This window comes from Eupeodes corollae, chromosome 3 (assembly GCF_945859685.1).
Source record: "Eupeodes corollae chromosome 3, idEupCoro1.1, whole genome shotgun sequence".
NCBI classification, from domain to species: Eukaryota; Metazoa; Arthropoda; class Insecta; order Diptera; family Syrphidae; genus Eupeodes; species Eupeodes corollae.
The window spans coordinates 78,708,509-78,780,597 of record NC_079149.1 but is presented as its reverse complement, the minus strand read 5'-3'; the positions used below and the strand labels follow the sequence as shown (position 1 = coordinate 78,780,597).

Genomic DNA, 72,089 nt, shown 5'->3' with positions numbered 1-72,089 from the left:
TGAATATCTATATTTCATAGGAAGAACAATATTTATAATGTAGAAAGTTAACAAAATTTTACGAAACCAACCTTTTCCTGTTTTGTACAGGCTCATTTCCTGGGGAATGCTGTGGACTTTTGACTATTTTTGAATCTGAGGAAGATGGGACTGTCGATGGTGCTGCTGATGCTAACGCCGATGCAACTGACAGAGTTGTTGCGGCTGTGGATGGGCTTGGAGCTCCAAAAGAAGGGCACTTCAATCCGGATACTGCCTTCCGAATTGATTTCAACTGAATTATTTTTTCATCATCCTCCGTAATTTCTACTTCTTTGAATGGCCCACCTCCGGTTTTTTGCATGGACAACAAATTTTGGCTCAGTTTTTTCTTGGCTCGATATTTGTAATCAGTCCACACCTATGTATGTACATAAAATATTTATAAAACAAGTTATTTACACAATCAACATCATATTTACCTTCCTCCAACCAGCAATGTTTTTCATAGGTGGGCCATTCGAATTTAAAATCTCAGCCAATACGGCCCACAACTTATTTAGGTCCGCCTTCCCTTGTAAAGAATTAGGTTTATACCCATTGGCCAAGGAAGGATGCTCATCCATAAATTTGATACACATTTGGAACTGATTTTGTGTTACTGACCTATGTATTTACAAAATTATATATTTAGATTTATCAATTTAAAAACATATCATACAAAAAAAACTTACATTTTGAAACAAGAGTTTTATCATCAGCGGCAACAAATAAAAACACTAAAAGTAACAGTAACAATAAACTTCACAAAGTAATTAGCATGTTTGGTAACATGACATTTTTTACAAATTTTCAAAATTTCTCATAGAGAAAAACCAAGTTTAATAACATTTTCAAGTTATCGAACAAGCATTATCTTTCGTTGAGTTCATATTGACATTTCAGTCATACTGAACGATCTTATACCGAAAACGATTGACGAGACGATAGCGATAAAGTTACGTGAAGCAAATTATTGACGATATCGTTAATGATAATCGTTTTGACGATTATCGTTTCGAAAATTACGGAATGACTCCCCAGGTGGTCAAAAAATCTAGTTAGGGGAATATGAATTTGAAGTTATGGAATTCCGTCAACAGTTTGAGTCAAAAGTAGCAGCCAAAAACAACATGAAAGAAAAAAACGCGACTGGCTTCTCACATGTGGATCTGAGTCCTGAGTTAAGGCGTTCGAATGGAAAGTTTTACCGAGAAATGTTTGCCTCTTATGTGAGAAGGACGATTCCAGAGACTCTACAAACGAAAAGGAACCAGCCCGGAAAACCCTTTGTAGCACATTTTATGGTAGCCGACAGCGTGGCACGCTGTTCATACGATAGAGAGATGACGTAGACCAGGACTCCAAGACTTGGGGTGGCAACTGGATGGCGACGCCTTGGGATTGAGATAAATGAAGAGACTTTTTGAATGAGGCCAGGGCCGGATACCGGTTGTCGAGCCGATTATGGTTATGATATTTTTGGATAAATCTGTGTTTAAACAAATTTAGAAATATTAACAGATTATATAGAGTTCTTCTTTATTAATCTTTTAATCAAATTTTGACAAACGTTGGTAACCCTATAGGGTAAGTTTATCAGGGGGGTCATTCCGTAAAACGATAATCGTTCGACGATATCGTTTCGACGATAGTCTCACTTCACGTAAGACGATAATCGTCAAAGTGATATCGTCAAAACGATAGCGTTTGCACGATAGCTAAATAGGTATCGTCTGCTAATAATTTCAATTGACAACTAAGCAAATTGAAGCAAAAAAGTTTCGGTGTAGTTTAGTTTTGTTACAAAATGAAAATAAAAACTCAAAAAAATACAATGAATTCGGTTACACATTTTTTATTTACAAAACACTAGTAATCTCTCTTAATTGTTGTTAAATAAATAAAACAATTGTAGTTCTGGATTTGCAAAAAAGGACTTTATAATGATATTATAAACAAAAAATTTGCCAGACGGTTGTCGTTCTACATTCATAATGTATATACATAAAATATTAAAATTTGTTGTAACTATTGAAACTTTGGGGCGTAGGAACATTGGTATATTCAACAGGCAAAGATTTTTGTATCGCTCTTGCACGAAGCACTAATCCAAATTAGTTTTGTAAACATTAAATATTTTTGAAGCCAAGTTATGTTCATTGTGGATAAAATGAAGTCTTCACTTCCTTCCCTTGGACAAAATGGGTTTTATTACTGCAGCTTATTTACAAAAATATCAGACATTGAACAAACAATTTTATATTATTGTTTTATCTTCGGCGGCAACAAATGAAAACACAAAAAGTGACAATAACAACAAACATCACAAAATAATTGGCATGTTTATTAACAATACTTTTTTTGCAAATTTTCAAAACTTCCCATAGAGGAAAACCAAGTTTAATAACATTTTCAAGTTATTGAACAAGCATTATCTTTCGTTGAGTTCATTTTGACATTTGGAATATACTCAACGAACTTATACTGAAAACGATTGAACGAGACGATAGTGATAAAGTTACGTGAAGCAAATTATTGACGATATCGTTAATGATAATCGTTTTGACGATTATCGTTTCGGAAATTACGGAATGACACCCCAGGTATCGTTAACAGAATTGTCAGTCATACAATTTTCGTCTTAGACATTGGTGCAGAGATAGAGGGCAGCAAGAGTGTATTGCTTAACAATTTGTTTAAATTCATTTTTTCTTTGGAATGTGTAGGCTAGGCTTTAACCGTTTTCCTACTCTTTTACTAAAAAGAACAGTATCCCATGGCCATGAGAATATTAACCGTATTTTGCATACATAAATAAGAATGTTTAGAACATGATTAGGAACCCCAGGAGTAGTGTTGGGTGATCGAAAACAATCGTTTACTGTTGTCGTTCATTAATATCAAGATTACGATTTCTAACAATATGACTACATCAATTTCTTTTCTTTTTTGCTGCTTAATCCGTTCTCGGTTTTTATAGAACTCTTTCCATTTAGCAGACGAGATCGACATTTGGGATTTGGGCTCTATTTTCTGGAAGTAAAGTGACACCTTTCTTATTTTGAATGGGATCCGGATATGTTAAATGTTTAGAAAAACTAGACGATGGGCTATTGCATGGTGTAGATGTTTCGCTTGTAATAAGGGCTGTAGTAACTGATTCGGCAGTGATTGTTTTTGTAAAATTGTCAGCTAAAATCATAAAAATTTGTAACCATTTCAAAAGAATATTTGAGGTAGGTAGATATACTTACAGATTTCTCTATGGGGGTTCAAAATTTCTTCTAAAGCTTCCTCCAAAATATCTTCGTCGATACAAACATCATTGGTTGTTTGAGGTGATGTTACAATAAGGTCTAAATCGTCATTTGTTGATTGAGCTGATGGTACCATATCGTCTAAATTTTCTGTTTGCAAAGATGGACTATTTTGCATTTGATGTAGTTCAGGAACCTGAGAACTCCGAAGGTTATTGTGAGCATCTGTGAGAGTTATAACTAAATTTTTAAAGTCAATGCCTTTTTCAATAATTTGGCTTTTAAAATATGACAAAACTTTCTTTGTTGTCTCCATCTCATTGGCAGTTACGCGCGTGAATTCATTGTTGGATTCATTCACTCTCTCCAAATTGTTGTGAAGGCATTTTGTATAGTCAACGGCTTCGGGGTCGAACGAAAATAAGCCACACTTATCTAAAACAACTTTTAACAGTTGGCAAAAATTCGTTTTTGTCACTGTTTTACCATGATTTTCTGGTAAAACACTCCATTCCCTTAAAGTTTTCCTGTAATCACTCTTGAGGCCTTTAAAAGCTCCCACATCTGCAGGCTGCATTATATGCCTTGTGTTAGGTGGGAGGGAATACAAAATTATCTGATTGTTAGAGCAGAATTCGCTTAAGTGCATAGATATATGCGACTTGTGTCCGTCAACTAAAAGAAGCACTGGCCTTTTAATCTGATGCTGATTTAGCCAATTTGAAAAGTCGTTTGCAACGTATTCAAAAAATGTTTCCGTCCGCATCCACCCAGTTTCTGAGCGACCAACGACCCAATCTTCTGGCATACTATTAGTTATTTTCGATGGTACTTTTTGGTATAAGGGAAAACTACGACCGGTGGCAATGTTTCACCACTAGCATTAAAAACCAGAAGAACTGTTATATTTTCTTTTTAGTTAGAACATTATTTGAAATAAGTTGCGGTATCCTCTTGGACCATTGACATTTCCTGTCTTAGGTGCCAGGCTGAACGATGTTTCATCTCCGTTAAAAATACGTGTTGCATCATCCAAAAGGTCTCGACAATTTGTATCAGTCAAATATGTTTACCTTATTTAATAAGTTGAATAGCTAAATTGAAATAGGTGGCAAAAATTAAAACTTTCGGCTGTTAAAAAAAAGCAGACAAAACATAGATTTTAAAGCTCAAAAATTATTGTAAAATTCAATTCAACGTAAGAAAACAAACACAAAAAAAAATTCCTCATGTAAATCAATACAAACATTTTCGTTTTATTCTTCCTCCATTCGTTTCGTTTTGTTAAAAAACTAAATATTTTATTCAGGAAATGTTTTATTATCTTTCTCAATTTTTATTAAAGTTATTCGAAGTAAAGAGCAGTTGCAATCTTTCTTTTGTTGTTTATTTGCATACATTTTAAAGTTATAACTCGTGGTTTAATTTCAGCTGTAAAGAGGTTATTAAGAGCAGATGGTGTGTCTATGGACGTCATCTAGGTTCCAACGCTCGCCATAATGACACTTCGTATGTAAGCTCGATTGATAAAGCCAATTTTCTTGCAGCCCAATTTGTTGTTTCGATTCAATGGGGCGAATATTCTTTCGCACTCGCTCAGTTGCAAGAGTACTGAAAGATCTTGACATTCATAAATCTGCTGGTCCGGATATTTAATTTGGCACCAAGCTCTCTTATCTAAAATGCGTAATTTTGGTATTGATGAATCTCTTCTTCGTTAGATTAGAAACTACCTTTCTAAACGTTCAATACAAGTTGTATTGGATGGTTTCAAGTCTGAAATTCATAAAATAAATGCTTGTGTTTACCAGGGCTCCGTTAGTCATACGCACATACAGTGGTGGACACGAATTTAGCACATTGAAAAGAGTACAAGTATTTTTTTACTTTCAATTCTTTATTACTTGCAAGTAGCTGTTCATTTTTATGTTGTTACTATGATTACCTTATATGGTAATAAAAATGTGTCAATGATTGAAAAGTAAGATACCGTTTTGCGAAAAATTAAGATTGTTTTTGATTTTCGTTGTTTATAGCTGGACATGAATTTAGACCGTTTTGCAATCAAAGAGTGTATTTTTAATTTTTTTTTTTTTTTTTTTAAGAAAATAATAATTTTCGAGGTAATTTAATATTCCGCCAATGATCTATATTAAAAAAATAAAAAAAAATTAATTGGTCATGGCAAAAGGAAAATGGTGCTCAAAGGAAAAAAGAAGTCTGAACTTGAAAATGAAGTCAAAAAGGCAGACTGTAACAGACATATCTAAGTTGTTAGAATGCTCCAGGAAGCTGGTTTATAATGCCCTTCATCATTTCAAAAAGTTTGGAGTTATTGAAAACGTTAAACAAAACCCCCGGTCCAGAGAGACAACTACAAATGAAGATAGAATTATTTATAGGTTATCGACCAAGGATCCGTTTAAGACCTCCAGTGCAATTCAAAGCGAACTTTCAACAAACTATGGGGTAAATGTTTCCTCAAGGACCATAAGGCGCCGATTAAATGAAAACAATCTACGTGGGTGCGTTGCTCAAAAAAAACCGATGGCATAAAAAAATCTGAAATCTAGGTTACAGTTTGCCAAATCTCACCTAGACAAACCAATTAGTTTTTGTAAAAACGTGTTCTGGAGCGATGAATCCAGATTCTGCCGGCTCGGATCGGATGGGAAAAAATATGTATTTCGTCTGAAAAAGAGGGAATATGATCATAGGTACACCATTAAAACTGTGAAACATGGTGGAGGCAACGTTAAGGTCTAGGCTGATTTTTCATGGCATGGCGTTGGCCCCTTCGTAAAAATTGACAGAGCTATCCTGTTGGAAAATATGATACCATACGCAGAAGATAATTTGCCGTTATTACGGCGCTTCATGCAACACACTTTAAAGTTAGTGAATTGATAACGGTAAGTAAAATTTTATCAAGAAACTGTTGAATGTGCTAAATGCATGTCCAGGCGAAAAATTGATGTTTCTACATTTCATATGTATGTAGTTGTTTATCTAATTAGATAGCTGAGTATTCAGAAAGATTGCTCCCAACCTTGAACAAAACTGCCAATTGTCAACAGTTGTTACAAAAATTCTATCCCACACTACAAAAATTTGATAATTTTGGGCAGAAGAGAGCACTGACAAGAGAGTGCAATAATATCTTCTCTTGGCAAATCCGCCCCAAAGAGTTGAACAAAAATTATTAATTTTCGTCGCTTAAAACAAAGCTAATGAAAACTGGTCATGCGCGAGAAAAATCTGAAGAGGACCAACGTACCCTAGAAATTAAAAGTTTAGTTACAGTCCATCTAGCACGGCAACTTCCAGGCACTGTATCTGCCTGTCAAATAATAACGGCCAAATGTTCATATACCTAATGGTCTACGGAAGAAGTAGTAACAAGGTAATTAGTTCAATAGAAACATTTACATAAACCTACATTTTCGTCGATCATTTATTCAAACGAATATGCACGTATCACAATTGGGAATGACTGCATCAAGAGAAAAGAGTTTATTGAAAAAGTCTAATAATAAGTAAAGAAGTCTGATTTTTGGATTAAAAAAGTAGTTTTTATTTTGTCTGTTTCAATTTGTTTTATAATTACTTTATTAAATAACAATATATTTATATAAATATTCCCTGGCCATTTCTTTATTTCCACTAGCCTTATATATCAAGTGTATATTATAAGCTATCTGATTTCTCAAACACAAAATATTTTCATTTTTCTTGATAAGCTCATCTTCAACAGCCAAAGCTTTATTATAATATTTCATGGCCAAGTGGATCATACATGATTGTTGATACAACCGCCCAAGATTATAGTAAATTTCTTGTTGAGTAGCACTACCACACATCCGAGATTCTGCATATTTTTTCATAAAAGCCACTGCCTGTCCTATGGCAGCGGTTTTTCGAAGAACTTTTTTTTGGAGCGCAATCTGACTAAAGACTACCGCTATGCACAAATATACAATCGGTTCGGGGTGATCTTTTAACATTGGCACATATATATTGAGTGCGTACTTATAGGAGCAACAGTACAGATGATAATGAGCTAGAAAAATTCGCATAAATGTTGGCCTTCCTGGACGAGCCAAAGCACGTCTCAAAAAACGATGGTAGCGAAGATCTTCGCCCTTTTGCACTAGGGCTGTGTAAAAATTCCAAACTGCTGTTTTGTCCAAATTTTTAGAGAACATATCTCTGAAATAAGCAAAAGAAAAGACTGTGTCATTGTTATAATAACAAGCCAGTATACCAATACATTCCAACTCAGCTGTGTATTGCATGAATCTTTTGGTCGTAACCATTGCAAAACATAGTTTTTCCATAATAGCATATTTTTTCATTTCATAACAGGTGCTTACAAGATCCAAAAACAATTCATATTCGTCTTTAATGGTAAGGTCTGAATTGGAATCAGTAGATTTAAAATCAGGTACATCAATTTTGGCATCTTGTTTGATGAGTCTTGTTTCCAGGATTGTCTTCACCCCGCCTATGTTAACAAAACTAGATCCATTGGAAGCTGCTAGCATTTCTTCGCGACTATTTAATTTAAGGGAGTTTCGGGCTAACAGTACATACCCAACATCTACGAACTGGTCGATTTCGCCAACTCCTTTCAGCATAAGACATCTTTCGTACAACAACCTTGGATTTATCTTCTCCCCATCGAGGTCTTGTTCGAGGGCTTTAAGTGCTTCTCTTGGACGACCTTGCTGTTTCAGAAGTGCCGATAGTGTAAACTTAGCCTCATAGCAGTATGGGGCAAGTTCAACAACTTTAGAGTAACATTTTATTGAAAACTCGTAACGTTGCAGTTCCCTCTGGCATTCAGCGTATTTTAACCAAACAAATGCTGGCGGTTCAATATGTTCTCCATTAACTATTGGCTCTAATAATTGTGAAGTTTCTTCAAATTTCGATTCCTTCATCATGGCTTCGGCTATATCTATAAATAAATCGACTCTGTTGTCCATCGGAATGAATTGGTGAGCGTTTGATATCAGGTATTCCAGCAAATGGAATGCTTTGAGATGAATTAAGCAAATACACAATTTTGCACGTAAGTCTGCTACCATTCGGTCAGGAATAACACAAAATATAACAAGTTCATCATTATCCGTTTGCTTTTCTGTTACCAAATCAAAGTCAACTTGCTCTTTAAGCACCTGGAGAGCTCGCTTATAGTTTTTATTAATCATTAGCAACTCTAAATAAAGATTTGTTTCTTCAACAGAAAATAAATGCTGAGCAACTACGTAAGCACCTTCGAGAGCTTCTAGGGCGAAACCCATTTTTTTATGAGCGTAAAAATATGTAGCAACATTTTTAGCAGTAACTAAGCAAAGTTCACCTCTTTCTACCGGAACCAAGGGTATCATTTTCAAATATGTGTACATGGCATTGTTGCGCTCATTCATCATCTCTAGTAGTTTAGCTTTTCGCAATCTTAAGTCATAGTCCTTGTTAAGACATTTAATGGCTTTTGAATAATAAATTCGAGCCCTGGAGTAGTTTCCTTGTTCAATATAAAGCTCAGCTATTCGAATCCACTGGTCCTTGTTATGTGGATCTAAATGGGCAGCGATAGTCAAAAAGTTCAAATACTTTTCTTTGTCTCTAGTTTCGTTAATCTCTGCTAATGTAAAGAATGGTTCTGGAGCAAGTGGATTCTGCCGGATGATTTCTAAGCAAATTCTTTCTGCCATTTCGACGTTTCCTCGTGCAAAACTAAGATTCGCCTCACCCATTAAACCCAAAAGAGTAGCATTCAAGACAGGCCTCTTGCGAAAAGTACTTCTTGCCCTTCGAGCACTGCCATGGACGGCAGATTTTGCAAAATCATCGTCAAGCGAAGTGTCTACTACAGAGGCTTCAGTATTGTTAGCAAAAGTAGCAAAATTTCTTTCATTTTCTTGAATAGGGGGCAAAGTGCTTGGGTCAGGTGGCAATTTGTCATCATCCTCTTCTGCATCGAGACGGGTGTAAACATCAGGAAAATCAACTTCACCACTCACAAATTTCTGGATCAATGTTTCTTCGCTTTCTTCACAGGACTCTTGACTATGTGCAGCTATTTTTTTGGGGGAATCTGGAATAATATCGACAAATTCAAGAGGGCGAGTTTCTTCGAATTCAGAAAGCTCATTAGCGGGAATTTCTGAACTATCAAGAACTTCAATAACGAAATCACCAATTATTTCTGAATCCATTTTTGTTTAAAGAATAATCAAATAAAATATTAACAATTGAAATCCGAAAGTTATTACTGTTTACCATAATTGTCACTTTGACATAGCATCAGCTGTTCTATAGGTTTGGAAATACAAATTCCAATCCAAATACAAATTACATGAACAACAACCGAAAAGCATAATCTAAAAGTTCAGTTCAAATCAAAACAAATTTGGATCCTTGGAACACGGATTGGTACACGACTCCTGAATGGATTTTTAGTCAACAAAAGCAAATAAATTCAGTGGGCAGCCCGTAAAGAATCAGTGCCTAATGACTTACAACCCTCAACCATTCCTATGTGCGAGTATAATGTCAGGTAGGGAGGGGACGAATAGGTCTTATACCGAATCCGAGAATCAATTGCTAGCACTTTAGGTAAAACAGGTAGATATTGGCTGCTTTCTATCTCAGACGGATAGGGTATTTGGATACCCTTTTGTTAGTGTTATACGTGTAAAATAAAAGCTCATCAAAAACAGCTGAGATGTCAAAAAAGGAATCCAAAGGTATCCAAGAATATCTGGGGTATGTTTGTATCTGATAGAACAGCTGATCCAACAAATGGTTGAATTTCAAGAAACTTAAAAATTGTATTTGTTGGTAAACTAAAAGATACAAAATGTTATTTCAAGTTATTTTTGAGGATGTTCTGTGCATAATAGACGATAAAGAAGCTATTTGCCTTCGAATTTTAGAAGGTAGTTATAATCTATTTTCTTAAACTTCAAAATTGACTTATTTTGTTCTCGTTTTGTAGATGAGCAATTTGCTAGGTCTTACCTCCAGTCTAGTGTTCAGCATTCTGAAGTTGAAGAACCTCACCCTTTTCCATTAAATGTTTTTGACTTTCAAGCTTAAATGTTTCTCTGCTTTTTGTTGAAAGCTGAAAGAGGTTTTTATTTTTTGACAGCTATCTCAATACAGCTATCCAACTCGTTCAACAATGTATCTTAAAATCCACCTATCCCAGACCCCCTATCCTACACGAGATTGAACGCAACCATTGAATCTAAGGCTAGGCGAGCACATGCAACTTTTTCGAAACCAAATAGTTCGATCGTTAGTTGCCAAAACATCGCGCACAACTCGCAACTCCGAAAGTAGTCGTACGAAATAAACCAATACACAAGATACAATTATTCACTTTGACTAAATGTTTCTCTCTCTTGCACTTACAGACAAATACTCAACAATTTAATTGAATTTCTGCGCAGTTACCTATAATTCCTTGTGACACAAACAAAGGAATTGGTTCGAGGTGATCGTCTAGTTTGCGTCAAGACACAAACTAAAAAGTTGCTCGAATGGGAGACAGAATGGTTTTTCGCATGTGCGCGAACTCTCATATAAGTCTTTCGTGCTCAGTTTAGAAGCTAAACAGTTTCGAAACTAAAAGTTGCATGTGCGCGCCTAGCCTCATACCGACTGCAATTGAAAGAGTACCTATTAATTTTTTTTATTAAATGAATTTCTAATATAAATTAACATTAAATTACTGAAAGAAAGTACTGATCTCTTAGACCATGTTATAGTAATGAGCGACCTGTCAAAAAATTACGATAATTGCTTTCAATGATGATAACCAATAATAGCTATAATTGGAACCATAGTTTTATGTTCAAAAGTGAAACGAATCGTTCCACAGATGTATGTTCCAGTTTCACACAATTCTAGTGACAGATTTCTGTCCGTACATTTTTGTCAGTGAATTTGCAATGATTAGTTTCAACGGTGAAAATGAAAACCAATGATAGCTATAACTGGCCCCTACTAATGGTACAATTAAGTGGCTATTAGTAAAATTTGAAAATTAGAAAAATTTGAAATAGGGGTAATCTGGAATACTTTGTGATGGTGAACATTCATAGCAACCAGTACTGATGTGCCATCCTTGTATATAAAACCTATAGTACTATCATAATGGGTTTTTAAAGGGTGATACGTAGTAGATATGTAAACATAATTTATTGTAGTTCTTTTTACTGAACATTATTTAGAGTTTATAGAACTTCTAACGCCACCTTGAGGCTACGGTGAACGTAAAAAATACTGCTTTACTTCATTAAATATGATTGGAACTTTTTTGATAGGTTGGTTAGACTTCGCTGAGAATTTCCATCAATGAAAAAAAATGTCCCAGTTGTAATCTAGGAAAAATTTTAGCTGACAGAAATCTGTGTGAAATAAAAACTTTTGAACATAAAAGTATCAGCTGGAAATGTATTTCTGTGTGGAAAATAAAAAAAAATGCATTTTGGGCTGAACATTTAACTTTTTTTTTTTTTTAAATCTTTGTGTAGTTTCCGATCGATCAGTATAGTCTTCATTTTTGATCAAATATCGATTAGATTTTTTTTCGAGATTGATTTCAATGATAGCTATAACTAGCCCCAAGAAGAAAAGTTCTGGGTTAAATAAAATAGCCTTTTTTAGGTAAAAAATGAAAACCTTATTAGTTAACTTTACTTACTTACTGCTGGAACACAATGGTGTCGGAGCCGGAGTAGTAACTGGAATAGTTGGCAAAGTATTCAATGCACGCAAATGCAAATCTACGAACACAACGTGACGTAACTGGAATCGGAGCCGCAGCCGGCGTCGGAAGAGATGACCAACTTTTAACTTTGACGTACGACACATGTTACGTTTGTAACCGATTTCATTTACATAATGAATTAAATAGAAGAATTCGAAAAATAAACACAACATTCAAAGCTAAACTAATTTCTTTATTGACATTTAACAAATAATTGAGCTGTCAAGTTGGCAGCTGAGAAAGGAAGGAATTAGGAACCTTAGCGACAAACTCAAGAGAATTTTGAGAATGTTGCCAAGTTAACAATCTTAGGGCGGAGGTCATTGGAAATCTGAAAAACCTTCTCTCAGTAGAAAAGTGAAGAATTGAGAAACACTCACACTATGCAGAAAAAACGTTTTAACTGAAAAGATGGTTATTTTATGAACTTGGTATCAAAGACCTTTCTAGGTATGGTTTAAGAACTAAGGAATAACAGCGAGCCTTCCGAATGTTGCCAAGTTAACAATCTTAGAGCGGAGGTCATTGGAAAACTGAAAAACCTTCTCTCTCAGTAGAAAAGTGAAGAATTGAGAAAAACTCACACTATGCAGGAAAAACGTTTTAACTGAAAAGATGGTTATTTTATGAACTTGGTAACGAAGACCTTTGTAGGTATGGGTTAAGAACAAGAGAATACCAGCGAGCCTTCCGCGGTACTTACATTACTCAAAAGCCTGGTTAAGTCTTTTACCTTTGGACCATAGCAACGACCAGTCTATTCAGTTTGTAAAGTTAAAATTTTGAATCTCTATATATAAATATATAGGAGTTTAATTCAAATTGAATTTAAATTTAAAATAAAAAGGAAAAGACCATATACGTCTATCATATTTATACTGCAAAAACTAATTATAAAATAGAAAGTGAGGTAAGAAACCGGAAGTGAAAATTTGTAGTTTTTTTTTAATAATAAGTTTTTTTTAAACAGGTATTTTCCCTCAGGCAACTTGGAATGCCTAAAATTCCCTCTACAAGTCCTTAGGGACTGACCGATCTGTAACAGACGCGCAGAAGATTAGCTGCTATTTAATTATCTATACAGGATAACCAGGTTATTAAGTAACCTGGTAGAAATTTTATAAATTAACAATCACCTAATCCTTGATAAAGAAGATATCTGGATTGGTTAGCACGCTGTTTGGTGCAGTTCTGGTTGATTTCGAAAAGGCCTTTGACACCCTATGGTTAGAGGGTCTTTACCTAAAACTGAGCAGGCTTGGCATTAGCAACCCATTGTTGTATATACTTTATGATATGCTTAACGGTAGAAAGTTTGTTGTCAAAAATGGCAATGTAACTTCTACCACAACATTCTCAATTAAAAATGGTCTTCAACAGGGAGCGGTGAATTCACCGATTCTCTTCAGCATTTACACCAGCGATCTGATAGGTAGTCTTACAAAGGCAATTGAGTACGCCGACGATCTAATTGCGTACAGAATGGCCCGAAAGGTTGAGGTTATTTCCAGATTTCCAGAAGTCGGAGACAATTCTGTTCCGGACTCCGCTGGCTAGGGCCACGAGGGATACGTGCAAGAATTGGCGCAAGGTGGTCATCGTTGATCTTCACGGGCAGCCATTGGCGAACAAAAATGTAGTGAAGTACCTCGGTATCTGATTAGATCAGTATTTATATTTCAACAGACATATAAATGCTGCTCTGGCTAGGGCCAGAGGTCACATTGCAAGAGCTATGTCTTCGACCAACAATTTAATTTTCGGGGCGTTCTATCCGAACGACGAGTATTTTGAGAGTGCACGCTTGAGCGGTTTCATTCCCCCAGAGGCATTCCTCTTTTTAGATAGATGCGGTCTGATACAGGATAGATTGGCAGTTCCGTTAATCTACCACGTCAGACGACGAACCGTGGATAAGCGACTCCTGTACAATCGGGACGTTATGGCACAAGGCGGAGCAGAGCTCCTTTTGTTCAGTAGGGCTGTGTCCGAACGGGACCGAAGTGATAGGGTGAAGCAGGAGAACCAGTTTTGGTGTGTTGTCGGGATGGGGTTTAAAGCCTTGGCCGGCTTACATACTTGTTTAATAGTTTTAGGGTTTAGTTTTAAGTAGAATAGGCATGGTGGCACGAAAAAAAAAATGCAAACAAATAAAAAAAAAAACATTAAAAAAATAAATTTAAAAAAAAAAGACAACAAAATATGAAAAACAAAAATATTAGATAGTTAGATTTGTTCTAGTTAAGTTAGTTTTAAGTTTTATTTAAGGACCTAATTTTAAGTAGTTTGTAAGTAAAAATAAAAAAGGATGTTGATATTAGTTTTTTTCAAATTTTCTAATAAATACAAAAATAAATAAAATTTAAATGAAGTAAAATAGATCTTAGGGCCGAAAGGCATTAGTTTTAAGTGTTATAGTTTAACTTAGAGTGTCCGTATGGGACCGTTAAGTTAGTTGTAAGTTATGGATAATTAGGCTAGTTTTATGAATTTTTATCTAGCTTTAAGATAGGTTTAAGAATGAATTAATAAAAATGATTTTAAAAAAAGCACACTATTTGAAGTGTTCAACATGCCAGGGGTCTACAGTTCAAATCCAGCTGGCTGCAATTTCATTTTTTTATATATTTAATTTTTTTAATCTTAATCGATTAGTATTTTAATTGTGCAAATTGAAATAAAAGTGTAAGAAAAACGTAAGAAAGATTATAGTGTCGTAATAGTAAAAGAAAAGCAAACTTATAGTGGTATAAATTAAAGTAAAAGAAAAAAAAGTGTTTGTAAGTAATCTTGCGGGAGTTAAGAAAACAAAAAAATAGATTTTATAGCGACAACGACTTCAACGTCGATCGACAAGCAACATGGGCCACTTTTACTTCGTTTTTTTTCGGTGAGTCTTTAAACAATTTGATTACACTTTAAATATTAAACTTACGCCAGATTACAAAATAATACATATATCTCGTACTTAAATTCATCCCAAATAATTTAATACAGGGATTAATCTACAATTTTTGTTTCACTTTTGTTAAACTTTTATTTTCAATTTTTTTAATAGCTTTAATAGTGAAAGCTATGAAAGTAACGTAACTTAAAATCTAAGCATAAAAAAAGGAAATGAAATTTAATAAAGCTTTTTAAATCTGAAATGAAGTGGTAGATATTTTTATTAAGAGATGAGTGTGGCGAAATTTAAAAGATGAGGAGAAGTTAAATAAAGACACCAGTATTAAAGGTCGTCTAGGCGAGTAAGACGACAATGGAAGGGATGGTAAAGGAATATACCTCGCTTACCTTTTAATACATATAGGTACCCTAGACTGGTATGATTTTTTTTGTAATGATTAGGAGTTCAAAGAACCACCCCAACCGACGAGCTACTGTGGTACCAGCATACCAGCACCGACCTTAAGTCCAACAAAGTCGTTACACGTTTCCATTTTTGAAGTGAATAACTTGGTGATTATATTTGTTTTTTAATAGTTTTTCAATAATAATAATAGTTTTTTTTATAATAAGCGCACACTCAAGGGGATATATTACCCTTATTACGTAGACACCAGAGAGAAAAAAACTAAACGAGAGAACCAACTTCGACGGTTGCTCTCTTTTTGCCTACAAGCTGCGATTTGTACATAAACTTGCATAAGTATTAACTCCATATAAAAAAAATGTGGGGAACGAATACTTATGCAAGAAGATGTGCATACTCCCCACATTAAAAAAAAATGGCGTCCACCTTCGAAAAATGGCGGATGCCATGTTGTTCAGAGGTGTTCAAAGAAAATTCAAAATTGTGGATGAACAATTTTTTGGTATTCTCATTGTGTTACTTTGCGAGTAATATCATTCGAATATGAAGTGAAATTAATTACTCTTGTTAGGTGCCAGAACAATGAAGATTTAGCAACAATTGTAAATTACGCATTTAGAGAAATATTAGTTAGTTATTTGAAGCCAGTTTTAATTATTAAATAAGTAAAATAAATTAGGTGTTGCAACGGTGCAATGAGAATTAGGACCTAGAAACAAAAAACTCTGAAAGCACTACAACTATTATTTGTTTTATTATTAGCTGCGTTTATGCGTTTAATTTTCGCTCAGACCGTTGAAAAATGCAAAAAAAACTCTGATTTAGTTCAATTTTCAGAGTTCATCGACTTAATTTTGGCTGCGAGTTGCTGGAACATTGACAACAAGAGTTAAAGAATGTAAACATGGATCATTAAAATAAAACAACGCAGAAACATTGAAAACATTTTTATATACTCATCTCTTTTTTATATTCCTATTGTATTTGTGTGTACTCGTTGTTTATTTTCTTTATGTTACCGACATTTCCAAAATACTGAAAATAAGTGATTTAAGTAGAGACTAAATAAAAACCGTGAATTGGCGATAAGCTATGCTTTCCACTAAGCTAGTGTGCTGTTTTTAAAGGCTTAACTACATATGTAAGCCGAAAAGTACTTTTGTACAAAAGTAAAAGTATTTGTATTCTCGCTAGGTCAGTGCTTTTGTGAAGAGAATTTACAAATTTGTTCTTCAACCAAAATTTAAATCTTATGCGTCATTTTTATAAGTTTTCCGGTTCTACTATTTATTTATATCTTATCTTTCAGTTATAGCGACAAGGAAAAATCTGTGAGGGAAAGTTCTAACTACAGTTTTTCTGAAAGTGCATTGTGGGTTATTCATAGATGTTTGCTAAACTTTTTAGGCTATTCATAAATAAATGCAAATCTAAGTTAAGGGCTAAACCTGAATAACTATAAACATAGAAAATGCTGTGTTCAAGTAATTATTATCGCAGCCAAATTTCATAATAAATTTTGTTGGTGTATAAAACAGCTGAAAGACTAATTCATGACAAATAAATGTTACGTTAACACTAAGTTCCACAAAATATCGATTGATACCGCAATTACAGAAGATATGGATATTTTATATTAATATTCCCGGTAAACTGTAGACCTTATTATTTCCACCTATTATAATTAATTCGAAGTTAAATAATTCAATGCAGTATATTGTAGATAAAACAGCAGTTAAGTTATGTTAAGGTATTACTATTGAAATAAACATAACATACATTTATAAAAAACATGTACTTGTTCATAACAAATAAAGTCTAGTCTAGAAAACCTTAAACTTGTTATACACTCTTTCTGAACACATCTTTTCTGGTTTTGGTTGTTAATGCCATCTATCTGTAACTCAAAGAAAGAGAAAAGAAAAACAAATTCACCACAATCTTCCATTTTAACGTTTACCGTAATTCATTGACAAACGAAAATTGTTTGCTAGAATTAATTTGTGGAAACCAGAGAGAGAAAGAAATAACAAATGTATCGATTCTCTCTGCTCTTCGAGGTGAAAACATGTATACACCGATACGAATTCAACACGCTATAAAAAATGAGAGTAAGAGGTTCCAAAGGGACGGAGACGAGGAAATTTGGCTCTCTCATTTAGTTTTTTCTCTCTGGTAGACACAGAGTGAGCACTAGGAAATGGAGAGAGGGGTTGAAAGGAGATGTCGGTGCACATTGGTTTTGAATTCCTAAATATTGCAATAGCTGGGATAGACAGAGTGTGGTAAGGCATTCCACATTCGCATAGTACGGCTAAAGAACGAATCTCTGTACTTGACAGTACGACCGAAGATGGGCTCGAGGGTATATTGATGAGCATTTCTAGAAGCGCGAGTATTACGGTTGAACTGTGTAAGGGGAGGAATGCAGCTGGCTATTTCTCTAGAGCATAAACCATTAAAATAACGGTAAAACAGGGTGAGACAAGAAACATTTCGACAATGTTCAAGTGACGTAAATGATCTTATGATGGTAATATCACCAATCAAACTAAATGCTCTACGTTCAATACTATCCAAGAGGCTTAAGTAAGTTGCAGGAGCACCAGCCCAGATATGGGAGTTATACTCAAGCTTTGGACGTAATTATAAGACTTGTAAATAACAGCCAGATCAGAGGGGGAGAAAAACTTCTTGCATCGCCTTAGAAAACACAAACATCTTGCGGCATTTTTGGCGACATCGCGTGTGTGATCGTTCCACAAAAGATGGTTGGTGATACACATACCAAGAATATCCAGATGTTCAGTTTCCTCGATGCAAGTGCCATTTATGGATAATGACAGGGGGGGGGGGTATATATCGCACCTCCGGTGCAATAATGACGTAAATGCAATTTTCTTAAATGTTCAGGAATCACGGTTAAAGTTTGCTTTCTTATTGAAAATACTATATCGCCCTAAAGTAGGCCTACAGAATCGACTTCAAGAGTCCTAAAAATAGCTGACTATTCAGTGAGTTAGAGTTCATATTATTACCTTTTATATCTTTCACCTGTTTCTTTTTTAAACTTGTGTAGGTTTGAACTATTGTGGAGCTCAAGGTACATTACGACTTTGTTGCTCCGAAAAATTTTATAGTTTAAACTTTTGTGTCAAACAAAAAAGTGGCCTCTTTTGGGCACTAGCAAAGATACAATCACGTCAATTTTACCAGTGATAAAACTTGACATTTGGGACATTATGGCGTTCTTAACTCAATTTCAGAAAAAATTGCAATTGCGTCGATATTGCACCGGAGGTGCGATATGTTGCTTTAACGATACAAGACAGCATTGCGTTTTCGAAGCATTAAATTCCACGCGGTTTCTTATTCCTCATTGTACAATGCTGTTTAAGGCGGAATTTAATGAGCTTATCATATTTAGTCGTTGCAGTTCCACATCCAAAGAAGAGGGGTGTGAATCTGAAAACGAATATGAAAAGCTAAGAGTAGGATTAGATGTTGCAGACAGGAGATCATTAATAAAAATGAGAAAGAGTGGTGGACAAATATTTAAATAAGAAATAAAAGTGAACAAAAAAATATTTTCTGAGAAATTTAATGTGGTTGTAAACTGCAAATATACCAAATAACATCAAAAACTCGTACGACACATTGTGTGCGTACTTTTTGTGAAACGCAAACTTTTGACAAATTTTCCGACTCCAGTTACAACTCCGGCTCCGATTTTGCATTGTGTTCTAGCAGTTAAGCTGGCGCTAGAGTCCAGGGGTGGAATTGGCTAAGGTGATTGTTAACTATCAATTTTTTGATAGTCAAATTGACTATCATTTTCATTCCGTCTGTGTAAGATGATTCAACTCAATTCAATTCGATTGAACAATTTCGGATTCAAATTGTCAAAATTCGTTGTTGCCTTGGTGAAATTTTAAATTGATTCTTATAAAATATCTAAATAATCTGATTTTGAATAAAATTCTTACTTTTCTTGCTTTTTTTCGAATGTCGTAAGCTTTGTCGGTCACAGGAATGTGTTTTTTAAAAGAAACAAAGTGAACTAAGACAAATTTCCAGTCGTTTGTGTAAGCGTCTGGTAGCTCTATTTGGAATCAACAAATTTGTTTGAAAACGACTATCACATTTTTTTGACTATCACCTTATGTAGATCAAATTCGATCATTTTAATTGTCATTTATCAACAATCACCTTAGCCAATTCCACCCCGGTGTGAACTAGGACCTCAACAAACACTTCTCCATCAGCAATTCTTTTTTAATGATACCGAATAGTTAAAACATATTAATGTCATCAGTAAAAAAATTGAATTTTGTTGCCATTTTGCATTTTTTTTAAATGCATTCACGAAATAAATTTAGCTTGAAATTGCATATAGGAAAAGTATATATTTTTTCGCACTAATGTTCACCTCTATTTATTACCCCTTAATCCGTCTATCAAGTTCATATCCGATTTAAAAAAAAATCTCAAAACGTTTACTTCACATACAGGATGAAAGATTGGAAAACAGCGACAGAACCTATCAAAATTTTCTTAAACCTAGAATTCCATTATTGACTCACCCTTAAATTTAACTCATTTCATGTTGCAAAAATAACAATTATATCAGAATAATGTTGGTTGAGTTTTTTCAAAGGCTTTTTAAGAAATAAAGCATATGTATGCACATACATTTAAAATTTTATTGATAAAAATAATAATTAAAATTTTTACAAAGCAAAACGAACATTTTTATATCACATAAAGAGTCAAGTACGAAAAACAAAAAATGGATGTTTTCTTAGGAAAGTATACAAGTACTTTTCTTATGTTCTTTTTTTATAACAGAAGTTGCGTAATTGTGTCTGTTATTCTGAACATAATTATCCGCCCAGTAATCTACGCATTCAAGTTTTTCCCAATTAGGTAATGGAGAAACTGGAGAAGGCGACGTAATACATTCTTCCTCAGCATGTCTTCTTGGAAACACAGTTGCAAGTGGCTTATTTGGAGTTCTCAGAACATTTTGATTATTTGAAATATTGTCTTGGATCGTGGTAGATATTCGTTTGGGGTAAGTGTCTATACTTTCACCACATATAGTTTTAAAATCATTAGTTTTACTATTTTCTTCAATTACCGGAACGAGGTTTTCTTTGTTTGTTACTTTTTTTAATTTTGAATTTCTTTTCCTATATCGTCTTTGTTTAGCCGAAATTTTTGTCTGGGAATTAGTTTTATTTGGATTCACATTCGTTTCGATTGAGCTCGTCAACTCAACAAATCCATCACCACCACGAATGGCTTGGTTTCTCACGCATTCGTCAATGATGAACTTATAATCCTTATTTTGAGATAGAGTTTTTGGATTCCCAATCATGATAAGCAGAGCTTTGGCACGAGACAACACAACGTTAAGGCGCTGAAATATTTAGATTATTAAAATAATAAACAGTAAACTTACAATATATAAATTACTCTTGGGTTTTCCAGAAAACCTAAAGTTTTTGTAAAAGAACGGACAGTAGAGACAATTATTATCGATTTTTCCTTTCCTTGGAATGTTTCAACAGCGCCAACTTCAATATTACTCCATCCACGAGAACAAAGTTCTTCTTGTATTCGAGAATACTGTTTCTTATAAGGTGATATTATACCAATATCAGTTTCCTCGATTTTTCTTCCTTTCAAGCCAAAAAACATGAGATCTTTGACATAATCCATTACAGCATTAACTTCTTCTTCATTACACAAACTACAAAAAATTGTAAACGAATAATGATACAACTCAATTGCAAATGCTATAAATGTTATAAACATAAGAAAAAGTTGCTATCATAACAAAGCGTCTGCTTCAAATAAATAAATTACGCAAGAAATCATCATTAAAAGGTATGTATATAAAATATCACATTTTCTTGACTTATGGTATACCATAGTTAAAAGATTTCCTATAAATAAACCTTGATAGAAAATTTGCTGACACAATGAAAAAATGTGCTCTAAGGCTAGGCGCGCACATGCAACTTTTTTGAAATCAAATAGTTCGATCGTTAGTTGCCCAAACATCGCGCACATAAGCAACTTCGAAAGTAAACAACGAAATAAACCAATAGACAATAAACATAAACTACATTTTCTCTCTCTTGCACTTACAGAAAATTATTCCTATAATTTACCTAAAATTCCTTGTGACACAAACTAAGGAATTGGTTTGAGGTGATCGTTTGGGCGACAGAATGGTTTCTGCATGTGCGCGGACTCTCATATAAGTCTATAGTGCTCAGTTTCGAAACTAAAAGTTGCATGTGCGCGCATAGCCTAAAACTCATATATTTTAATACTGTGGTAAACGTATAACAACAAACCGCTAATGTAGAAAAATCACAGCTCTTAATATCTTATTTAACAGAAAAAAAAACTTAAACTTGATACTTAAATGGGAATCATGATTATGTCTTTTATGGATGTTTTTGAACGAAAGTTGTTATGGAAGGCAACTTATGCAATACATACACTCCAAGTTATTAGGATAAAAGCAAGCATTATTAAAGAACTAAAATTGATAATACCACCATTATAATATGTATGATTTACAAAAAAAAAAAGATTGTGCAGTGCAAGAGAGCAGTCCATTCACCACAAAATAAAGAACTTTTCTATTTTGAGAACTGGATTTAGAAGAACGACGAGAAATAATAATGTTGAACTTCATCGCATTTTTGGTTCATTTTTTAGAAAATGAACGTGAGCATTGAGAAAAATGGCGTGGTAAACATATTATCGGTAGAAATAGCTAAAATCAGTTTTTACTAAGGCGATGTATTTTATAACTACTTTATGGCTCCTGAAATATGCCTTCAAATGAAGTCCTCAAGTATGGCTTGATTTGTCCTTGCTCAATAAGAAACTATGCAAATGCTTCACACCTATACAAAATGACTTTTTAAGAATAAAAACAATAAAGCTAGATCCGTCCTCTCAGCAAGTCAAATGACGAACTTGGACCCTCATATTATAAGTAGCATCGATTATTTAGCGCACAAGGAGGACTTTTATAGTATTAAAATGGTAAATTTGACAACGGAAAAACTCAGTTTAGAACTTAAACTTATTTTAAATAAGCACTTTTGCTTTAGTTTTAAAGTAAGTTATTATAGTGATTGATCCTTAAACATAGAACACTAAGGATATGAATTAGATCTGATTTTTAGAAGAACCATAATGGTAGTATGGCATTATTACCATGGTTTCCAATGAAAAACTTTGTTAATCGGTCCTACAAAAAATAAATAGTTTAAAAAACCTGTACTCTAGTTTTTAAACATTTAATAGCCAAAAGCTAAAAATATAGACAACTGAATTTAAAATCGTTCACATTTGAGTAGCATGTGTACACATTCATAGAAGCTTTGTTTTGTTTAAGCTAATACCAAGAGAGAAATGAGTCTTCTTTTTTTTAATTAACCTCGCCCACTCAAATGCTGCGCGTATGAAAAGACCTAATTTTATATTTTCTTTTATACTTTTAAAAACAATAAGATAAAGTTATAAAATCAAACCTTATAGAGCGTCTGTTTTTATTGCAATTTCCATAAACTGAATGGAAAATGATTGGGTAGTTACGATTAGGTAACATGTGCCACTGCAAACCCCAATTTATATCACCTGTAAAAGTTAATTAAATTAATTTCGTTTACCAGTTTTTAATAATTTGGTTTTACCTTTTCGGGCTAAAGATTTAAGCTCATTATTGTAATAAAGTTTATTGTATAAAGCAACAATTTCAGGGTGTGAACGGTAATTCCGAATAAGTCGCGTTTGAATTGATCGATTATAATTACCATCCTGGTCGATTGCATAGCACTCACTGTTTAACAAGCGTTCCATGAGTGAAATACTAAGCCCAAGACTAGCCGCTCGAGTCGATTTTAATATTGGACCTAGTTGTTTATGATCTCCAGATAAAATTAGACGTGTGTTTGATGATGAAGTTCCCATCCAAGCAACAAGCGCTTCAGGTTCAGTTAAAGCACCGCACTCATCAATAAATATATGAGTGAAGAAATCTGAACCAAATTGTGCTGAAACAAGTTTGCCCACAATTGATATAGTGCAAACTATGATCCGATATTCTTGTATGGCTTCTACACTTGGATAGAAATGTGCACTATAAAAGTTAGATGCTTCTATCAAAGCATCTTCAATGCAGTCAAGCCGTTTTTCGTTTGATTTAGCATATATCCTTAAAATATTAGGTTTTTCCGGTTGAATTTCATTTATTGTTTTTAATAACCGTAATGCGACTTCGTCACAGGCACTATTAGAACCTGCCGTAATTAGAACTCGAGTTTCTGGTCGTCGATGCCATAGTTGGAGGACAGTTTCAACTATGGTTGATGTTTTACCTGTACCTGAAGAAGTAATATTTGATTAATATAAAAATTGAGAAATGCAGAAATAATAAGAAAATGTGTATTATAAAGATTCCTTTAAAACTTAAAAACCAATTGAAAAACCGTTAAAGACATATATTTTCCCTTTGTTATGAACAAAAATGTAATATTGATTACAGAATCTGCATACGATTGGGGACAGTATTATCTATTTTATTTGTATCTCATAAAATTAGCTGTGTTAATTTCATCAGAGTATGTGGTGACGGACTCCCAATATTAATATAACCTTAACTTAACCAGAAGTTCCACATGGAACATCTTTATATATTGGTTATAAAGGTGCAAGGAGAGGCTTTGTTTTACATAGCTCATTTTATGACCTAGCTAACTTTTAAGATTGAAGAGGATGTCACAAGTCAGTTATGGTATAGATCAATATTTAAAACTAAATTTAAGTCAATTGAATTTTTTTCCCTAAAAGCAATTTAATTTATAGTTTTTGGTGTTTTGTTTCTGAGGTTGAAACGTTTATAATGTTTTTACTGTTGTAAAAATCAAAAATCTTTTATAAATGTTTTGCTACAACGGTTTGTAATTTGCAAAGTGGAAAAATAGTAAAGAAAAATAAAGTTCTGATTGAAAATATCAAATAAGTTACGCGGGCAGAAAAACCCTACAGTTTTTTTTTGGTACCAAAATATCTCATCTGCTGAGTTGACAAACGAGGTATGAGGCTGAGAATCCGTTTTGCAAGCATAAAATTATGTTGTAAGGGTGCAATGAAAACCTGGACGATGAAAATAGGTCTTTGATGTATGAATGCTTTTATATTTCTTAGAAATCCAACAGTTTTCCTGATTGTTTAGCATTATCAAACCTGTGATTAACTTCAAACCGATATCAGTTAAAAGATGAACATTTTGAAATAGAATATAGTTTTCACATCACTGATACAAACATTTTATTTTAACAATTGCTTAATACTTCGATGTATAGTTATGGTTGTATATATTAATACAAATAAATTGTTTTGGTCAACTTTAAGAATGTTCTCTCTTTAGAAAATCCGATTCAGCTCTACTAAGCCCACCTTTAACTCATATTACGCATGGTTCAGCTAACCCAACCTTAAAAGAGACCTAGATAACCAAAAGAGTAATATCAAAAGTAGGCTAAGCTAAAACTAGAGCTTTTAGAAACCGTGTAATGTTCTAATTTAGTCCTAATCGAGATAATAGAAGTGTTTCTGGTGGTTCTTAGATAGATTTATTCAGATCATCGGTAGACAGAAAAACTTTTTGGTCTTTAGAATGATAAAGAACCTTCGGAGAAACGGCGGCGAAAAGCTGAGGATGAATGAATGACAAAATTGTATTGCCATCTGCATCGCGTTCCAAAGTTCTTGTACGAACCAATAAACAAGCATTATTTTATTAATGAAAAACTTAATGTCGGACAATCTTCTGCAGTAAGGAAATTTTTAATTATACTTGATCAAATAGATGTTACCGCATGTGTGATTTAGGTGATAAACATTACTATCAAAGATTTCAAATGACTTAAGATTCGATTTTTTTGAGTGAAGAACACTATTATTTTGCTAATAATAATTATTATTATAAATAATTAGTTCTATTTAGTCTGTTTAATAAATTATTAAACATTTTTCGTGATTTGTATTAGTCAAAAAAGGTCAGTAAATAAATGCAACCATTTATTTCTAGATATAACACCAATGCAGCCATTTGCATTAAGTCCATCAAATTGATTTGTAAGCACGTTTTTCACTGAGTTTAGAAAGCGTGTCCGTTAAAATCGTAAGTTTACACTAATATTTTGTTAATAACTACATTATTCATTCAAACGAAGTCTATTAAAAAGCTTTTCACAAACGAAACTACAATTCTTTAGTTTTGCATCTTGGTAAAATAAATTACCATACTGAAACCACTTGTTTTTGTTATTAATGAAATAAAAAAAAGGTTCTGAGCTAAAGAACTGGGTTTTGATTAATATAAAGAAATCTAAATTTGGTATTTTTTTTGTAATTATTGTTAAAAAAGAAGCAAAAATATCATAATTACCAGGAGGACCAAATATTATATACGGAGAAGATACATCAGGCCCAAATGCAATATTCCTTACAGCTTCTAACTGCTCAAAATTGTTTTTAATCGAAGGATTAAACAATTGAAGTCTGGGAAATTAAAAATAATATTTAAATATGAATATGTAAAAAATATAAGAGCAATAATAATATACTCACGTTTCCTTTATTATATGTTTCCTAAATTTGACATCCACTGGAAATAAATAAAGTTTCCTTTCCATACTATCAGAGAGCATTTCTAACGCTCTAAACTGATATTTTAATGACAAACGTGATGGACGTAGCATTATATCGTATTTTATTTTTTCATCAATAAAGGATTCATGTTGAAAACAAATTGTGTCGTAATAAACACCTTCCACAATGGCATTAAAATATTGTTTATTTTCAAAACTTTTGATAGGCGTCAAAACTATTTCATCCAGTATTGACACAATATTTTCCAGAAATATATTTTTTGGAAGTTTTTTGAGCTGAAAAAAAAATTAATTTATTTCAAACGGTATGTTTTAAATAAGTCGACCAAATAGTAGGACACTAAGGGACTATTATGAATATAGAGAATTCGGTCGGAAAACCTGAGCACCTGCTTTCGTTGCGCTTAAATAAAATAACACAATAATCACTAACACCCTTCTTCTTCATATAAAGTAGGTGCTCGAAAAACACATAAATCAAATGAATTCTTCTTTCTTTTCATAATTTTAATTTAATTATGATAAACAAAAGTCTGCTGATAGTTTTTTTTAGCTATCGAAAGTAACGGGTCATAAAAATTGGGATTCGAAGTTTAACTCGTAGAAATTCAGGTTACTTCGATGCGATATTATTGTAGAGTTGCATACGGGACCACTAAAATCAGGCGTAAATTGAAACAACCGTATCATTTAAAGACAAATAATTCGTGAAACAGGCGCATGACAGAGCATTTTAAAAGTATTGTGAGTTTTACTGCCTGCGATGTAATTGATTTTGTAGAATTTTTGTCTTTTTCCAACTAGTTAAACATTTTGTTGTAGCGACCAAACCCGCTATCTACATTCGTTGACCAACTATTTATCTAAGTGTATAAGCTTTCCTGTCAGTAGTTTCCTTTATCTAATCTACTTATTCTTGAATAGATACTAAGCTGATTTCTTTGGACAGAAAAATTGTGATTTATAATTTATAACGCGAAGTTTCCTGACCTCGCCCAACTTGAACCGCGAAACTGGAGACATCTAGCTAGCCACCGAGCTAGATGGAGAAGTTTGTTAGGTGAGGCCCTAGTTCACACAAGACTAGGCCACCTTATTTTAAAAAGGTTCCACTATTTGTTACAAGTGTAATATACACATCTTCTGAAATACATTTGACTTAATGGACACTCTGTATAGTAGAAATAGGTTGCATATAAAGTTTTATTTTCTTAAATAACATACCTTCACTGAATATTCTCTTCCAAATCTCTTTATTTCAGCTGCTTTTTGATACAAGGGCAAATAGTCCTTCTGGCTTTCAAGGTCTTCAATTTGAAGTGTGACCTTTAAAACATCACATACATTTCGTACATTTAATTTTCCCCCTTTTCTATAATCTCTGAAGAAAATATTTTCAAATTAATAATAAAAATAAATACAAAATTTTGTGTTGTTACTCGAATAGGCTTGATACGTGGTTCAGAGATTCATCAGAAAAATTATCACGCTGTGAAGCTTTCACTTTAGCATCAGGATAGTAATCATTGAGTTTTAATTTCGTTTTCATTGAGCTAAAAAATGATATATTAGTTGATATGATGATATTTATTAATTATTTTATTTATTTATTTGGAAATGTATATTTTTTCAACTCACGTCATTTTTGGGAGCCTACATGAACGAAAGGAAAAGTAGACTTTTGGAAACTCTTCAATCCTCTGAAAATGAAAAAGGTATATTTAATGTGAAGATGGCAACAATATAGTCAAATGATGAAATGATGAAAAAGGGCGCAAAGGGTGATGATAAACTTCTGGTTTGTTGATAGGGAAAGCTAATAAAAAACTAATTGAAATCAACAGAAACTCATGCTACTAAATACTGCATAATTGTATTTCTTTTTTTGAAGTGCCAAAGTGTACCGACTCTTAAATACAGCGTTTTATCACATTTCCGTCGCAGATTACTACGATTGGCAAGACAAAGTTGACATAGTTTCCATCCTTAAAAAAAATTGGAGTATCAAAAGTGGTGCAATATTTTATCATAATTATCCTAGGATAATAGTCTACAATGTAATGGTACTAAGATTCCCCGCGATATTGTAAATTGAACACAGTACCTATGAAGTACCGACATAGATATACATAACTTCAAATTGATTGAATTTTTTATATGCAATACAAACAATGCGTCTTCCCGTGCTCTGAGTTAAAATAATTGAATTTTTGCTGGAAAACTGCTGGAAAATTATTTTATTATTAATCATGCAATATGACATATAACAACGCATTCATCTTTTTCAGTTGAAAAAAATCACTTGTTTTTAAATGCTTTTCGTCTACTTGGAAAATCAACAAATGTCTAAAATTGTTTGTCTTTGAAATTTAAGTTTCTTTTGAAAAGCATTTTTGCATGCGCTTACCATAGCCTCCTTATAAGTTGTTGGGTCAACATTATATTCTTTAATAAAAGATGAGTGTCTTATTTAGTCATCAAATTTGCTATCAACAATCTTTGCCAGTATAATTAATCGTACTCGGTAACAAAGATCATGCATTTTTCTATAATGGTGCTGAAATATTCGTTTTTGGAGTTCGATGAATAATAAAAATGTTACTAAAGCATACAAAAACTTAAATTTGAATTAATCATTCTGTGTATTTGTAAGTTTCCTTACACTTTTGGCTAAAAGCTACTCCTACCACACTCGATTTTTCTCACATCCACTTATTTTGTACACATCGTTACAAGAATACTGCAATTGTTGCAACTGAAAAACCCGATTGTAATCTTACGGTAAGATGACGACTCCAATTTCTAGTAAATTAAATTCTAACACAACGTCATTATATCAACAACATAGTTTTATTTTCGCTCGTCTATTATTATCTGTTTCAATTAATGATTTTTTTTTGGTTGTACAGTTTTGGAAACATTTATTTATTTATTTTATTATTGTTAGATATTTTCATGTAATCAAAATTATAATGTAAATAAAAAAATTAATTTAAAATGTATTTAAAAAAATAAGCTTTAAGCTCATTTGGAATGCAACCCGAAATTCCAAAATCCCTGCTCTTTTATATTTACTTTCCAAACAAATCCTCCTTAACACATACATAAACGTATGAACTTGAAATTAATGCTAAAACGCCTTTTTACAAAAAAACGTTTTTGATGTATTGATTATTTGTTTATGATGTTAGCCTTATTTATAATCCAAATTTCTACCCTCAGGCGAAGAACGCAAGATGTCAAAAAATCAGAAAAACAAAATCAAAGATTGGAAAACAACGGTAACACCTACATTATTGTGAGCCAGAAACCCATTCTTTCAAACAAAATGTTGCTTTTGTCCCTAGCCAACTATTGATTAAAAACTAGAAACCCAATCTTAAAATATAATTTAGTTTTTGAGAAAATTGAAAACAATCAAATCTACTACACTTTGTTGTAGTCAAGTAGTTTTTTCTCTGTACAGAAATAGCGGTTTTCGAAAATCCGGTAGATCCATTTTTATCCAGATGTTTATGACGTTGATCTATACAATTATCCGGGTTTTCGACCTTTTGGTCTAAAGAAAATTAACCGCGAGAAGTGTTAGTTGTTTCCAAATTTTGCCGATCTTTGTATTGTAATAGCTTTATATTTACTATACATAACATAATGTACATACATACACATGTATTCTTTACTCTTAAGTATATTAATATTGAATAAAGTTAGTTGAATCCTAGCATCGAAACGAGATAGTCGCTTTTAATTGATTATTATACATGGTGGCAGCGGTAGCATCGAGAAAAAAAAAAAAAAAAAAAAAAAAAAATTAAATTAAAGCAATTTGTAAATTTTTTTTTCGATTGAAATCAAATTAGAACTTTAAAATGGCGGGAGGAGACGAAAACGCCACAAATGTGCCTATATTTAACACTGCAGTGAATGTAAGCAGCTTCACAGTGCAAGTTCACTTTCAACCCAGAAGATTGGCCAAAGTGGAAGCGCCGTTTTGAGCGATTTCGAACCGCATCAGGCTTATTGAATAAACCAAGCAATGAACAGGTAAACACGCTGGTATACCTAATGGGTCCCCAAGGAGACGACGTCTTCCTTTCCCTAAGCCTGGAAGCTGAAAAGAGGGAAGTCTACGAAGACGTAATGGATGCCTTCGAGAATCATTTTATTATAAAGCGAAACGTCATCTACGAACGCGCGAAATTCAACTCAAGAAATCAGATGGAAGGTGAGAAAATCGAAGATTTCATAACGGACCTTTATACATTATCTGCTTATTGTGAGTATAGTTCCCTTCGCGATGAAATGATTCGCGATCGTCTTGTTGTTGGTGTTCGTGACAAACAATTGTCAGAAAAATTACAGTTGGAATCGCACCTCACCCTTGAACATGCAATACGTATTGTTAGGCAAAGCGATGCTGTACATAGGCAACAACAAGAACTTTTCTCAAATACAACAACCACAAGCAACAGCAGCATACATAGCGTCCACACAAATAACCAGAGCAAAGCAGAATCGAAACATACCAGCAACAGTAAAAATCAAACACCAACTTATTCTTCTCAAAGTAAACGAAATTTCAAACAAAATAAAACATGCACAAGTTGTGGTGGTAACAGCAGACATAACCGATCACAATGCCCCGCCTACGGTGGAATCACTTTGCAAGAGTGTGTAAGGCAAATAAAAGTCCCGTAAATGCAGTAAATACTTTTTTAGGAAACGTCACAGAAAATAAATCATCTGAAAAGCAGTGGCATGTAAATGTGTATATTAATAAAATACCAGTAAAATTTTTAGTTGACACCGGAGCACCAGTTACGATCATCCCATCTTCTCTTTTTAATTTAAAGTTAAAAATGATGAAGATAGTTCAAGCAGATCGTGTCCTTACTGGTCCCACAGGAAATTTACTTAAAATTTCGGGAAAATTTGATTGTGAATTAGAGCACAACAGCATGCACATTACAACAAGTATATATGTTGTAGACCATGTGCAAACTCCCCTTTTGAGTTTAAAGGATGGCGAAGCATTAAAAATAATCTCTCGGGTAAATCAACTCTCAAGAAATAAAGGCGATAAAGAGGTAAGTGAAGTTGACATGCAAAAAGAATTTCCAGAACTCTTTAGAGGCCTAGGGTGTTTACCTGGTGATTACGCCATCGAGCTAAAGAAAGATTCTACACCATACGCAGTTCATTCTGCGCGAAGAGTACCAATTCCCCTGATGGACAAGTTAAAACAAAAATTAGACGAGATGATACGAGAACAAGTTATAAAAGCAGTGGAAAAACCAACTGAGTGGTGCGCACCAGTTGTAATCGTGAGCAAGCCTAGCGGAGACATTCGTATATGTGTGGATCTAACCAAATTAAACGCATGTGTTAAAAGGGAATGGCATCCAATCCCGGTGCCAGAACATTCCTTAGCGCAACTAGCAAATGCCAAATATTTTTCAAAACTCGATGCTAATTCTGGATTTTGGCAAATAAAATTAGCACCAAAAAGTCAATTACTTACCACATTTCTGACCCCTTTTGGTCGTTTCTGTTTTCAGCGCTTACCATTTGGAATCACATCTGCACCAGAGCACTTCCAGCGAAAAATACAAAACATTTTACAAAATCTACCTGGAGTCATATGTCACATGGATGATATATTGGTCTATGCAGCAACAATGGAAGACCACGATGTCAGACTCAGAAACATTCTTAAGCGCCTGAAAGCAGCAGGTATCACGCTCAACAAAGACAAATGTTCAATCGGCCAAACAAGTGTGGTATTTGTCGGACACCAAATCGATCAGCAAGGCATAAAACCAGAAGCATGCAAGATTGAAGCCATCCAGCAATTCCAACGACCATCAAATGTGGCAGAACTAAGACGATTTCTTGGACTCGTTAACTATCTAGGTAAATTCGTTCCAAATTTATCAGAATTATTACATCCACTTAATGAGCTTTTACGCAGCAATTCAGTTTTTCAATGGGATTCTGTTCAGAGTGCCACATTTGAAAAGGTCAAGCAGCTTTTGACATCTCATCCAACCCTCATACCGTTCAACCCGAAACATCGAACAATCGTTTCGGCTGATGCATCCTCGTTCGGCATAGGTGCAGTTTTGCAACAGGATGGAGGACAAGGCAAGTTGAGGCCAGTCGCATACGCTTCACGTACTCTCTCTGACAACGAACGAAGATATGCTCAAATCGAGAAAGAGGCGTTGGCTCTCACATGGGCGTGTGAAAGATTTAGAGACTACCTGGTAGGGATGCAGTTTGAAGTGGAGACTGACCACAAACCACTGGTATCGATCTACACAAACAAAAATCTCAACGATTTGACGCCCAGATTGCAAAGAATGAGAATGAGAGCCATGCAGTTCTGTTTTCAAATCAGATACATACCAGGCAAACAACTCATTGCAGCGGACGCACTATCCCGCCAACCGCTTAATAAATTGGATACAACAGACCTAGAAGCAGATCTAGGTGTGTACGTTGTTGAAATCCTATCCGATATTCCTGCTACAGACTACAAAATTCAACAGATTCAAGAGGCACAAGAAAAAGACGAAACCTTGCAAATCGTTTCTCAATACCTTCTCAAAGGTTGGCCAAAAAGACAGTCAGAGTGTCACAAAGTGCAAGAATTCTGGAATGATCGGTTTAGCTTTTCAATTAACGACGGTTTACTCATGCATGGAACACGTATAGTTATCCCACAGTGTATGCGCAACGACATGTTAGAGCGGATACACATCAGACATCTGGGAATTGTGAAATGCAGGGCTAGAGCCAGAATGTCAGTTTGGTGGCCAAAATGTTCTAAAGATATAGAAAGCTATATCTCAAAATGTCATATCTGTATAAAAGATAAAATCCCAAGGCATGAACCACTGATGCCATCAGTAGTTCCAGAGCGCCCTTGGCAAATTATTGCAAGCGATTTATTTTCATTGGGTTCTAATCAATTTTTACTTGTTGCAGATATGTACTCGAGGTATCCAGAGCTGGCCCGTCTAGAAGATCTATCATCACGATGCGTCATCAATCATCTTAAATCAATCTTCGCAAGACACGACATTCCAGAAGTTTTCCGAAGCGACAATGGTCCACAGTACGCTTCAAGTGAATTTCGTCGTTTCACACAAGAATGGAATTTTAAACACATAACATCAAGTCCCCGGTACCCGCAGTCAAACGGATTCATAGAATCGATGGTGAAGACGATAAAGGCACAAGTGAAACACCAGAAAGACCCCTATATTGCTCTTATGGAATACAGAGCATCTCCATTAACAGACGGATCATCTCCAGCACAACTTCTGATGGGAAGGCGAATAAAAACACTTTTGCCAATCGCCCAGAAACAACTTTTACCTGAAGGAAAAAGCAACGAAAATCATAAGTTGGCTGAGCAGAGTTGCAAAGATAAACAGGCGATGTATTTCAACAAACGACATGGTGTTATTTCAAGGCCAAACTTCCAAACAGGAGATGTAGTGTGGGTGCGCGATATGAAGATTTGGGGAAGGATCATAGGGTGTGGCCCCACTCCAAGATCATATGTTATCCAGACAGCAAACGGCACTCTCAGAAGAAATTCTTTTCTTCTTGTTCCATATGAAGCAGATGAAGATGTTAGCTCATCAAACTCAACAACAACAACAACAGCTCCAGAGAAAGGCGATGACGACAACATGCCGCAATTACAAGTTGAAGCTACGGATGAAGCACCACAGAACATCGAGGTACCTACTTCATCTACTTTACCTACTTTGCCAACTTCAAACAATAATTCTTATAGAACCAGAAGTGGTAGAGAAGTTCATAAGCCAAGAAGATATTTAAATTAAAATGATATTTTGAATCCAAGTTAATTTTGAGATTTTTCTAATTAGTTTAAAACAAATAGTATGTATGTATTAATTTCCTATTTAACTTAAAAAGAGGGATGTATTGTAATAGCTTTATATTTACTATACATAACATAATGTACATACATACACATGTATTCTTTACTCTTAAGTATATTAATATTGAATAAAGTTAGTTGAATCCTAGCATCGAAACGAGATAGTCGCTTTTAATTGATTATTATACAATATTAACCCTGGTGTAAAACTTCAAGTGAAAATACTAATAAGCGAAAAAAGGGCCATTTTTATCACAATTGGGTATGACCGCGCTGAATCGTGAGGTACATGATTTTTTCGATCGTGAATTGCAACGTGAGCAGGAGTTCAATTCTAATGGTTTACGTTTATTTGTACAATCGAATATAACCAAATTGAATATTCAACAAAAACATGTGTATGACACAATCAAGCAAACCGTTTCCAATAACACAGGTGGATTATATTTCTTGGATGCACCTGCTGGTTCAGCAAAACTTTCGTTGTATCATTGATTTTAGCGACTATTCGATCGGAACAGAAGTGCATTGGCACTTGCATCTTCGGCAATTGCTGCTACATTATTAGAAGGTTGTCGGACCGCACACTCTGCATTAAAATTGCCATAGATTGAAACTCCAACTTGAAATATTTCGAGGAATTCTGCTATGGCAAAAGTTCTTCGATTAACGTCAATTATTTAATGGGATGAGTGCATAATGGCGTCAAACATTGCCTGTCATTCCTCGATAAACTCCTACTGATGAAATAAACGCCTGTTTGAAGTCATCAGTTCTTTGGAAATATGTACGAAAATTAACACTGAACATTAATATGCGTATTCACCTACATAATGATGCAACTGCCCATGAGTTATCAAAACAATTGTTAGAAATTGGTGATGGCAAAATACCAATCGACAGTTCCAACGGATTGATCACCGAACAATTTTTGTACAATTGCGCAGTTTATATGTGTTTTTCCGAATATTCTTCATAACTACAGAAACCATGATTGGCTGAGAGAACGCACCGTTTTAGCACCGAAAAACATTCATATCAATGTCATTTCAAATCCAAGCGAAACTGTCAGGTGTGGTATACCACCGCATTGCTTGAATCTGAAAATTGTTTCCTTGATTATATTATTGCGAAAAATTAATCCATCAAAACTGTGTAATGGCACCAGTTTGGCAGTGAAAAAGTTATTGCTGAATTTGATTGAAGCTACAATCTTAACTGGTAAATCAAAAGGAGAAGTCTGTTTGATACCGAGTATCCCTCTGATTCCAACTGATATGCCATTTGAATTCAAAAGATTACAATATCCTGTGCGTTTATCATTTGCGATGTTCATAAATAAGGCCCAAGGGCAAACACTTCACGTTTGTGGTGTCAATTTGGAGGAATCATGTTTTTCATATGGCCAACTTTATGTTGCCTGTTCCAGAATCAGTACACTCAACTGTTTATTTATTCATGCTCAAAATAGAAAAACTAAAAATATTGTTTATCCAACTGTTTAAGACTAACCAATATAGACCCACCATAGTAAGAATACCCAATCCTTTTTTTTTTACTCTTCGTTGATAAATATAATATAAACAATAGATCATCTGGGTCATTTGGCCTTTTAAATTGCTAGCAATTTAAAATATTTTTTGTTTGAATAAATGAACTTAATAATCATTATTGGTTAGGTTATACATAACTGTGCGATATATATACCGAAGCACGTACCAAGCGGCTAGTTAGATATAAATATTTACAAAAATCGTAAAAATAAAAATAAATACTTACTAAGAAATGATGTTCTTCTACAAAACGCACAAGTTTGTCTGACTTGTGTCTATAGATGACGATTAAGGGTTGTTCGACTCCAATCGTAAATAAGTGAGAATCAACAAAAAACGAATCAATGCCATCTTTAAAATATATATTAGTAAATTTACTTTTTCTTAATAACATTTGGTGCGAAAAATCGCTGAAGTGCGTTTTTCGATATTGCTTGAATATTAAATTATGCGAGGTAAAATTATGTATGTTTTTTATAAAAAATGTTCTTCCATTTTTTTAAAATTTTGTGTGTGTTTTAAAAACTGAAAATATATTCAATATGTATTACTTTTGACATTTTATTGACAAGAAATCATAGCTCATCACGAAATAATTGAATGGACTTAGGTCCTATTTAACTTATTAAAGTTAAAGAAGAACGCATTAAAGCAATATTTTTTTTTATAGTTTCTGTGGAGTTATTGATCTTTAATAATATTTTCTTGATTATTATTTAATATTTATTTCACTATTAAATAAATAAAAACCGCACCACAGCGATTTACTGCATAGTCTGTTGAAATATAAATATACAAACCTGGTGATAATTCATACGGAACACGATCGTTTTTTAAAAAATGCATCGATTTTGTTTGAACGATTATAATTTTGTCTATTATAACATCTTTCTCTACAGATTTCAATGTAAAACAAAAATAATGCGATTTATTGCACAAACGATAGGTTATTTCAAAAATATTATTCGCACTAGAAAGAGATACAAACATAAAGTAAAATATAATTTTAAACATAAGTATACATACATATCTACATATTTAAAATTATGTTCAATTTCTCATTTAATTTTTTGAAACATTAATTTTTACTTTTAAATTAAATACTATTAACAATTATACAATAAAAAGCCTATACATTGAGATTACAGGTACGAGCAGACGGCACATATTCGCGGTTCTGACATCACACTGTTTAAAAAGCAGCGCAAATGCTTCGCGTAAATCACTGTACGCAAAGTCGTATATAAGATTTGATCGCACATTAAGTGTTAATGAGTGCGCAAATTCTGCGGCCAATTTGTGGCGCATATCACACGATATGCGGAAAAATCCGCAAATTGCCCTTCGATATGGAATGGAATGGCAATATGTTCATATTTAAATATAAGTAAATTTCAAAAATTTGAGATTTGCAAGTTCAATATTATGTATTGAAACAAAAATTCAAGTTAAATAATACTGTGTTTAATATTAAATACAATATTAATATTGTACGGTAACACATTAGCAGTTTACAGCAAACAACAAAGACTATTAGTCAACTTTGATATCTTCTACCTCCAATTCTTCGTTTGAATCATATGCTTTGCAATCAGGCTCAATCAAAACACTTGCTTTTTTGCTACTGATATGCATATTTGCGTTGTCTTGCTTTTGTGTCACCGCAAATGAATGGGACGATCGCACATGCTCGCAAATCCACGCCAACGGTTACAAAAAATATGCGAAGGTGTTAAGATGATAAGCAAAAAAGCTCGTCGCATATCGTTCGCATACTATTTGCGTGCGTCTGCAGAATGTGTGTTCAGATGATATGCGTCGATAGTTGCAAATGATGACTTAAAAATGAAAAAATGCGGAGTTTATATGCCTTCTGCTCGTAGCTTAAGAAAAAATAAATAAATAAAAAAGCAACTAAAAAGACTTACCTTTTGAGAGACCTAATAAACTCAAAATCAGACTCAAAACCGTGTATACTGACGTGATCTTCGAATTCTGATTGTGTTTTGAAAATCTCTTGACATATGAAACACGCTGTACTTAATTGTATAAAGTTCGCGTTTATCTGTTGCGAGCATCCGCCTTGAAAAACTAAATCAAATTCTTTGTCATCTGCACAAAATTCTTCTGAAACTTCAACAGGTTTTTCTAATTAAAAAAAAAGGTAAACTTATTAAGAATTACAGTTTTAAAAGCATACAAAATAGTGTGAAATAACTAATTGAACCAGTAAACTACTTATTTTGGTATAATGTGTATTTTTGGAAAGAATATTATTATACGCGATTTCCATTTGCACTTTCATGCGCTTCATCGACATTACTTCAATATTCGCAAAATACTTTTTTGCTCCAACTTTAGCCTTGAACTTAAGTAAAAAGTATTTCGTTTAAAGTTTTAAGTAATTTAGTATATAACGGTTGTTTACAAGGAATTAAAAAACAAAATATTTTATGAGTATCTGCTGACCTTGAACGATCATACAATAGAGTACAAGAGTGTGAGTAAGAAGCGTAATTAGTGTGAATCGAGCGCTCAGTTAAAGACTTCAATAGGGCTTAAGTGCCAAGTCGAGGCGGATTACCTATATACATTTTCAATAGAAAAATGATACTTTCATTCTGAAAATGTATAGGCATATTTTTGAAGATTGAATTTAATAATTTATTATTGGCCACCTCCTTAACAATCTAAGTGCTTATCCGTAGATTTAGTAGAAATGACTTATAGCGCATAATAAAAACAAAGTTAATCGGCGAAAAATAAAATATATACAAATATTTAGAATCAGAAGCTGAACCATTTTTCGATGTTGTACTCGTTAGAAAGAAGAGGATGCTCCATTAAATAAAAATTGAAATGAAACACAATCCAAAAAAAAACTTTGGAATTACGAATAAATTAGTGGACCAAAAATTTAAAATAAAGGACCGCTATAAATAATAAAATCGATTTAAGTTTATGAAGTTTGAAGTCTCAAAAACAGCTTAACAAATCTGATTGGAATAATTAAAATGTGTACTTACCATTCAATTCTGAAGAACAAGAATCTGAATTTATATTTCTCAAAGTTTTCTGGTTTTCATCCAATTCTTTTAGTTTTTGATTACGAAGTTCAAATATTTTCCTAAAAGATATTCGAAAATCCGTACTGCCTTTAAAGGTGTGGAGCAAAAGTTTATTTTCTTGTAATAATTTTCCTATCTGAAAGAAAATATAGCTGTTAAAATGAAATACTCCTTTTTGTTTTTCTAAGACCAAAACTATTTTACACAAAAAGAATATAATAATTAGGGTAAAACTCTGTAAGAAAAGAAATTAATGACATTCTATTCATTCTTTGGCTCTTTTCAGATTTTTTGACTGTCCCACAATTTAGAACTCTTATCTTTCTCAACACTTACCTTAACCTTAACTCATATTACAAACCCACATAAATAGTATAATTTTTAAAGTGATTTTTGTCAATCAAAATTGAAGAAACTTGTGGTTTTTCAATTGTCAACTATTAATTTAGTTTGTTTTTAATCAAATTTACCGTTTTCAACTTCAATTTACAACGAAAAAAATAGCAGTTAAAGAACATTGTGTTTGTTTTTTTTGACACACAAATATTGTTCAAAAAGTTCCGGAATGGTGTTGGAATTTTGCTAATTTAATTGGTTTAATTGTTAATTAATTAAAGTGTACTAATTATTTATAAGCACAATGATTTTATTAAAATTTTTGTTTTTATAATAAGCACATACTTAAGGGGAAAGGGAGAGAGAGGTTGAAAGAAGTGTCGGTGCACATTGGTTTTGAATTCCTGAATATTGCAATGGCTGGGATAAACAGAGTGTGGTAAGGAATTCCACATTCGCGTAGTACGGCTGAAGAACGAATCTCTGTACTTGACGGTACGACCGAAGTTCGGCTCGAGGGTATACTGATGGGCATTCCTAGAAGCGCGATTATTACGGTTGAACTGTTTAAGGGGAGGAATGCAGCTGGCTATTTCACGAGAGCATAAACCGTTAAAATAACGGTAAAAGAGGGTGATATAGGAAACTTTACGACGATGTTAGAGCGACGTAAATGATCCCACGATGGTATTATCACCAATCAATCTAAATGCTCTACGTTCAATACTGTCCAAGAGGTTTAAGTAAGTTGCAGGAGCACCAGCCCAGATATGGGAGTTATACTCAAGCTTTGGACGTATATAAGTCTTGTAAATAACAGCCAGATCAGAGGGGAGGAAAAACTTCTTGGATCGCCTTAGAAAACCCAAACATCTTGCGGCATTTTCGTATATGATCATTCCACAAAAGGTGGTGATACACATACCGAGAACATCGAGATGTTCAGTCTCCTTGATGCAAGTGCCATCTATTGATAATGGCAAGGGAGGTATATCTCGCTTTAACGATACAAGACAGCATTGGGGTTTCGAAGCATTAAATTCCACGCGGTTTTGTATTCCCCATTGAACAATGGCTGTTTAGATCAAAATTTATTATCATATTTTGTCGTTGCAGTTCCACATTCGAAGGTGAGGGATGTGATTCGGGAAACGAATATGAAAAGCTAAGAGTACTATCGTTAGCGAAACAATGTATGAAAAATGAAAAAGGAGAAAGAGTGTTGGAGATGAAACGGGGCCCTGGGGCACACCAGCATTTATTTTTCAGACTTGAATCCCCAATACAACTTGTATTGAACCATTCGAAAGGTAATTAATAATCCAATGAAGCAGGATTTCGTGAACACTTAAAGCACGCATTTTCGATAAGAGAGCCTGATGCCAAACCCTAACAAATGCTTTTGAAATATAAAGTGCAATAATCCTACTTTCTCCAAAACTATGTAAAGACTTGCTCCACTGTTCGGTGAGATGAACCATGAGATCATCAGTGGACCTATTGCTACGAAAGCCGTATTGTCGGTCATTAAGCTTTCGATCTTCGAGAGATTTCTAAGCTTGTTCCGATTTTTAAGATCGTTTATTGTGTAAGACGTATCGCTTTTGTCAGTTTTAATAAAATTGCCCCTTTTCCCTAAACGAGGTGCGATAGACCCCCCTCCCATAGTAAAACATACATACTTGTATTCAGTCTTTCTACCAAAAATTATTTTTATTAAGTTATCATACTCTTTCTTATTTTTTATAATTATTTCTTATTATTGGCTAATAAATATGTCCCAAAGATCGCAGTTTGAAATAAATGTTCTTAATAGTTTTTGTGATTGCTCTACAACAGCTTATGTTTGTTTTGCATTTTTATTATTTAACATCTTTGACATATATTGTACGTTCAATACCAAAGGAAATTAATCTGATTAAATCTCATTCCTGAAGAATCAGATGGGTTAAGTTTCATACCAATATTACAACACCAGAAGAGCGAGATGGAACATTAGAAATATCTAGTTGAATATATTTTATCATTTTATGTGTAATCACTATGGAAAAAATTAACGACTTTATTTGCAGTTTTCTTAGGCATGTCAAACCAAATAACAATGCAAACATATTCTCTGAAAGATTTTTGTATATTTAATATAATTTCAGACACCGAGTGTTTATCAAGTAGCTTTAATATTTAATGAAGTTATATCGTCGAGAAAATAAAATTTAAAATTGAGTAAAAAGAAGTTCCTCTAAGGATGGTAGGTTATTTCAAAAGCTGAATACTTGTCCACCAAAAGAAATATTTTTCTAATAAAGAAGAATAATTCTTCATAAATAAATTAGAATTAGAATTTTTAAAACAATTTATAAAGTACATACATTTTTTTGTTAATCATAAATCAAAATATAAAAAATTGCAAATAAAGTCTATATAATCGTACAGCAAAATTTACCCAAGCACACATTTAAAAAAGCCAGTTAACTTACGTTCTCATTGAAAAAATGTTCTCCATAATTGTTTGTTTTCTTGAAATTGTTGAATTCTTTCCAAACTGTTATTTTTGAAACGAGTCCATTTGGTTGAAGATGTAAGTCATGGTATAGATTTAAAACAAATTCAGCGATTTTCTCTTTTGCTAGAAAAATTACCTAATGTATATTATGTAATCAATATTTTCCATCAATTAATAATTTACCAATCTCACTTCTCCAAAGATTTTTTATTGGTTCTTTCGTACGAAGAGGTTCTTCGTGTGCTGAAAAAAGTAATGTCATATTTAATTTTAAGGAGTTTAAAGTGTGGAAAAATTCATTTTTTTTTTTCACAGTGAATACAAAACTGACAACTTCTAAATACTTTTTGAGTAAAGCTGATACTAGTTTTGATCTTATATATGACAACATTCTTTAAAACTATTATTATTAAAGTTGGTCCCATTCGAATTCCCTTGTTTATAAAAAAAAATTACAGAATTCATACTTGAGCCACAGGTACATTCTGTTATCAACAAACATAACTATTGGTAATTACAAATTCCAACAACAACATTACCTCAGCGAATGACACCTTAATGGAGATTAAGCGAATAATTTTCATAGGAAACCTTTTCATTCCTAAAAAGAGCACACTCGAATTTTTGCCCCCAAGTTTCGAGACGACACGAGGAACACCGAAAACCCATTTTAGAGATCAAGCCATCGCGAATGCATAAACGCTTTGTCAGGATAACTGAAAATAACGTGTGCTCGGGATCGTAAAGGTATAAAGGGTGTAACAAATCAATTATCAATAATTCGTGAAATATATTTATATTTTGATGAAAAATGGGAAGACCAAACATTTTAAATACAGCCCAGAAAGCCCATGCGAAAGGTTATTCAAGCCGCCTAATTGCTAAACACATTGAGTGTAGTACAACTTGTGTTTTAAATTATTTAACAGATACCCTCTCTTATGGAAACCAAGTCCAAGGAAGGAAATCATGACAGATGTAAAATCATTCGAATTGCCTCAAATTCCTGCAACTCTACATCAAAAATTAAATACGAATGTTTGGCGTGCTATTTTTGGTGGTTGACATCTGAAGAAGTTAAAGCTGGCAAAACAAAAAAATCTGTTGTGCTTAAGGATCTTCGATTTAAATTTGCAAAAGATCATACGTACAGTTGTGTTCAAAAAAATAGGAGTGCCTGTTCTTTTTAGATTAAATCGTGACTCAAAAGTTGTATAATTTTTTTAAATTTATTTTTTCTTTTGTACAAAATAGGTAATCCAGACTTTTATTATTATGCTTAAAGACTACTTTGTTTAAAACAAATAAGGTAGTAAAAACATGAATTTTATCAAAATAAAGCCAAAACGAATTGTTCAAAATAATAGGGGTAAACAAAATAAAGTATAAAAACTATAAAAAAAAATATTCAATATTAAGATTTGTTTGTCAGTATTTTGTGGAAAATCCTTTGTTTTTTATAATTACTGCACATCTGCGTGGCATTGAGTTCACAAGGGCCTGACAACGCTCAACTGGAATTTGGTTCCATGTTTCCTCGACTGCGTCCCACAACTGCCTCGAATTCAAGGGTCTTCGTCGAGAAACTTTTTCACATCTGCCCATACATTTTCTATGGGATTGAGGTCAGGCGACTGAGCTGGCCAGTCCATGACCTCAACCCCATTGACCGGAAACTATTCCTTGGCAGACTTACTGGTGTGTTTCGGGTCGTTGTCTTGTTGAAATACCCATTTAACCGGCATATTCCAACTCGCATAAGGCAGCATCACACTGGACATTATATCCACATAAACGCGCTGGTCCATCGTGCCAATGATTTGATGTATGGGGCCAACACCAGCATATGAGAAACTGCCCCATGCCATCACTTTAGCACCTGCATGCTTTACCGTTTTAATGGTGTACCGAGGCTTAAACTCGGAATTTTCTGGTGGTCGGACGTATTGCCTAGAGCCAGTTTCACCGAATAAAACAATTTCGGTCTCGTCCACAAAATGTTTCGCCATTTCTCTGCAGGCCAATTAGCATGACTTCTTGCAAATTTCAAACTAGCGGCTACATGTTTTTTTGTAAGCATCGACACTTTTCGTGGACTGCGAGCGAAAAGATTGTGTTCCAACAATCGCCTTTTTATTGTTACGCTACTTACTGACAGTCCTAGATCTTCCTGGATCATCTTAGAGGACGCAAAAGGATCATATTTTACAGCATTGGCGACCATTTGGTCAGAGCACCCCAACATCAACTTTATATCCTTATAAGTTTCTCCTTCATTTCGCAACTTTTTTATGATTTCCCGTTTTTCGGTGCAGTGCTTTCCTCGGCCCACTAAATAACTAAACTTGTTTAGATATTCGACATTCCAACTATTTAATATTCCTATTTTAATTTAGTTACTTACTGTTTATTTTTTTAAGTTTTTGATTTTTTTTTTACGTACAATATAACTCACACTCCTATTATTTTGAATAGCCTGATTTAGAGTAAAGATCATTTGATCTTTGGTTACAAATATAAACAGTTATGAATTCCAAACCAGTTCATTGTTTTATCATCTTTAATGCCCCGTTATACTTACCGGTAGAGAAATGGGCGGATTACCAGTGAGCAAATTTTGTAAAAGCACTCCTATTATTTTGAACAGAGCTGTATATCATAGAAAGACAAAGGAAAAGAAACTTAATTTGGATGGGCCGGATGGCTACAACTTTTATTTTCAGGATTTGCGAAAATATAATCTATTTGATTTTGATTCTGATTGGTTCACAACCACCTCGGAAGTAAGATAGGGCTGTACACTGTACATTGAGTCCCATCTTGTTTTCGCTCTTCATAGATGATCTTGTGGATTACCTTCCAGGTTGTGTTGATTTAGCTGGATTTCGTATTAAGGTATTAATGTATGCTGATGATATAGTCATTTTTGCGTATTCCCCAGAAATATTACAACTTATGATAAATAGAGTACACCACTACTGCCGCCTATGGAACCTTACAGTCGATACTCGAAAATCTAAGGTGTTGATATTTAAGAAGGGTGGTGGACGAAATGCATCGAATGAAAAGTGGAATTTCACCGGAGAATATATTGAATGTGTTAACGAATACAAATACTTTCTCAAGAAACCTGAATTTGGAGAAACATTTTAGCGAGAAACTCCAAAAGGTAAAAACTGCAGTTAATATTTCATAGAAAAGATGCTTTATGAATAAAAACAAAGCTCAAAGTTATAAATATAAGGTATTTGAAACAGTTGCAGAAAGTATCGTTTTGTATGGCTCCCAAGTATGGGGATGCAAAAAGTTTCACACTGTGGAGAAACTCGTGACTATGCTGGAAAACGGACTATCACCTCTATTCATAAAGACCCTAAAGATGCAAGCGGATTATCTCCTGCACGTTTTCAGTATGAACGAATACCGACTTGTTAGAAAACTAGTAATAAAAGCTATAGAAAACCAAAATCACTGCTACAGTGAGTGGTCGAGTCTTGTAGATCTTTAAATTTCAATTTATATGCGAAAGATGTATCGCACAGTAAAGCTCTCATGTACAAGGTTATAACAGCAGTAGAGGAGAAGTACCCGTGGCATGATGGTTAGTTCGTTGGTCTGTCATGGGGTCTGGGTTCAATCCCTGCCTGTGCCACCTTAATTTAAAAAAAATAATTTTCGCGGGTACTGTCTCTTGCGAGGAATTGACAATTCCTTCAAGAGTAATTCTTGTCATGAAAAAGTTCTTTCTCAAATTAGCCGTTCGGATTCGGCCTAAGATTGTAAGTCCCTCCCATTCCTGACAACAGTACTCGCACACAGGAATGGTTACGAGTTGTAAGTTACTAGGCCCTGGTTCACAGCGGACTGTTGCGCCACCCAATTTAGATGAGAAGTGCAGAGCAGAATATGCATAATCCCGCAGAAAGGAACTACTTCCATGATGCAAATAATGTAAACGTCATTGCTACAATGTTCAAGTTAAGAAGCGCACTACTCAACCTGAACTTCATACCGCATAGACCCGATTTATTACTGGAGTGTAATATTCGTCGGAACGTGTCCAACTTTAAGGGAAACTTGAAGAAGTATTCTTGGAAGTGACTTTTTATCAGAGGAATAAGTTATTAGTATGCTGAATGAGATAGATGTCTCCTTGCTGTATAACTATTGCAAAGTTGTGTTACGATATAGATCCAGAATTATGAATGGAGACTTCTTACGCTTTAAAGGGGATTGCTCATTTTATAAGGGACATCCGGCCCGGAGTGTACACGAATAAATTTGGTATCAAATTAAAGGTTGTTCTTAGCCGGATATATCTGCAAAAATATTTTGTCGATAACTCATGGGAAATCCGAGATATTTGAGATTGAAGTTCGAAACGTCCAACCATTAAAAATCAGCACTTTTTCGACATAAATGCTAATATCTTTGGATATAGAAAAGCTAGGAAAATTAAAAAGTTATTTAAATAAAGGTGTCAATATCTTTCAAATGAAACTAAAATTACATTTCTATGATTTATATATTTTGAGTTACTTTTAATCAAACCTTTGAATAACAGCATTTTTTAGACAAACTTTTGTACAATAATATCTTTTAAAATTCAACGGTGACATTTATTTTTTTTGGCACCAATAAGTAGCTTAGTTCACAACCTTTATTTTCATATATAATTTTTTAGGGTTTCTTCAACAATTTATTAATTTTGCCAATAATATTTCAAAAAAATGCGCCCAAAATACAAACAAATCTTATACCTAACACTATAATGTTAGAAGAGTAGCATGTGAGCGGTATAAGCTTAACATACAGGAAAGAGTTAACCACTCACGCTATTAAATATCTGTCAATAAGTTTTTTTCCGTTATATTTTTTGGTTTGATGCAGTTGATATTTGGTTTTTTGATGTGATTTTTTCTTAAAATATGTTTTTTGACAAAAATGGATTACGATTCTGTTGAACGAAGCTATGAGCTGCAGAGCGATGAACACAGCTAGCAAGGATCGCCAACATTGACATACTACACATGTATGATCGCCAACTTCATCATGTATCCGGTAACCTCTCACTCGATACCAAGCCGCCAACCATTTTGCATCTCGCTACCTTTTATATTTCACTCTAACTAAATTAACTTTGTAAAACCACTTATATATTTAATAAAACATAACTTTTTGCTAACAGGTTATGGGCCCAGGCAACTGGTTTTATTAGTAGTTTTTTTGTTTATGTCTTGTATGAACGTGATTGGCAAAATGGTTGACGACAGAGTAAGTATTCCGAAATTAAATAGTACGAATTGGCAAATATGGAAAATTCGCGTGGAAAGTTTCCTCGCACGAGATGATTTATCAAAGTACATTGAGGAAGATATTCCTGCTACAGACGATTTGAAGGATGCTGCTTGGAAGACGGGCGATCGAAAGACGAAAGGAACAATTATTCTCTTCTTGGGAGATAACCAGCTGTCCTTGGTGAAAAATTGCGTGCATGCAAAGCATGTGTGGGATGCCCTTCGTAACCACCACGAAAGGGTTTCTCGATCGACTCGTGTAGCTCTTCTCAAAAGATTGTGCTCTGCTAGGCTGCAAGAAAATGGAAATGTTGAAAAGCATCTTTCAGACATCGAAGAGATTTTCGACCGCTTGGCTGCAGCTGGCCATGTGTTGGATACGGACACACAAATTTGTATGATGTTGCAAAGTCTGCCAGATTCCTTTGAGACATTGGTGTCAACCTTGGATAGTATTTCGGACAAGCATGTGACTGTCGATTTTATTAAACAGAAACTTATCGATGAATATCACCGTCGAATCAAAGAACAGATTCATCAAAGCAGGAAAAGGCCCTGAAAACAGATTCCAAACGATCTGTGGACAACAGAACTTGTTTTTACTGCAAGAAGGTGGGGCACATACGATCGAGCTGCCGTAAATATTTGTCATCGAAGAACAAGGGTAATTTTAAGTCTGTTGAAGAAACCAACGTGGCTTTTGTAGCTGGGTGTGAAAAATCAGGATCATGGCTGATTGACAGTGGAGCCAGTTCACATATGTCATGCGATAAAAGTTTTTTTACCTCCTTGACGCATTTTGACGACGCGCACGTCACTTTGGCTGATGGAAAACAAACCGCAACTGCTGGTCGAGGTGAAGGAGTTCTTTGGAGCCTAGATGAAAACAAGAATCCAGTTAAAATTACACTTCACGATGTGCTGCTTGTGCCAGGATTGGAAGGTAATCTTATTTCTGTTAGTAGATTGGTAGACAAGGGTCTTGGTGTTAAGTTTGACCATACTGGATGTCGGATTTTGAATTCGGATGGAAAAGCTGTAGCATTAGGTAATCGAAGTGGAAACCTTTACCAGTTACAAATCCGAGAAAAATGCTCGATAGCTTCGGAGAAACATCAAGAAAACTGTGAACATCAATGGCATAGGCGATTTGGGCACCGAGATCCAGCAGTACTGAAGCGTATGCAAAATGAAAATTTGGTGAAAGGTCTAAAAATGAAAAAATGTGGTGCGAACAACATCTGTGAATGCTGCATGGAAGGAAAACTTAGTCGAAAGCCATTTCCTGAAGTTTTAGAGAGAACATCAAAGAAAATCCTGGATATAGTTCATACCGACTTGTGTGGCCCAATCAGTACACCAACTCCATCCGGTAATCTATACATCATGACAATGATAGACGATTTCAGTAGGTACGCTGTAGTTTATCTATTGAAGCATAAGTCTGAGACACCGGAACGAATTGAGGAATATGTTCGTCAAGTACAAAACAGATTCGGAAAGAAGCCCACAGTCATTCGCTCTGATGGAGGAGGAGAGTATGATAACAAAAGGTTACGTGATTTTTACCGTTCACAAGGCATTAAGGCGCAGTTTACAACTCCATACTCGCCTCAACAAAATGGTGTTGCCGAACGCAAAAATAGATCTCTTATCGAGATGGTCACCTGTATGCTGCTGGATGCTGGTTTGCCCAAACGCTATTGGGGTGAAGCTGTACTAACAGCAACTTACGTACAAAATCGAATGCCATCGAAATCCATTTCAAAGACTCCATATGAGTTATGGAATAACACCAAACCATCGTTGCAACATCTACGAGTCTTTGGATGTGAAGCGTATGTGTACGTCCCTGATGTCAAACGAAAAAAGTTTGATAGTAAATCAAAGAAGCTGACGTTCGTCGGGTACTCTGATGAGCATAAAGGGTATCGTTTTTTAAACTGTGAAACTGACAAGATAACGATAAGTCGTGATGCTCGTTTTTTGGAACTGAAGGAGAAGATTAATGTCAGAGTTCCAAGTACAGAAGCTAAACAATTATTTGACGAAGTTCTAGTAAGCATTGCTCCTGTTTCAATCAAACCTAATGAAAACCAACCAACTGAAGCTCAAGTTGATAATAGCTTTAGTGATGATGAATTCTTTGGATTTGACGAGCCCGTTTGTGAAAATCAGGAGGAGCAAGTTCCAACGAGACGTTCTGCGCGTAACACGCAAGGTAAGCTCCCCACGCATCTTAATGATTATGTTGTAGATATGGCATCCCTCGCTTCGGATGAGCCGAAAGACTACATTGAAGCTGCGAAGATTCCGGAATGGAAAAAGTCTATGGACGAGGAGATGGCAGCCCACCTGCGTAACGAAACTTGGACGCTTACGACTTTGCCCTCAGGACGGAAAGCCATTGGTTCAAAATGGGTGTTTAGAACTAAACTAAACGAAAATAATGAGATATCCAGATACAAAGCCCGCATCGTTGCACAAGGATACACACAGAAATACGGCGTTGATTATGATGAGGTGTTTGCTCCAGTAACGAAAATCACAACTTTAAGGACGTTTTTGGCAGTAGCTGCAAAACAAAAAATGTTTGTTAAACATTATGATGTCAAGACGGCATATTTAAATGGAATTGTTGAAGAGGAAATCTTCATGAAGCAACCACCTGGCTACGAAGTTCATGGAAAAGAAAATTTGGTTTGCCATCTGAACAAAAGCATTTACGGATTAAAACAATCTGCACGTTGCTGGAACCAGACATTGGATGAGTGTTTACGAAAATTGAACTTTGAAGTATCAACTGCGGATCCATGTTTGTACATGAAAAAATTTGGGAATCAGATTTTATATCTTCTCGTATATGTTGATGACCTTTTGGCTGGATGTGTCGATGAAGGTAAGATAGATCAATTTTATTCTGATATAAAAACACACTTCCAGATAACTTGCTTCGGAAATGTTCGTCATTTTCTTGGGATGGAAATTGAAAGATCAGCTACTTCATTTTATGTCTCGCTGAAGAATTATAGCAACAAAATAATAACGAAATTTGGTATGAGCTGCGCTAAGCCCGCAAAGACGCCAATGGACTCCGGCTACATGAAGATAGGTGATAACAGCACATCATTTTCCGATCCAGCATTGTATCAAAGTCTTGTTGGAGCCTTACTGTATTTAGCGGTAAATGCCAGGCCGGACATTGCAGTTAGCACTGCTATTTTAGGCAGAAAGTTCAAAAATCCTTCGGAAGCAGATTGGATAGCTGCAAAAAGAGTTTTGCGTTACCTTAAAGGCACTATCGAATATAAACTTTGTCTTGGCGAAGCCTGTGAGTGGAAACTTCTTGGATACTCAGATGCAGACTGGGCAGGTGACCGAGAAAGCCGAAAGTCAACATCCGGCAATGTTTTTGTGTTCGGAGGACCTATTTCATGGACGAGTCGACGACAAGATTGCGTTTCACTTTCATCGATGGAGGCCGAGTATGTGGCACTCAGCGAAGCTTGTCAAGAGGTTGTATGGCTGCGACGTCTACTGAAGGAGTTTGGTGAAACTCAACATGAAGCCACACTAATGAATGTGGATAATCAAAGCTGCATATCCTTCGTAAACACCGAACGACTGAGTCGAAGATCAAAGCATATTGAAACGAGAGAGCGCTATGTTCGAGACCTATGTCAAAATAATGAAGTTTATCTGCAATACTGCCCTACGGATTCAATGCTAGCAGATATTTTTACAAAGCCGCTGGGGCCTGTAAAGCAATTAGGTTTTTGCAAACAATTAAACCTTTTTTAATTGTGATGGTTCATCGAGGAGGAGTGTTGAACGAAGCTATGAGCTGCAGAGCGATGAACACAGCTAGCAAGGATCGCCAACATTGACATACTACACATGTATGATCGCCAACTTCATCATGTATCCGGTAACCTCTCACTCGATACCAAGCCGCCAACCATTTTGCATCTCGCTACCTTTTATATTTCACTCTAACTAAATTAACTTTGTAAAACCACTTATATATTTAATAAAACATAACTTTTTGCTAACAGATTCAACTTTTAATGAAAATCCAAGTAACGTAAATGGTTCCCAAGTGCAAAGAATCGAACCTAGCTCAGGTGTGGGAAATCAGACAGGTATGCGTTTACCCTCTACAAGACCTGCTAAATTATTACGTGGTAGGATTCAGAGCAGGCATATAAGCCGGAGAGTATATTTTGTTTACATTATATATAATAATAATCAACAGGGCAGAGAAGCGATTGAACAATATTATTGCAATTGCCTAGTAGGTCGAAGAACGGTTGGATGCTGCGCTCATGTTATGACCATAATATGGTTTTTAAGTTGGGCAAGATATGAGAATAATTTAAGACCCCCTTCTCAATTTTTAAACAACCTTTTAGTGACCTATCATTCAGATTAGAATTATGTCTTGCCAAACACATTTCCATTAAAATTATTTATTTTTCTTTGAATTATTATTTAGTTTATATTTATTTATTATTTTTCTTTGAATTAATTTAATTTTGTTTTGTCGATATTGTGATAACAACTTCTTTTTTTATTCTAATATTTCCACCACTTTAATAAGAATTATTTATTTTTTGTTTTAATTTTTCCACTATTACTATAAGAATTATTTTTATTTTAGTGTTAGGTATAAGATTTTTTTTTTGTATTTTAGGAGCATGTTTTTGAATTATTATTGTCAAAATGAATAAATTGTTGAAGTCAAAGATATTATTGTACAAAAGTTTGCCTAAAAAATGCTGTTACTCAAGGGTTTGATTAAATAACTCAAAATATATAAATCATAGAAATGTAATTTTAGTTTCATATTTTTGACACCTTTATTTAAATACCTTTTTGATTTTTCTAACTTTTCTGTATTCAAAGATATTAGCATTTATGTCGAAAAAGTGCTGATTTTGAATGGTTGGACATTTCGAACTTCAATCTCAAATATCTCGGATCTCCCATGAGTTATCGACAAAATATTTTTGCAGATATATCCGGCTTAGAACAACCTTTAATTTGATACCAAATTCATTGGTGTACACTCCGGGCCGAAAATGAGCATACCCCGCTAGGCATTTGTTTTTTTTTTGTCTGTTTTTATTGTTTTTTGTTTTGTTTGTTGTTAATTACAGAAATTTAATTTGTTTAAGTTGTCAATGTGGCAGACGGCAAATGCCAAGCTTTTATGATTTTTGTGATAAAATATTTATGTAAATAAAAGTAAATAATTAAATTAAATATAAAACTATTCACTTGTTAATCATATAATTTTTGTAAAAATGTTATTTTTATTTTGTTATAAAAACGTTAGATATGAAATAAACATGTAACCTATACAATATACACTAAAGGTTTTGGTTTTGTACTTGTTTTAATATATTTATTAAAATAGGGTTTTACTATGTTTTCAAAACATAATGGAAAAGTGTTATCTCTATAATAAAGCGTAATTCTTGGGCATAACATTAAATTATATGACTTTTATTTCCTTTTGAAACCACCCATTTAAAAAACATTCTTTCCAAAAAAAACTTGGAAAACATACATGGTAAAATGTATTAAAACATCTGGACTTCCAGGACCAATCATAATCTTATACCAAACCTGTTTTCTGTATTCTGTATACCCAATTCTTTTAAGATTGTTATAAAAACAAGTTTAAAAAAAAAACGGTTATTCATTGAAATCCAAGTATTTAGTGAGATATTGAATCCATAACTCAAAAAAATTTAAAGCAAATATCCTTTATTTTACCCCATATTAAAATTGAACAGAGTATAGAGACCTTGAAATGTGAATATTTTCAGTTGGGCATATCCAATATAATTACAATAACGTTTAATGGGAGTAATTGTCTGAATACGACAATGAGCCATGCTTTTATAATAAAAGTAGCTTAATCTCAGTCGAAATTTCATTATTTTACACTCATTTGTTGTATGCTATGAACTTGTATTCTGATTCTAAAATGTGTTCATACATTTTATTGAAAGGATTTAAATCATGTGATCGACCAATATTTATTGCAAAAGAGATCTCAAGAACCAACATCAAAATAAAACCAGTTCTGAATTTTTAGACGTAGTGAACCTCAAACGCAAACCAGACATCGTATGAACGTACAACCAAATTTTCAGAATTTTTAACTAACGTACCATCCGAGACGTAATTTTTTTATTTATTTTGTTATTTCATAATAATTAATATTTTTTTAAAAATGTTATCAAGGTACTTACTTAATTCATGAGGATTTAAGTGCATTGACATTTCAATTAAACGCATTTCATCAAACAGCTCTAAATTTGTGTGATAAAATTCAAATACACTTTTCATTGAAATACAGTACTCTTTTGAACCTCTTGGAGTGTGGTGTAAGAACTTATTTTGCTGCAATAATGTCCCAATCTAAAAAGAAACAATTAAATTCAATACAGGTAATAGTGGACTCAACAAAACTTAAAGTAAATTTTTTTTAAATTTTCGAGTAAATTCTCTTTGGAACAATTTTTCAGTTGTTGGTTGACTTAACATCGCTTACAAACTATTCTCTGCCGTAATATGTGAACGTCTAAACCACATCGTTTACAACCTGATAGGTCCTTAACAGTGTGGTTTTATACCAGGAAAGTCCACACTCGATCAAATATTCACATTACTGCAGATCCTGGAAAAACCCAAGAACATGAAATCGACACCCACCATCTTTCCATGGATTTCATGCCGCATTTGGCAGCATCTACAGCGACGAGCTGTATAGAGGCACCATCTTTCAAAAATCTGTCTAATTACTGACATATGCTGATGACATTGAAATAATCGGAAGAACTAAGCGTGATGTCAATGGGGTTTTTGTGAATATTGAGGCAGAAGCGGCAAGAATGGGTACGGTTAATGAAGGGGAGTGGAGGAGAAGATGGAACGACGAGCTGTACGGGCTGTACAACGATGTGGACTCAGCCAGTAGGATAAAAGTCCAACAAATAAGATGGCTGGGTCCGGAAAGTCTTCGAATTCACACTCGCAGGACAGTGCAGTATAGGAAGACCGCGGATCGGGTGGCGCGCACAAGTGGAAAATGACTTCACCCAACTTGGAGCGCTAGATGGAGAAGTTTTTTTGGGTGAGGCCCTATTTCACACAGGTTACTTAAATAAGTGAGGAAGTTAAATAATTCGTTGATTTATGTATTGTTTAAATTCATGTTGGAGTTTAAGATTACGTTTTTTAAATTGAGATAAATAAAAAAAAAGATCTTTTATTACCTCTGGCTGATTCTTATTATGACAATGAGCTAGATCGTTTAACACTCTCTCTCAAAAAATAACCTCGAATTTGACGATTGAACAATACGTGGCTCTAAGAAGACAAGGCTACAAACTACAGTGAATCACCAGTTATAGCTTCTACTGCTTGAGAAGTTTCCTGGTTATATTATTTCAAGTAAGCCAAACATCAGTTAAGCGCGAATAATTCACACAGAGCGTGAAAGTCCAAAAATTATAGTGAAATAAATTTTCATCCAAAAAAAATATTGCTGTGTTTTATTTAGCTTTACTTTTGAAATCGAAAAATGAATAACGCTATAGTTTCATACTTTTTGAAAACATTTACTAGATTTTATTCTATAGATACAAAATAACTATAAGACGTGTTTAAGACTGTGAGTTTTGATTTTAAATTAAACAAATTATGATTGAAAAACTGTGGCACCATTCAAAAACATTTGAGTCTTTGAATGGAAAATAAAAATTAAATTATTTTTTTTTATTTACATATATTTGTTTTTGAACAATTATTTTTTTACACTTCAGAATTTCAGAAAGTAGTTAGCTTATAGCAAGCGTCAAACTACGATCAGAGGCTTATCATAAGTGCATGTGTTAGTTGTTAAAACATAATTAACATTTAACATGAATTATAACGGTACAGCACTAAATGATTTTAATCCCACCTGAAATTTAAATCTATCGATGAACAGTTAAAGTTATATAAAATGCTCATTCGACTATAAGCTTCATTCTTCCCATAGTTAGTTCTATGGAAGTCAATATATAAAATCAAATGTACGCAGGTGATAATTTCCGCCTTGGTTATTCAAAAGTAGACAGTATAGCAAATAAGGTGCATCAATTTCATCATTAATGAGTTGATGAAAAAATACTAAGTCATTATTAACACGCCTTTCATGGAGAGATTGCATTTGAGAAGTAGAATACCATGTTCATAGGGAGGCAGATCATAAGGAACATCCCAAGGAAGACCCTTTAGGGCAAAGCGAATGAAATTATGTTGAATTGATTCAATAGGTTTTCTATGAATCTCGTCCATACCTGCGAAGCATATTCAAGATGAGGACGAACATGGCAATTATACAAAGAAAGAGTAACATGGGGATCATTGAACTCCCTTGCCCAGCGTTTTATAAAACCAAGCATAGAACTTGCCTTATTAACAATAAAATTAACGTGATGAACACCTAAATCTTTAAATGTTGTGACGCGACAGAGTTTTTGCTGTGATATACAGTAGTCAAATACGTTACTGATTAGTTTTTTAGTAAAAGTTATCGTCTGGCATTTTAAAGGGTTGAGTAGTAGTAGTATCAGTAGTAGTAGTAAGTGTGATTTTTATTTACATTTATAAGAAGTAATTACATAGTTTGGTAGTTATCACAAAAGAGCATTGGTATGTGCCGTCAGCCGAAAAGAGAGCAATAATATTTGCTAACACAAAGTATGAGTTAATTTAACGCAAAGTTTACATTAATAACAAATAGATAAACTAATACAATAAATATAAAAATGAATTATTTGATTATAAAACTAAAGGCAGAATCAAAAAGATTCGTTTATGATTTGATTTCGATATTTATAGGCAGTTTTGATGTAGCAGTAAAGAAGTGTCCAATTTTCGCCATTAAGAATACCCTGAATTTCATCTCCATTAAGAGTATTTTTTCTCCAGATTGATCTTCTGATTGAGTTTAAAATAGGACATATGCCAATGAAATGATACATGTCTTCTCTAGTTCTCATATTGCACAAGGTGCATTCCGTATTTTGCTCGGTTATGTAGGGTACGTAATTAAGTCTGATGAGTTCGCCTCTCGCTTTAAAGATAGTACTGATAACATCTAGACTATTCTGGTCATTAAAGTAATTATTTTCTCCCAGGAAATGGTTTGAAAGCTTGTACGAGCTTCTTGTTTGACTTTGTTGACAATGTTCAATGAAAGCATTTCTAGCTGAGTCTTCAATTTTACTTAAAAGGGTTTGCAGGTTTATTCTTAAATAATCTTCATTTTCTAGTTGGAGTGGAATATCATGCTCTAGGCTCAGTCTTCTCCATTCCGAAAAAAATTGTTCATTTCTGTTTTTGAGATGCAAAGCGAATTTATTTGTGAGGCGATGATTAGGGAGTTTCAAAGTCTTTATTATATATGAAAAGTGTAAATCAAGAGTGTACAAATACAGTGGAGGTAGACCAGTTTCGAGGTGCAACATGTACGTTGGTGAATTTTCTGGAAGTCTGAATATTCTTTTTAAGAAAAAACGTAAGAGTTTTTCTACTTCTTTAATTTCGAGAATACCCCAAACTTGTGCCGCATGATCTGACTACTGCCTCAAAAATTCTGTATTTTGCACTTGAAGCTATATTTCGATTGCAGAATACTGTTTTTCATTTCCCTAAGTCCAACTTTCATTCCTTGCAAGACGACCCGCCCCGTTTCGAAACACCATTACATTCGATTTAGCTGTATTTATTTTTAGGTTCCACAGTTTGCAGAAACAATAAAGTTTATTTATCATGATCTGGAGCATGTTGGGAGATTCAGAGAGAACTACAATGATATCAGCGTAGAGCAATATTTTTAAGGACATTTCAACAAAAGGAATTCCTCCCGGAAGAATAAATTGAGAAGAGGAGTGGACTCAATAGACATCCCTGCTTTACACCAGTTGTCGGTTCGAACCAATTTGAAAGAATATTTCCATCCCAAACAGCCGACTTATTTTCTTCGTAGAACATTTTTGTTGAAACTCCAAGGTTGCTTAGTTTGAGAAATAGAGATCTTCTGTCTATGCAATCGAAAGCCGCCTTGAAGTCTACGAAGAACGCATACATATTTTTTCCTTTTTTCACATACATACGAGCAATACTTATTAGAGAGAAGATATTATCTACTGTTGAGTACCCCTTGCGGAACCCTGCTTGAAATTCGCTTAACAGGTCATTTTCGTTTATCCAGTCTGTTAAACGTTGAAGTAAGATGCCTGTGAAGATTTTCATGACTTACTGGGATTTTTTGGATCTCTTTTTTTTTAAATCGGTAGTATTACACTTTTCTTAAAACTGTCAGGGACTTCTCCCGTGGACCAAATAAAATTGAATGTCGATGTTAGTTTTACTACAAAATCTGTTGAAGCGTTCTTGAAGAACTCATACTATATGCGATCTTCACCAGGGGCTTTATTCAATTCACATCGGTGTATGACACTTGTAACATCTTCGAGCAGTATAGATCGGTCTAAGAAAATGTCTTGTTGATATGCGAGTGCATATTCCATGGGGTTTGGATTTGGTGGCGGATTTAGGAGTTTTTTGAAATGTGTAGCTAACTGTCCAGCTTCCACTTTGATATTTTGCGAGAACAGGGCTCCATTTAGCACTTTGGCAGTTTTACAGAAGGAACGACTGTCTTTGATGTTAACCAGAGCTAAAGATAAACTTTGTGAATAACGCTTTTGTTTTTGAGCGCATAAAATTTTGTAGTTTTTGTTAGCTTCGCGATACATGATTTTAGCGTAATTGGAATTGCATCTTCTTAACAGGAGGAGAAAGGCAAATGATTTTTTCCTTGCAGATTCGCATTCCCAATCATACCATGGTTGCTTTCCTAGTTTAACTGTTTTTTTTTTTTTCTGCAAAGGCTTCGCTGATTCGATAATAAACGAAGTGAGCTCCATACGGACTGAAGGTCAGATTCGTTTATAAGGCTAACATTGTGGTTTAGATTCGCTGTATACTTCTGTAAATCTCTTTCATACCACCGTAGTTTAGGTAATAAATAATGTTGTTTAGGCTGAGAAACCTGCTGAAGCTTAATATCAACTTGAACAGATATGGGTAAATGGTCTGAGTAGGTACGCTCATTCACTATGAAGTCAGCAATATATTTTAGCCATATTCCCTTTGCAAGACTCTATAGTTGAGCAAGCAGTACCCCTGATAAATGTGAAAGGGTTGAGTGAAAGGCTATTTTTCCCACACCAAAATGTGAAACTATCAATGTCGGCTTGTAAAAGAATACGATCATGGGTGGACTTTATTATTTTGAAAATCTTCATATCGTGAGCAAAATTGAGAAGTTCACTTAAGCGTAGACATGACAATACATCGTTAATAGACAGGATGAACAGAAAAAGGCCAAGATGGCCTCCCTGGGGGATGTTCAAATGGTAGACATGTGCATTCAAGAGGACACAAGCGTCCACAGGTTTTTCTAAAAACCCACCTCTGTCTATCAACTCCTACTCTCACCTCCCCGCGGTGAAGATCGGGTGCCTAGTACCTCAACTGGAGATTGGGTTCCAACCTCAGTGGAAAGTTGTTGGGGGCAGCAAACGAGAGAGCGGGGGAGAGGTGTTTCCACTAAGGCACCTCTACTTATCCAGGCGGCAGCGGACGAATTCTCGAGATGGAATCAATGGTGGCGTCTACAGTTCCAGTAAGGTTGAACTACTTAGTGAACACCTTATGGGGCTTCTTCGACATATTCGGAGCCCAGGCCTGTAAGGAGCGGTTTATCCGACTCTCCTTCCTTGGAGTTATACTAAGGATCTGGCCCTTCAGGTTGGGGTTTGTGCCGTCGGGGTGACTTCCTTGCCACGTAAAAAATACCTTTAGTTGCGAAGCACCAACAAGCCTCGGATACGGACAGATTCACTGTTGACAACACACGCAAACGAAATAAGGACGACGAACTTAGGATATGTACGTGGAATGTTAGGTCCTTTAACAGATCACGTGCAGCCGAACAATTAGTGCGATGGGATGGACCGGGCAAACGCAAACTAAAAGACTGCGATATATACTACGGCGACTGCTACCGAGAACAAAGACAGCGTCTATTTGGGTGTGGATTTGTTGTTGGAACTAGACTAAGGCAAAAAGTCTTGAGTTTCAACAGTGTGAGCGAGCGCATCACAATTGACCACATTGCGATCGACCCACGACACTCCAGTATACAGGATATCCGAACATTTCGAGAGGCCAACATTGACTCGGACCACTACCTCATTGTAGCCAAGGTAAGGCTGCGGATATCCCGATCCAAGCCAAAACAAGGAAGTAATGTGAGAAGATTCGACGTTAGACGGCTACAATCGCAAGAGACTGCCATGTCCTTTTCCGATCGAGTCTCTAATAACCTCTTCAGGAGTCCTATGCTGCCTGCATTAAGCATTGAAAACCAGTGGCAACATTGAATTGCAGCCATCAGAGATGCCGCCTCTGAAGTGCTAGGTTTCACACGGCCACCACAGCGAAACCCCTGGTTTGACGACGAATTTCGGCAAGCACACGCAGCGAAACAAGAGGCATACAAAACGGCGCTGCACAAAAGGACTAGAGCTGCTCGCGAGCTCTACGAGCAGAAGAGGAGAGAGGAACACCGGCTTCTTAGATGGAAAAAAAGAGAGCATGAGAAGCGCGCGATCGAGGAGATAGAGGGATGTCACAACAGGAATGAGGTTCTTAAATTTTACCAAAAGGTAAAAAAAAACCTCATAAGGGTACCAGCCACGAATCGAAGTGTGTAAAGACGATCAGGGGAACATCGTAGTAGAACCGCAGTCGATGCTGAAAATATGGAAAGATCACTTCTTCAAATTATATAACAGCGATGACGAACCGAATTCCGCTGTAAGGGAAAAATTATATAACAGCGATGACGAACCGAATTCCGCTGTAAGGGAGATTTTCGCCTACCGACCTTGACGAAGTGAAGATAGCTATATCTAAACTTAAGTCAAACAAAGCTTCTGGAGCTGACGGCATCGCTGCCGAACTATTTAAAGCAGCAGACGATGACTTGGTACGGAGCATGCACCAACTCATCTGCAAAATATGGTCGGAAGAAAGCATGCCCGATGAGTGGAATCTCAGCTCAGTGTGCCCGATACATAAGAAAGGAGACCCTCTCAACTGCGCCAACTACAGAGGCATCAGTCTCCTTATTGTGTGAACGTTGGAAGCCATTCGTCAACAACCTGATTGGTCCTTATCAGTGTGGCTTCAGACCAGGAAAGTCCACTATCCACCAAATATTCACACTGCGGCAGATCTTGGAAAAAACCCAGGAGCTTGAAATCGATACCCACCATCTCTTTATCGATTTTAAAGCCGCGTATGACAGCATCTATAGGGAAGAGCTCTACCGAGCAATGTCTAATTTTGGCATCCCTGTCAAACTTATCCGTTTGTGCAGAATGACATAAATAATATAAAATGTATATATATATTAATCATAATCATTTTGTAAATTATAAATAGCTAATTTGGGCTAAATAAAAAAAAATATTTCAATTCAATTCAAATGCACGCTGCTCTATCAAGGTCGGAAAAGATCTTACCGATGAATTTGATGTCAAAAAAGGTTTTAGACATGGCGATGCACTGTCATGCGACTTCTTCAAAATCGTTCTGGAAAGAATTGTGCATAACTCAACCGTCAACACTAGAGGCACAATCTTCCAAAGGTCCATCCAATTACTCGGATACGCAGATGATTTTGACATAATTGGAAGATCAAAGCGTGATGTCAGTGGAGCGTTTTTGAGCATTGCGACGGAAGCGAATCTAAATTTTACCTCATAGGATCTGTTTTCAAGGTATGATTTAATCCAAGAGCCTTAAGTTTAAATCAAATAATTCCGTGGCTAAGTTGGTCAAAAGCTTTAGAAAAGTCAGTGTATACACAGTCAACTTTATAACCTTGTTCTTAAGCGTTAGAACATATGTTTGAGAATGTGAGGGGATTAGTAACGGTTGACCTTTTTTTCACAAAACTATGTTGCTGTTCGCAAATGAGATTTTTACTTTGGGTGTTTAAATGAGTTAAGCTTTCCATACAACTTATTCTTTGCTAGAAAACATTTATTTTTAGAAAGTTAAAAACCAAGAAAATGTACATATGTATGTGAGTAATAAAAATCCAAAGAACAGATTTTTGCACAGACATTTTTTTTTTAAATTAAGGGGCTTCATTAGGGATTTTTTTAACTACTTATAGGAAGTTATTGTAAAATTTCTCGACGTTCCTTGTCCTCTAGAATCTAGTTCAATGTTTTTATAGATGTGTTAGCGTGTGCGTACGGCTGAACGTCCGTATCTCAAGAACTATCAAAGGTATCGGCATCAACAAATTTGTATTACTTATATAAATATCAAGATGTATTGAATGTTTTTTCTTTGTTTTTTTCTTTATATCAATTTAAAAAGGTGACAAACTTGTTTGATCACAAATATCTTGCGAACCATTAATGACCTCGGCTTTAAATTTTATTTAACACACTATTAAACTGAAAACAACATTGTTATTTTCCAAACAAGCAAGTTAAATAAAGTTTTATATATAAATCTATTTGACTTTTTTTGCAAAATATACAAAACATTAATAAGTGAATTGTTAAAAATTGATTTCAGGCTCAAATATCTTTAAAAAAAATGTAACATCACTAATAATCATATAGGATTATTTGTGATTAAAGTGCTAAAATTAGTAGGTACAGGACAGTTGAACTTTGGCGGATAGTTTAGTTTATACATCTTTATACTTTAACCCTTAACGATAATTGTTCACAAAAATGTTCTGAGACTAATGACATATGGGCATCTATTGGCATTTGGTAAGTTGGTTTCAACAATACCTGAAAGTCAGTGCGTGTATTGACGAATGAATATAGATTTGTTTCCATTTGTCTTTCAATGCATTTTCCATAAGAAAAAAGTAAAAACCAGCTCGAAAAACATTAATTTTATCAAATAATTTTGTATCAACGGCTATTAACAATACAATTAAAAAAAATATACCAAAAACATAATTCAACCTGTTAAATTTGTTCTCAAAAAGGTAAGCAAATCTTGAGGAAAAAACAACTTTCTCTCTTTTTAGGGTACCTTTTTGTTGTGGTTTTCTAGGGATTTGCTTACCTGTTTGAGTTCATATTACACAGGTAGAAATATATTTTTGATATATGTATGTATTGATAATGGGCGCATTCATTGTTGAACTAATTACTACGCAGTAAAAATTAAACTAGATTTGTGAAGGCAAGCTTTGGGAATGCAAAACTGAATGCCCCCAATCACTCATATTATATCTTACATTTGTTTTTATTGAATTTAAACACAAAAAGTATATTTTACTTCAAATTTTTCCTTATTTTATAACTATTAACATTTGCTTTTAATATGACAGTTCTATATTGACAACCTTTGTAATGCAATTTTGACTATGTAGTCACTAGCTTAATGAATGTAGTTGCATTTAGCCAATTACAATGATTTAACTACTTGTCCCCATTGTAATCTTAAATAGTAAATTAATAATAATCTCTATTTATTAAAAAATAATTTGCACAACGATTTGTTTTTAAGTTTTTATTGTTAACTTGATGTCAACTTCAAAATGCACCCGCCGTTACTTAGCCTCTAAGCATATCTAAAGAGTTCAAATCTGTCATGCAATGTTTTTGAAAAACCAAAACCAATAAGTATGTCTTATGTATAATGTACCTACTATAAATAAACTTATATTCAACCTTACCTTGAGATTTCCAAAACATTGTTTTAAATTTTTCGTTTCAACGAATGCTCCGAATTCCTTTATAACAGTTTTTTTCGGAACAAGTCCATCCGATTGAATACTTTTGGAATGGTATAATTTTAGTATAAATTCAACAATCTTCGCTTTTTCTAAAGCTATAAATGTAAATTAATATTAAATATATTATTATATACACTTTTTGCTTATATTACCAATATTTTGTTCGCCTGCTTTCATTTCAATACCCGGAATGGGCTTCGCTGACTCTCTGTCTCCTTTATTACTTGGGTTTTCCCCTTTCATTATCAAAATTTCATTTATCAAATAACTTAACAAGCGAACAATGAACAGCACATAGAATTAATCATACATAAGATCGTAACTGCAAGAATTTACTTTCAGCAAATATTTACTAAACACGGTTAAATTAATAATACAATTCAATAACACAAAATTTTTAATGCAACTCGAACAGTAAGCAAATTATAAGAGATGATCATAAGACGAAGACCTGATCATGAACAAAATAAGTAACGCGAATCAAGTTTAAATTCATTTGTTTTGAATATAAAGTGCAATGCATACCTATAACACGAAAGAGGGCAACAGAAAAAGAAATACAATTGTTGATTATTATAAAACTTCCGATTTGAAGGTTAAAAATGAAAAGAGACTGTACGCTATATTTATACTGGCACAACGGTTATATTAATAATAAGGGGAATCCTACGATACTGTACTGATACAAAACAAATGATTTCTCCATAACATATATTTTATAGATAAGAAAGAAGAACCTACTGTTTTGTTGATGAAACAGATCGAATCCAATTCGAATTGAAATTTCGATCCAGTTATAAATGGCTAAGATGGATCGAAAGATTCAATTCAAATGAAATCGTGGCATGAAATATTTTATAATTTTACAAAAGAAATACACAAATTTATCAACATGCAGTACATAGAGGAAATATATATATATATATTATTATATATTTCCTCTATGATGCAGCAGCAGCATTAAACCAGCTGGAAAGACAATTAAGAATTTTTTAGAATAGAATTAGAAACATTTTATTCATTCATTTTTTCATTTCCAACTTAAAACTAGTACAATATCAAGTGTAAAAAAGAAATAAATAATAGCTATCATTCTTTAACTTAAAGAACATTAAACTATTAAACAACACAAAGAACCAGGGGTAAATTCGAGCCTTCTTCTTCGATGTTGATTAAGGTATACACACATTGTGATACCGAAATTGGATCAAAAATTCAAGTTGTACAAGCATTGACATACTAGATATGGACTGATAGCAGAAACTAATTCTCATGCAATATCCCACCACCTCTTTAGCTATGCTTGCCCTCTTGTAAGTTTGGCGGAAAAAATTATAATTATCCCACGCCATCGTTGTTTTTTTGCTTCAAAAAAGCCTTTACGTCGAAGAAAGTAGGAGCAACTACGAGTATATTATAAAGTTTGACAAAATAAACCAAATACAAAAATCAAATTAAAAAGTTTCTCCATATTTCCGCTGAACATAGAGAAGAGCTAGGCGCGCACATGCAACTTTTTCGATACCAAATAGTTCGATCGTTAGTTGCCCAAACATCGCGCACATAAGCAACTCCAAAGGTATTCAATGAAATAAACCAATACACAGAAAACATTTATTCCGTTGACTACATTTTTCTCTCTCTAGCACTTACAGACAATTATTCAACGATTTTAGTAGAATGTCCGCGCAGTTGCCTATAATTCCTTGTGACACAAACAAAGGAATTGGTTCAAGGTGATCGTCTAGTTTGTGTCAAGACACAAACTAAAAAGTTGCTCGAATGGGCGACAGAATAGTTTCTGCATGTGTGCGGACTCTCATGCAAGTCTATAGTCATTGACATACTAAACATGGACTGCTAGTAGCTAACTTCACGATGGTTCCACTTTTAACGGACAAAACTAGCGCAAAGAGGGCTATGCGGAAAAATTGTGTAACATTTACATTTCAGTTTTGAAACTAAAGTTGCATGTGCGCGCCTAGCCTTAAGGAATAGATGACTCCATCGCAAAGTTGGCTACTAGGAGTCCATATCAAGTAGGTGAATTATGCAAAAAGCTAAATCTTGATTTAGTGATTTGCGAAGTAGAACCGCATTTTTTAAGATTTGTTTTCACTTTTTTTAAGATTTGAATTTTTCAGTTTTTTACCATACGATTTCATCGAGCAGTTATAGCAGTTCTACCACAATTTCTGTCTTGTATTTATTTTTTCTTATAAAATTTATTTTAAGCTTAAAAAAAACCAACGACATTCATCTATAAAAATGCAAACGGAGTTGTTTTCTTCTTGAACAACGAAACATGTTTTTAGAAGTGTTGCATGCATCTACTTTCATCGTGTAATAGCAGATTTTACCGTAGGAGCTTCTAAAACAAGTTTAAGTTGACATATTCAGTCGTTATGAATCTTAAAATGAGCAGTGTTGCAACGTATAAAAATAATTATAATTGTTTTGTCACTGGTAGGGCTTTGCTAGAGCACTGGTTTATTTTTTTCAGGTCTTCATAACTTCAATTTCATAGATAGTGTAATATGCATTTAAAATATTTTGTTCCTGGTTTGTGACTACGAAAACAAAAGCTATACCAACAAAAAACTACTCACGTGAATACAGAAAACCAAAAGTTAGCTTGACTATCCCTTAAGTTTTGGGCTAGCTTTCGATTTGCTTTGGCAAGAGATGGTATGTATATTAACTTTATTTTTCATAAACGAAACACAAACCTATCCGGATAGTTTAGGAATGATCCCTGACATGAGCGCGACCAAACAACGACGAATGAATTACAAAATGTGAGTTATTCTACGTTTGAGGACATATTTCCACACAATTTCTTAACAAAACGATAGCAATTAGTTTCTATTTTAATTTATGATGCATACTTTTACTTTTCAATATCATATGATAATAAATTTAAGAAAACAAATTTATTCTTCGCTAAAAAAAATTGTAGTTGATACAAACTGTCAAAATTTATTCGCGTTCCACTTTATCCACACTCGCAACGAATAAAATAATCGCGCGTACTTAACCTAAAAAAAATCATTCTTGTTTTGGTTTCGGTAGTCAAAGTCAAACTTCTATCATGTGAAAGAAATGTCAAAATCGACGAATATTCGTTCATTCGTTGGTCGTTGGTCTTGCTCATGTGAATAATGCTTTAAGCATCTTGCACATGAGCTGCGAACTACTCTATTTACAGACAGCGACGAATTGAATTACCCAATTACCCTTTCACACAAATACAAAACAAGAATGGTATCATTTTGAGTTTATTTGCGCGCGAACAATTTATTCGCTGCAGTGTGGAGGGTATGTGGAACGCGAATAGTGTTTGACAGTTCGTAGCAACCTCAGTGCAATTCGTTACTACCAAATTGTTTTTACAAAATTTTCTTATTTTAGAGAACAAAATACAAATTGTAGTACCCTAAAATTATTGCCAATTGTTTTTTTTTATAATTTAAATGTGTTTTTGTATGAAATTGACTTTTTGAAATGTGTAAAATCACGTTTGTCCGTCCATTCGTTGTTCGCTCTCATGTGCAAGGCCCTTATGCTCGACATACACGACCGATCCAATTAGTAATTGGACACACCATAAATTTGTCTAGCATACACGATCGAGCCAAAGCCACTTTGAAAGATTGATTTTTTTATATTTTTCATTTAAAGCCTAAACAAAATTTGGCATCTTACTCAAAAAAAAAATAAGAAAAACGGAAAGATATAATGTTACATAGTTTTATAGTTTTTGAATGGCGAGAATTGGCTCGTTGATTACTCATACACTGTGGCGACTTAGCTCCAGCAACAGCGCCTCTAACACTGAATAGTTAAACAAAGTATCTACAACATTCATTGTATCTTTTCATTTAGCTATCTTTTCATTTCACTCTTTTTGAATCTTTTACTTTTTTACATTTTATTCTTCTTTTCCTTTACCATCCGTTATTCTATTCAAATATTGTCGCTTGGCTTGTTAAGTCGTCCACCTAAAGAAATTCATTTTGTTAATAAATTGTTTGAAAATATAATTAAAAGTGTAGTTGTTTCAATTTTGACTACAACACTGTAGAGTACAGCGCCATCTATTGAGAATTTTCATATATATATGGAGGGTAATAAAAGCTATTTTCCAATGTTATATTCGAACCATCTAGACCACTCTAAGATAAGAACCTTAGAGACTTAGTTTCGAAAACAACCAATTCGAATATATAAAGGCTTGTTCACGGTGAGCACAGGGCAGCTTATTTTTGATTAGAATAGTGGGCAATCGGCATTGGTTTTCTTATTCGATTGTGAATAGTGTTGTTAAACAAGTGTGATTAAATAAATTAATAAAAGTGTTTAGTGTTGAGTATGAATTGAGATTTATTGGTTTGGTTTGAAACGGTTAATAAAGAATAATTAATAAAAAGAGTAACAAGATTAATTTAACGAACTATAAATATTACAATACATATGTTTTGTTTTCAATTTTTAGGGCCTGATTATAATTAAGAATACAAATTAAATAAAAACCTTAAGAAAATAAAACCAGGAAATTTACATCAATTTGAAAAATGGAAATGGCCCTTTTCTTCTCAGACGAAATCAAAATAAAAACGAAAACGAAGAAACATTCTCCTTCATCCACTACGGATGCCCTAGCCAACAATCGCTCCGTACTACTCCACGCCGGCATGGTTATAGTCTCCAAAAAAACATGGTAAAATTTGCTACCTATTCCAACCATAAAGTCTACAGTCGATGAAATATTCACAATACGGTAGATCCTGGAAAAAACTCATGGACATAAAACCGATACCCACCATCTTTTTACCGATGAAGGCCGCATACGACATCGTCTTGAAAGAATAATGCAGAACTACCACGTAAACATTAGGGACACTATCTTTCAAAAGTCTGTCCAATTACTAACACATGCTGATGATATTGACATAATCGGAAGAACTCGGCGTTCAATGGTTAATGAGGTTTAAAGGTTAATGAGGGCAAAAGCAAAGTGCATACAGTCATCAAGAAGGGACCTACAACATCGATGTCTTGGTCAAAACTTCACTATCGACTGACGTTACTCCGCTCCGCTTTGAACACAGAAAACAACACCACTTGTTAACCGCAATGGACTATGACAAAAGCAGTTGAAAACACGTTGGGTCGTTTTGATCTTATAGATCAAAAGTTCTTTGCGTGATCTACTGTTCCGTATGCATGAAAGGTGAGTGGGGGAAAAAATGTAACCAGGAGCTCTGCGGGTTGTGCAGCGACGTAGACTTAGCCAGAAGGATTAAAGCTCACCGACTGAGGTGGCTGGGTCATGTAGAGCTCAGGGAAACCAATTGTGCGGCCGAAAAGAAGGCCGCGGATTAAGTGACGCTCACAAGTGGAAAGCGACCTCAGCTAGATTGAGAAGTTTGTTGGATGAGTCCATAGTTCTTACAGGACTGTAGCACTACCTTAACTATGTAAGTAGTAAGATTGCAATTGGAAAATGTGTGGGGAGTTAAATAAATTGTTTTTTTCTGGGTCAGTTACCATTTATTTTCTATATGGGTTTACCATTTTTCACCATGCTTTTGTGCTCACTAGTTTCGTTGTTATAAATATTTTTCTGAAGAAATGAAGGGAAACCTGTAATTTATTTATAAAAACCATTTTCAAGTCGATTATTATCCAGATAAACATATTTTTATATATTTTATTTAAACTTAAAACAAACTTAACTTTGATAATCACTTTTAAATCTTAAAACAAAATGATAAACACCAATCATAGTTACTACTGGCATTAAGGAAGGGTTTGAATGTTAGGAGAGTATCAGTATGTTTTCATATGATATTTATGCGCGATCTTGCTCCTCCATCAGAACTCGTATTTTAGCAAAAATCCATAATCATGCCTGACACTATACTCTATCACACTACCGGTTATCGGTAAGTGTTTTTTAACCATCACCCTTCCTAATCGCGTAAAGAAATATACATAGGTATATCTATGCCTAATCAGGTGACCAGTCTATTCCCTTCTCCTCTTAAACTTACTTCGAAAATTCCCGGAACTTTTCCATTTTATGGTTGATATTCAAAAATAACAAATACGATTGATGCGGAGAACAATAATGTTTAATTTAAATGGCGAATGGATTTTAAAACAAAACTAATAACATTATTAGCCACGTTCCCTATTTGAATCGAAATCTAAATTGAAAATCGAGTGAAATTGTTTTCTAGGTTCTACTAATGCTTTGCTTTCATAACTTTAAATACTTTTTGAGATCACTTTAAATTTAATTAAAGCAGTTGACATAACCCATCAGTCAATAAATAATTATGTTTATTGTCATAATTTCTTATGTTTTTATTTTATAAATTTTTCAATAAAATGAATATAAAATTTTAGTGTTTTTTATTTTCATTGTGTTGCATGACAACTAGCTACAGATTAGCTGTTCTTTGCGATAAGCAGTTTCCGAAAACATCTGTTGGAAAAGACTGATGTCGAAGCATAGTTTTTGAAAATGTCAGTTTTTATAAGAACATTTACATTTGGTGTGCTGAAAAATAATTTTCAATGCTCTGCCCGTTCCCTTAATTAAAAGGTAGAAGTTGCAACTTGTATAATACAAACAAAAGTTACGGGTTATTTGCCTCAAGTGAAAATGCTGTTGATGTTAAATAATTGTCGCTTGCGGAATATAAATCATACCAAATTAATGTATTCCAATAAAAATAACTTGAAATATCAAAAATCGTAATGTAGAATACGAAAATTCACTTGGGTTTTAGTTCGAAAAAAAAAATTAAATCGATTTCGATATATAATATCAGAATGCCAATTTATATTTTGAATGTATGTTTGTATTAATTTCGAATGAAAGTTTAATACAGAATCTAGCTGTATAGAATAAAATTCTTTTGACCAAAAGGAGAAAAATGAATGTGGTCATCCTTAGCAGGTCTATCCACACAGCTTGGTGACAAGACTTTTGTTTCAGGCTATGCAACGTTAACCATTTCACTTATGCGTCCCTATTTATTAAGTCGACTCCTGAGGTTTGGTCTTTTTCTAAATTTTCTAAACTATTCCTAAACATTAAGTTTGTTACGATTTATAACAATATGACGTGTTCACAACAACCGGTACCAAAACATTGGGATCGTTAATTTAACTGAATAGTTTCATTGCAAAATATATAGTGGCCGAGAAAGCCGAAAGAAAAGCCTTTTCTTTTTCACTTGTATTAATCATAAAATTGGTCAAAAAGTCATCTTTATAAGCTTAGTTACCGTTAATTAAGTAAACGATCCATCGCTTATGTTTAAAAATTTAACTGATAAAATACCAAATTTGTTTTAAACAATTAATTCTTAAGTATTTATGTATGTATGTAGTTAAAACTTAAATACATGAATAATTTATCTTAAAAAACTATCGAAGAGTTGAAAATTTCTGAAATCCAACAGTGTTAAATTTACCAAACGACTCTAATGGGTAATCTTTACCCTCGACAGGAGAATGAATCCGAATCTGACGCATATGAGTATCTCTGCCGTTTTGGTGATTTGAAATAACAGCAATTTGTACCATAAATGTTCGAATAGGTCGACCGCGACCATCTTTTATTGGAACAATCACCCAACCTTTCAAAACAAACAAATTATTAAAGATATTATTTACACTATAAAAAGAATGTTTTACCAGTTGGTTCAGATAATTCAACAATTTCAAGTTCTTGTAAGTCATTGAAATGTGTTCCTGAACGTATCGATATTCTGCTAGGAGTGTAACTTTCATCTAGTTTATAGTCAGTGTATATGTATATTTGGCTTATGCTTGTCTTTCTTTGGAATTGTATGTTGACAAGATGTGGAAGCTGGCCATCAGATTGCCAATATGTGTCCATTATGTTATCACGCAGCCTTTCTACACCAAAACCTTGAAAATGACAAAATGTATATTAATACAAAAAAAACAACAACACATTGATTAATAAGAATACCTGGTTTGCATGAGGAGAGACTCCAAACTGCTTGTGAACCAACTTCTCGCACTGTACCTAATCTTTCTTCATTTAATGGGTCTTCATCTCCACCACTTTTTCCAACCATTGTTTGAGTACTTAGCTACTTATTTCAAATACTTAAATTTGAGACTTAAGTTTGTTATTGTTGTGGATAAAACTATAAACTTGTAAATTGTAATTGTTGTTACAACCAAGGACGAAAGATACAAAATAAATAGAAAACTTCTGGTGCCATTCCGGTTGCCTTAATGCCTTCCAACCCAAACAAACCAAAACCACTATATTATAAAGATGATAACGTCGGCCGTCATTCGTTTTCCTAACAAGATGCCGATCAGCTGTTGATGGCTAATAGCCTTTTCAATTCAAACTCACAACCATACAGGAAATATATTATCTAGAGTCCCGACCCGACCTACCTGAAACTGAAACACCCTCAAATTTTATTCGAGGTGAATTCTCTCAAATTCGAGGTAAACTCTCTCAAATTCGCTATCTATGAACACATGTGAGTGGAGAAAAAAAAAGCAAAATGGGGGATTTGGCTAAAAAGAAACTTATGGAATTTTTGTGACCTGTCAAAAATGACAACCAATTTTTCAAAACAAAGCAATGGGTTTCGGATTTCACATTTTCAATGTTAACAAAAAAAAAACAATAAACAAACATATCGGTCACACACACAGTTTTTTTCGATTTAATTTTTTTTTCAAATATTTTCATTAAATATTTTTGTGTCTTATAAAAAATGTATGGATTGAGTATCGGCATAGTCTTCGTATTGGATTGAAGAGTACCTGCTGGGGTCACCAGAACCCGGAAACGCATAGATTGATATCTCTAAAATTTAAAATAAGTAAGTAAGTAATTCATTTATTTACATTAATTTACAAAATTTTATATAATTTTTGAATTTAGATGCTATGGCTATGCCATCAGTCAGGTTGACAACAAAATTAAGAATATTTAAATTTGTGTATGTTTTGAATTTAATAGCATTCTGTTATTAATAATAATCTATACTTGAAAATATTTTTCAAAAATGTACTCAATAATTTCCAATCATTCTCGTTAATGATGTTTATAGTCTCTTGCAGGTTAAGAGTATTTTTCCCGAAAAAGTACGGTCTTTGAGTTTTTGAATATTGGACAGATACCAATGAAATGTAGACAATCTTCATCGCTAGCGCTAGTTAGAAGTTTTGGCAGTCCTGTTTCTAAATATATGGCATAACTAGGCGTATTCAGAGAAAGGTTGAAACGTTTCTTTATATAATTCCTATAAAATCTTTCGATTTCTTCATATTCTTCTGATCCCCAAACCTGAGCAGTAAGAGTAGATTTCACTACTGCAATAAATATTTTGTATTTCGTAGAT

The 72,089-nt window shown here is 34.1% G+C and overlaps 4 protein-coding genes across 7 annotated transcripts; all 4 read right to left on the bottom strand.

Moving 5' to 3' along the window:
• Positions 1 to 3,003: 3,003 nt before the first annotated feature.
• Positions 3,004 to 3,464, bottom strand: LOC129949127 (uncharacterized). The gene is made up of 2 exons (XM_056060395.1): positions 3,276 to 3,464; positions 3,004 to 3,213 (listed from the first exon to the last, which is right to left on the bottom strand). The coding sequence occupies exons 1-2, from the start codon at positions 3,454 to 3,456 to the stop codon at positions 3,014 to 3,016; spliced, it is 381 nt and encodes a 126-aa protein (XP_055916370.1). The 5' UTR covers positions 3,457 to 3,464; the 3' UTR covers positions 3,004 to 3,013.
• Positions 3,465 to 6,834: 3,370 nt separating this feature from the next.
• On the bottom strand, positions 6,835 to 9,574 carry LOC129949120 (general transcription factor 3C polypeptide 3). Its single transcript, XM_056060387.1, has one exon. It carries the CDS (start codon positions 9,500 to 9,502, stop codon positions 6,890 to 6,892), a length of 2,613 nt encoding a protein of 870 aa, XP_055916362.1. The 5' UTR covers positions 9,503 to 9,574; the 3' UTR covers positions 6,835 to 6,889.
• A 10,483-nt stretch (positions 9,575 to 20,057) lies between these two features.
• On the bottom strand, positions 20,058 to 63,336 carry LOC129949119 (putative helicase mov-10-B.1). Of its 4 annotated transcripts, XM_056060385.1 has the most exons (20): positions 63,199 to 63,329; positions 63,051 to 63,124; positions 62,826 to 62,995; positions 62,614 to 62,768; positions 53,021 to 53,189; positions 41,644 to 41,703; positions 41,435 to 41,583; positions 38,580 to 38,757; positions 37,482 to 37,701; positions 36,354 to 36,523; positions 35,780 to 35,904; positions 27,721 to 27,782; positions 27,522 to 27,635; positions 27,307 to 27,463; positions 26,042 to 26,358; positions 25,860 to 25,972; positions 23,101 to 23,790; positions 22,939 to 23,044; positions 20,855 to 21,131; positions 20,058 to 20,798 (listed from the first exon to the last, which is right to left on the bottom strand). In XM_056060385.1, exons 3-20 carry the CDS (start codon positions 62,914 to 62,916, stop codon positions 20,178 to 20,180), a joined length of 3,774 nt encoding a protein of 1,257 aa, XP_055916360.1. In that variant the 5' UTR covers positions 62,917 to 62,995; positions 63,051 to 63,124; positions 63,199 to 63,329; the 3' UTR covers positions 20,058 to 20,177. The 4 variants fall into 4 exon arrangements, with proteins under 4 accessions (XP_055916360.1, XP_055916359.1, XP_055916357.1 ...); XM_056060384.1 differs by lacking the exon at positions 63,051 to 63,124 and having other exon boundaries at positions 63,199 to 63,336; XM_056060382.1 differs by having other exon boundaries at positions 62,826 to 63,124.
• A 6,698-nt stretch (positions 63,337 to 70,034) lies between these two features.
• On the bottom strand, positions 70,035 to 70,987 carry LOC129949124 (anaphase-promoting complex subunit 10). The gene is made up of 3 exons (XM_056060392.1): positions 70,688 to 70,987; positions 70,387 to 70,623; positions 70,035 to 70,328 (listed from the first exon to the last, which is right to left on the bottom strand). Exons 1-3 carry the CDS (start codon positions 70,794 to 70,796, stop codon positions 70,117 to 70,119), a joined length of 558 nt encoding a protein of 185 aa, XP_055916367.1. The 5' UTR covers positions 70,797 to 70,987; the 3' UTR covers positions 70,035 to 70,116.
• Positions 70,988 to 72,089: the final 1,102 nt, after the last annotated feature.

What these genes read in the sequence shown, in the direction of transcription:
- LOC129949127 (XM_056060395.1), bottom strand. Translation starts at nt 3,456, where the DNA reads ATGCAAAATAGTCCATCTTTGCAAACAGAAAATTTAGACGATATGGTA. An exon ending in GAACCCCCATAGAGAAATCT is followed by an intron (nt 3,214 to 3,275) that starts GTAAGTATATCT and finishes TTATGATTTTAG; the next exon opens with CTGACAATTTTACAAAAACA.
- LOC129949120 (XM_056060387.1), bottom strand. Translation starts at nt 9,502, where the DNA reads ATGGATTCAGAAATAATTGGTGATTTCGTTATTGAAGTTCTTGATAGT.
- LOC129949119 (XM_056060384.1), bottom strand. Translation starts at nt 62,916, where the DNA reads ATGAAAGGGGAAAACCCAAGTAATAAAGGAGACAGAGAGTCAGCGAAG. An exon ending in AACATTTTTTCAATGAGAAC is followed by an intron (nt 38,758 to 41,434) that starts GTAAGTTAACTG and finishes ATTTTCTTTCAG; the next exon opens with ATAGGAAAATTATTACAAGA. An exon ending in AAACATATAATAAAGGAAAC is followed by an intron (nt 25,973 to 26,041) that starts GTGAGTATATTA and finishes TTAATTTCCCAG; the next exon opens with ACTTCAATTGTTTAATCCTT.
- LOC129949124 (XM_056060392.1), bottom strand. Translation starts at nt 70,796, where the DNA reads ATGGTTGGAAAAAGTGGTGGAGATGAAGACCCATTAAATGAAGAAAGA. An exon ending in TCTCTCCTCATGCAAACCAG is followed by an intron (nt 70,624 to 70,687) that starts GTATTCTTATTA and finishes GTCATTTTCAAG; the next exon opens with GTTTTGGTGTAGAAAGGCTG. An exon ending in TGAATTATCTGAACCAACTG is followed by an intron (nt 70,329 to 70,386) that starts GTAAAACATTCT and finishes TTGTTTTGAAAG; the next exon opens with GTTGGGTGATTGTTCCAATA.